Here is a 72,089-nt window from a genome sequence, read left to right on the forward strand (position 1 = left end):
ATACAGAGATAACCAAAAATATTTACGAGGAGTACTAACAATACGATTATGATCAAGGTTAATAATATCAGTAACAACTAGGGGCGAAATATTAAATTTATGCCGCTTACAATCAATATGCCCAACCATTTGGTCAAGGAGAATACTACCAACAACTTTAGGCAAAGCAATCACCTAGATATTATTAAAATAATCCGAAAGTAGATAGAAGGCATAGCTTTAAAAGGTCAAGAACCGTATCGTGTAGAATAATACTTTCACAACAACACATTAAAATACATGAGCAACTTAAGCTCTTGTAATAAAAATGAAACCAATAACAAGAAAAAGAGTACAATAGAATGATCAAATCTTTTATAAATTAAGGATGGAACAAGCAATCTAGAAATGGTGGACTTAGCACCAGGGCGTAAGGATGCAGCCTCATCAACAACTAGTTGTAATGATCACCCTAACAGAATGAGAGAAAGGTGAGTAGGGCGCGACCTAGAAGGGGTGGGTATGGCATCGACTACATTAATTCTTAAATGAAAAATAGATGCGTTGAGGAGAGAAATGAACCTTTTGAACGTAATGACAAAACCAAGAGTGACTTCATTAATCCAGTATACAAACGATTTGTTGGCTTCCCAAACACCTTGGAGCTAGCCTCATTTCCTTTTATACCACTAAAAGGGATGTATAAGGGAACAAGAGACCTGAGGGAGAACCTACACTAGTATAAAAGTTATATGGGATTTATATGTGCCTCCGATGCCCTCAAATACAAGTTGTTTTCCTTAACGCTACAAGTGCATGCCGAAACTTGGTATTTAGCACTTTCTTCAAAGTCTATAAGCAATTTTGATGAACTAGCTCGTCGATTTATAAGGCAACACTCGGTTAACATACACCGTAAAAAAGCCCCACAACTTTGTTCAATGTAAAACAAGAAGCTGAAAGTTTACAGGAGTAAATTCAACGATTTAGCATTGCCATGAAGGGAATTAAAGGATTAACAGGTCATTGGGTGGTCTAGGCTTTCAAATCTGGAGTAACCTATGAGCATCTAAAGTAAGCATTAGTAGAGCATCAACCTAAAAAAGCTATATACCCTATAACAACTTGATTTTCAATGGTGCTGAAAAATACAATTTCAAAATCTCATTTTCGTAAACTGAGCCTGTGAGTATTAAATATGAATATTTATGAGGATAATATAAAAATATATTAAAAATTGGTCGATTAATTATATTAAATTAATAGTTAATTAAGGATCAGGGACTAAATTGTAAAAGTCTAATTGTTATAGAGTTTTAATTGACAAAAGGTCTAAAAATTAAAATAACAATAGCCAAAGGTCTTAAATGACAATTATACGATTTTTTAATAGGAGAAAGTTGACAGTGATAGTAGAATCCATTAAAGTTGATTAGATTAAAATTAAGTTAATTAAACCTTAATTATGTTAACTAAATTAGGTTAACTAAGTCTTCATCAACCTATATAAGTTAAATTAAAGAGAAAAAAGATATCATCTTCATCTTTTAGCTCTTTCATGCCGTCCATGGAAGGAAAAAGACCTTTTTTTTAGCTTCTATATGTGACCATCAATTAGTAAGTAAATTTAAGCCATTTTATTGTAATTTTTATGAATTTAGAGTCATGAGAGCTTGATTTAGCTAGTCTATGTACCAATTTGTAAAACTATTAAATTTTTAGAAAGTTGTCATTGTTGGTTTCTTAAAGAATTAGGCTTGAAATTATAGATTTTAAGCTTAGATTATGAAAATGACTAGACTACAGAAGAGTTAACAGGGGGATCCATCCTAAGGAAAGCCTTTCCTTTTAATTGTAGAAAGGTTTCTGATCCCTTGCCGTTTTGGTTAATTTATCTTAATTGTTAACTTTGTACATTAGGGACCAAATTGAATAAATGTAAAACCTATCACAAAATTATGTTATAAAGAGAAAGTATAAGACCCTTAATGAACATATATGAAATCAAATTTTAATTCGAAGCTAGGAATTTGAAGTTAGGGACTAAATTGAATAAAATGTAAAATTTTAGGGGTATTGAAAAATGAGCTTATATAGGTTCATTCATGTCATGGCATAATATGAAAATGTTTGATATTGATTGGTTGTATAAAATAATTATATAGATCAATAATTGGATTAAAGAGGAGTTAATCGAGGAAAAGCTAAAATCATTGTGTAGCTTAGCTCAAACATGTAACTTGATGTGTCGAGATATATGTTTAGCTCAGACGGGTAACCTGATATATTTATCGGGTAACCTGATGTATTTATACTCTTCTCGGATGAGCAACTGGTGTGGTGTAGTTTAATCGTGTATCAAAGTATGTTTAACTAGGGTTCATCGGGGGAAATGGTATAAATGAAATTGAAATTTCGAAATGTGTTGAAATAGACTCGTTGTTCAAATTGAAAATTCATAGGATGGATGTATTAAAATTAATTAATTTTGAATAGGTTGAGCTCATGTTTGAGTTGGTTGTGATTGGAATTAGTTAGGTGATTTGTTTGACATGAAATGATATGAATTTGAATTGGTTTTGATGGTATAAGGTGGTCTAAATCAAATAGGTAGTATTGTACATATTGAAATGGAGAAAAAAATTGTGTTTTTGCCAAAAATAGAGACCTCATCACCACCACAAACGTCCAACATAGCAACGTAGTGCCGACAGTGAGTGATGTCGTAACGTCAGTGTGGTTGAAGTCGTGATGTGACTGATTGAGTTGGCGATGCCACGACGTGGAGATTGTTAGGTTGATACATCGACCTCAAATTTTTAAAAATTTACAAATTGGTCCTAATTCAAACTCAGGTTAACAAAAGAGATTTTGTAAGCTCATGTAGGACCCAAAAATGATTATGTAATACATTATGTACTCGAATTTTATTTAGTTACGTATTTAAATGATTAAATGTTGTATAATGTTTTGAATTTACTAAATTAATAGTTGTAGCATGTCGTAGCTCTGACTCGACGATTGGGTCATGTATGGGGTGTTACATACCCTATATGAAAAGGTGTATCGTTATGTGAAAACTAAAGAATTGAGTTCCTTCAGCTAGGGATTTGCAAAAATTGAGACAAGAAAAAAAATCAGGAGTTGATAATACGAAAAACATAGGCATCTATTAGGGTACACTCAGAGGATCAAAGAGGGAACTCTTACCTCAAAATTAATATTGGAGGATAACCCTTCTTAGAGCAACTCTTCTTAAGAAAATCTCAAGTGAGAAAACAATTTTTAGGGCGAAGCAATGAAGTTCACATAAAGAATGGTCTATTATACAAAATATTTCAAGGATATACTCCTCTAAATACTTCTCGTGTACACATATTAAACTAAGTCACCTCAAGAATGGAGGTTGGGAACCTTCAAGCCAATGAAACCCTAGCCTACCTAGATGTGATTGAGGAAAGATGCAAATATCTAAGGGAAGTAGGGCATAACATGAAAATAATTCATGATGTTGATGGACACCATAGAAGGATTTATCAAAAAAGGCTTACTAGGATAACTTGTAAAGAGGAAACCTAGATAGTAAGAATATCAAGAAGAAAAGATATCCAAGAGAAGAGAGACAAGTTATAAAGAGTAATTGAAGGGAACTATTTATGATAGTAAGTGCTAAAAAAGAGTGGGTAGAAGGATTTATCAGAAAAGGCTTACTAGGATAACTTGTAAAGAGGAAACCTAGATAGTAAGAATATCGAGAAGAAAAGATATCCAAGAGAAGAGAGACAAGTTATAGAGAGTAATTGAAGGGAACTATTTATGATAGTAAGTGCTAAAAAAGAGTGGGTAGAAGGATTTATCAGAAAAGGCTTACTAGGATAACTTGTAAAGAGGAAACCTAGATAGTAAGAATATCGAGAAGAAAAGATATCCAAGAGAAGAGAGACAAGTTATAGAGAGTAATTGAAGGGAACTATTTATGATAGCAAGTGCTAAAAAAGAGTGGGATACCTTGAACACATGGAGGAAGACCTATATTAGAAGCATAATGTCTATAGAAGCTCCCCTCAAAAGGCCCAGGGAAGAAGATAGATCAAAAGTAAGCTTATATGAGAGCGATGAGAGGGGTAGTGGTTTATGATGATGGTAATCATGATTCCTTGGTGATAATGGTCATTATTGCCAACCACAAGGTGAAAAGGATTTTGATGGATAACGATAGCATAGTAAAAGTGTTGCGTTGGGGTGCCTTTCAACATATGGGATTAAAGAAATAACAATTGAGGAAAGCTAGCCTCATAATCAACCTATCAAGGTAAAAAGGTCAAGTAAACTCCAAGTTACCCTTAAGGAAAGAAAAAAACATGTTCATAGGAATGATGAAATTCTTGGTAGTTAACCAACTGTCAACATTCAATGCTATTTATGGGTGCACACAAATGATGAAGCTCAAGGTGAGTCTAATGACATTTTGCATGAACGCAAAGTGAGTCAAGCCCTCCAGGTGTTGTCTTCAGCCATATAGTATGAAAACTTTCTAACTATTCATATTTCAACCATTGTGTCTAAGTCAATCTTTACTACAAGTAAAAGCATGGTGAGTGACCATTGAAATATGTGCCATTTAGACACATTGGAGGTGATGTGCTCATAAAATAGGTTGAAGAAAGAATTATAAGGTAAATAATGCTCTTATTATATTTTTATTTATTTTCAAAAGTAAAATATATTATTTCATATATAAATATTTGAAGTAATGCTTATTATTTTTCCTATTGAGGCAATTTTTGAGCAGTGCTAAAGACTAGTGCCAATTAGTATCTGACATTGCTCAACTCAGAAAATTGCTATTTTTATGTTGGAAAATTTTGGAAACAAAAATCTTTGGGCTTTGATTCTAACTAATACTTTGGATGATTGCAAACCTACTACATATAACAATATGTCCTAGAGATTGGTTTGGATTTGGATCAAAGGCATCAATTGGTTTGGATTTGGTTCAAAGACATCAACTTCTCAATTTTTTATATTGGATTAAATCAGGTAAAACAAAAAAAAAGTATATCTTGAAGATTCAAGACTTATCTAAGCTCATTGGAGATATTTGTTATACTTAGTTTTTTTGCTAGTTTTATGAGGAGATTGATTGTAATTGATATAGTAAGTTAGCAAGGTTTGATTTCTCATAAATTGAGTAGACTTGTATAGGTGATGTACTAATCTAGGAGCACTTATTCTTCTTCATTAAGGAATGTTTCTTATGAATGCAAAATAAAGTGATGTATTTCTCAGAGAGAAAACTTAGAGGAGAGTTGTCTAGATCTTAGGTAAAAAAATGAGTTGAATCTAGTGAGTGTTAGAAGTTGAAATCATTTGTTGTACGAGTTGCTAAGATAGTGAATTATCTCTCTGGGCAAGACTCTCCAGATGTAGGGAAATCGAACTAGGTAAACATATCGTGTGTTCTTTATTTTTCTGCCTTGTTCATACTCAGTGCCTGAAGTAATTGGCACTAATCTTAAGTACTGCTTCTAATACTACTCAAGTTTGCTTTCAAATATCAGTTTCATTCTTCCATTTTCTTTTGTTATATAATAGGAAGAAGATTGATTTTTCATAGTTGGTAGAATTAAGTAATATGATTTGCTTTTATATTATGAAACTATCTTTTAATTGTTTAAGTTGTTTGGGATTATTATATGTTTAAGTTGTTTGGAATTCTATTTAGCTATATTTGTTAAATTATTTTTGCACTTATATATCGTTAATTATGATTTCTTTGATTCTATGTTTTTTTTAATTAGCGGATTTAGATAACAGATAATTAAAATCTTAATTTCATTTTTTTTTGCAAAGTTGAGGGACAATAATATTTAATTTGAAATCCAATTTAGATAATAATATTTAAATAATTTACGATTTTAGATTTTTAGGCCATTCCTAATTAAAATTTTCACACTATTTTATATTACAGTAAAATCATTGTTGGTCTAGTGATTAATTTGAGTCTTTGATTTGCATTTAAAATTGTTAGATACGATAAGCATGTTGGATTGAAAAATATTACACTAGAATAGTCATGATTCTAAAGAAGGGCAGTTGAGTTATAATAAATTTGTTCTTGGGTCGGGTTATTCGTCCAGGTCCGAAGGTTTATCTGAAATTTGAGAGAGTTTGGGCAAAGATATTAATTCCGAAAAATGGGCTTGGGTAAAAAAAAAATAGACCCATTTAAAATATGGGTCGGGCTTAGGCTTGAACATTTAAGGCCCAAGCTTGACCTAGCCCGACCCATTTTTAAGTTTATAACACTCTATATTATGCTATTTTTATATATTATGTAATTTAGAACACATTAAAAAAATAAACTTATACTAAATATATAATACTACTCTAATGTAAACATTAAAATAATGTTAAGATAACTATATAAAAATTTTCAATAAATAAAAAATTATTAAATTATTAAATATTAAAATAAAATAAATATTTTTTTAAAATATAATATGGGCGAGCCTAAAATGAGCTTGGGTTAGTCTTTTGCAAATATGGGCAGGTTTGGGCAAAATTTTAAGCCCATATTTCGAGTTGGGCATAGAAAAACATAAAGTATGTTCATATTATGCTTAGGCCCGACTTGGCCCATGAGCACTTCTAAGTTTATATAATTCTAATTAATTAACATTAGAGTCCGTTTGTTTACATGTAAAAGGTTTTACGGAAAATGTTTTCTGCATTTTCCTGTGTTTGTTTCACAGAAAACAGCTTGGTCAACGGAAAATGGCTTACAGGTCAACGGAAAATAAGCTTTTTTCCTTGTAAAATGACTTACCCTTTTGAAAAGCGTAAGTCATTTTCCGGAAAAGAGCTTATTAATAGATAAATTTACTTTTATATAAAAATTAACTTAAATGAAGTTTAATATTATTATATTGATAATAAAATTTATTTTTACTTTTAAAAATATTTAAAATATTAATATAAAATACTATATTTTTTAATATTATTAAGCATACGTATTTAATTATTTATATTTAGTCATATAATAAATTATTAATATAATTTATTATTTTTAATAAATTATTTAATATTTAAATTTTATTTTAATAGTAAATTTTAAAAATAATAATTTTAAATAATATTATTCACGTATTATTGAAAATATCAATATTAATATTTTAATACTAAATATTTATTACAATTATAAATATATTAATAATAAATGTTTTGTAGTATAAATGTTAAAATATGTCATAAGTCTATATACTCTTCACAAATTTGCAATTTAGTTTCTGTACTTTTATTTTCAAGAATTTAGTCCCTCTACTTTCCAGATTTGAAAATCAAGTCCAATTGCGACATTGTTGATTTTTTTTTGTCAATTTTGTTAAAGTCACATTTTTAAATAAAAAAATACTCAGTTGGTAGTCATGTAACTAAAAAATAATCGTTGCAATGAACCTAAATTTAACAAAATATTTTTAATATATGTAAAAACAATGTAAAATATAAAATTATAGATATAAAATAAACTCAATTAAATAATGAAAAAATAAAAAAAAATCCCAAATGTATGTTTGTTTAATTGAAAACGACTTTTATGAAATATTTTTAAAGAACCTACCAAGCAAAAGAAAATATTTTATACAGATTCATCCAAACACCAGAAAATATTAACTTTTCCAGAAAAGTAAGTCATTTTCCAGAAATCATTTTCCAGAAGTCATTTTTAGTGAAACAAACGGAGCCTTAATGAAGTGATTCGTTTGATTTTTTTTTTTGAACAACCTCATTATAAGTTTTGATCATATTTGTCCTCTTTGATACAATGCTTAAAACTACCCACAACCTCTCCCCAACCGATAAATAGGAGGATAATACATTTTAGCGCACTCAAATCCTCGTCCTTCTATATTAACATTAATGCCCATATCAATCGAGTTAAAACTCAATCGACATTTAATGTAATTTTAATCGATATGTTTTGTTTGCAAAAGCTTATGAAATCTGTAAAACCTCAATTATTCATTTTTATGATTGCATGTTAGCCAGGTTATGGTCAAATTTTAATAAATAAATAAAAACCTTAAAATTTTGTAGATCTATGAAACCAATGGAGTTCATTTATTATGGAAATTAAGATTGATTTCAAAACTAAATGAAAACAATTAAATTTTTAAAAAAATATGTTTAATTTTGAAATTATTTATATATCTTGTATATATGATATAATTTCTTAGAATTTAAATACTACTATTATTTTCTACTTATGATTCCTATAATTGTTTGTATTTATTGGAATTGTAATTTTCTCCCACTCTAGTGGTTGGTTTAATGATTAATTTTAGTCTTTTATTTACTTTCAAAATTGTTAAATAAGATTAACATATTGTACTTGAAAGAATAGCATATTTAGATTAGGTTTCTTTTTGTTTTCTTTTTCGCTTCTTATTTTTTGATTACTTATTCTCTCTCTTTTTAGAATAGATTTTATTCTATTTTTTTGTTAAAGACTTTTTAGATGGAGATGGATCGAGCTTTTGGGTGCAAATGACTCCACAGCTTCATGGGGATTTTTTATCCTTACCTTTAAATTATGCATATCAAGTATTTGATGGAATGTCTATTTGGATGTTAAGCTTTCTTATGTGTTGATATTGCTTGTTGGTTAATTGATGAATTTATTGTTAGATTAAGTTAATGTCTATGCTTCATTGCTTGGTTATTCTTTTATATCGAAATACTTCATACGCTAGAATTGACGTCTCTAGTGAAAAATCTAGATAAAAGAGATTGAAAAGATCGTTTATCATTAGATAGTTCGATATAATTGTGCCGAATAGTGAGACCGAGAGAAGATTTACATGCCTAGGTGAGACCGGAGAGGAGAGCTTAGGTAGTATATTTTAGTCTAAGATGAGACCAAGAGGAGATTCCCAACTAAGAGCGGTAAATAATATAATCGGTATAGGTTTATTAGCTTAGTTAATGATTAACGAATCAATCGGGCATCATTTTAATCATTTACATTGTTTAAAACAATAGGAAGAAAGTTTAGCTTAATTTGTTTAATTGGTAGTTTAAATTTAGTTTATTAACAATTTAAATTTATATTTCCACTAATAATTTCCGACTCGATAGATTAATAATTGCTTAACTTGTAATTAACTTGATAAATGCATTTATCAATTTGGCAATTCCTTAGGTTCGATCCTTGAAATACTCGAAGTGTTCCATTGTAACACTTATAAATATTACAACTGACATATCCCACTTGCAATAAAAACCGCTTTTAAATCATTATATTTTGTGCTAATTCTCTTCTCGACGGTCGTACGCGGCACGGTCACAAACCAAACTTCTTGTTAGATTCTACGATTCAAGCACTTTGATGGGTTGTACTGGCTTTGGACCTTTTATTATGCAACATTTAGTGTATGAACTTGATAATTTTTTTTAATTTAATTTTTGAACTTGTTTACCTTAATCTTAATTTTAAAACTTGAAATTTTCGTAACTTTGGTGTATGCAATGACGTGAGTCTCTGATATTACAAGAACTCATCAACTAAAAGATTATAGTTTTTTATAATAAAAAATTAAATGAAGACATGAAACAATATCATAGTGAACTTGAGAAAAAGTCAACAAATGTATAAAAGAAAAAAAATTAAGGAACCGAATTGAAAAAATTAGCCGAGATTAAATGTTGTGTGGATGCAATGGAAATATAAAACACAGATTATGTACATAAAAAGACAACTTCTGAGAAATCCAGCAGCAACCATGTGTCTCTTTCAATTCTTCATAATTATTAATTCGAAGCTTTCTTCAATTTAAACCAAAACCCAGAAAAAGTAACCCAATTGGGAGTAGTATTCGAATGCCCTGAGATGAAATGAGCAAAAAGCCTTCCAAACCAGTATTCATAGAAGAATGGGCAGTGGCATCAGTTCATCAGGAAAACAGAGCAAAGTAAAGTTTCAAAGCTTACTACTCACTTGGGATGGCTTCATTCCTTTTTTATCGGAGGCCATCCATTGTTTACCCAAAGCAATTAGCTCTGTGTTTCCTTTCCTTGTAACCTCCACTACCACCTGTGTAAGCCTTCCCTTCTCCCCTATCACCTTTGCCTCTATCTCCACTTCTTCCTGCATCATACCCCCATTAAACCTTATCTTCTAACCAAATCACAGGAAAAGGAACTTAAGATTTCACGATATGAGAAGACTAACTTGAATCTTGGCCGTTGAATAAAATGAAATGCTGAAATCAAGGGAGAGTTTGACATGGTCGACAACGGAGTAAATTGCCGTCGCGGCAACGTCGTCAATCAACGTGGCCATGGCTCCAACATGCCAATTCCCATCTGGATCCTGCGGATTTTGAGCTCTCGTTAAGACAGATGATGAGAGAACAGCAATATACATAAGTCAAAAGAAGATTGAGATTTTGGTTACTGAAGCACGAGTGGGAACGATGAAATTGCAGTGTATGGAACCCTTTTGGGCATGGACAATCTGCAGTCCTTCAAGAGTGAGTGCCTCCAGCTCGTGGCTTATGTTTCCTTTAGATAGATCTCGCAACCATTTCAGGGATTTTTGTAGGATAGCATCTTCTTCCATTTTCAGACCCCCAGCATCCAAAATATGTTGACTTTCTATTATTAATGCCCTTTGGTTGGGCCCTTGAAAGAACAGGTGACACAGGCACCACTTAATTTTATAATAATTTATTCATTCTAGGCAAAACTTTAAAATGTTTTTCTCTGGTCAAAATATGATGTTAGTCCCTGTACTTCGAAAAAGTTTAAAATTTAATCTCTATATTTAAAAAGTTAAAAATTAAGTCCAATCATTAAAATTATAAGTATTTTCTATTAACATTTGTCAAATTGGCATGTTGATTAAGCTACTCTCATAGGACATCTCATACGAGTAACAGAAAATAAATATGTTAAGTTAAAAATTTTTAATAGAAACTTTCAATAACGATAATGATTAAACTAAGATTTTTAAATTGAAAAAACAACAGGATTGAATTTTCAACTTTTACAAGTATATGGACTAAATATCAAACTTTATAGAAGTACAGGGCCTAATAACACCTTTTTACCTTTTCTTTTCTCGAAAAATGGAACATACAACTCATATTGATATTAGCAAAACAAAACACAAGAGATGCAATCATTTATAAGATAGATACAACATTATCTGCCTTTTACCAATCCAATCAATTAGAATATTTACATTTGTTTTTTTTTCTTTCATAAAAAGAAGTTTAGTGAAGGCAGAAGTGGACATGCTACTAGTGTCATGAGGCTAGAACTTAGTCATGTAAGCCATGCGGCCTTAGGCGATCCTTTCGTTCCAAACATGCCTAAGTCAGCCTAACTACCAAATAATTGAGGATTCACAAAAAATTCCTCCAAGGTACCAATTTATATAACGGAAGCAACTCTAGTCAAAAGAAGGCACAAAAGAACAAAAAGCCACAAAAAATTATGCACGAGAGGTGTTTGAGTAAATGCTCTATATTGTATTACTTTCTATCAAAGAATACAAGAAACAATGAAATAATTAAGTGAGTTACAAGTGAGGGGAAACTCTCTATTTATAGTTGACCTCCCCCAAAATTAAAGATCTAGATCAAGTTATATGGACAGACGAGATTAGTCTATCCCTTAAATTAAGAGATTTACAAGATTACATAATCAAATCAAATCAAATCAAATCTTATAAGATATAATTCCCCTCAATCTTCTAAGATTAGTTTTCTTAGTTACCAAGGTAGTTTATCTTTCCATATCTATATCATTAGGCCACACAAGCTTCAATTTGACAGGCTTCTCCAATAGCTATTTGAATTGGGCCAGCTCTCGTGGGTCAAATGATCCCTATGTCAATGATAGACCTCCATGGGATGCATTGTGTGCGATGGTCACAAACTTTGAACTGCGGCCCGTGACACTAGTCTCATCAATTCACAAAGCCTGAACTATGTTGTTAGTCCCTTATTTTGTGGAAGTTGTTGATTTAATTTATATACTTTAATTTAGTCATTTTTAATCTTTGTACTTTTTAAATTTTAAAATTTCAAGCCCCATCAAACGATAATTGCTAAACTCATTAAGTTAAGTTTTGCTATTGCCAAACTCTAATGCGACAAACATATTATCATATGTGTAATATCATGTCAACTTGTTATTTTGACATATTACTCATTAAAATTTCAATTAATGGATTAACACTTGTCATTTGCGTCAAGATTGAAATTTCAAAAATTGAACAGTAATGATTTAGAATGATCTAATTGGAGAGTATAGACTAAATCTACAATTGATACATATAGTACAAACTAGTAGTTACATGGATGGCATTAAGGGGGCAATCAAGGGCCTATGCCCCCCATTGAAAACTACCATTTTAGTTTCTTGAAGCTTTTAAAATTATAAGTCTGTTAATAGTAATAATACACTTTGACCCCCCAAAGATGAAACTTTTTTTAGTTTAATACCTTTAAATTTTTAAAATAGCAAGCATATACAAAGCTAAAATTGTACTTTGACCCCTTTAAAATTTTATAATTTAATTTTGCACCTTCCAAAGATACACCTCTAGCTTCGTCCCTAAGTAGAGGTGAAATGAGACACTGGTGCTCACAAACTACTTGAGTTAGACTCGAAAAAAATTGAATTCAATTGGTAATTATTGAGTCGAGCTCGAGCTATCGGTCAAGTCAAATTTGAGCTTAGTAATACTTAACTCGAGCAGCTCACAAGCAGTAACATCCCCACGTTTTTTAAAAAAAAAAAAGACAGAGAGAAGAAGAATATTTATAGTAGAAGTCCTTGAATAAGTGATCTATAAATAAATAGTAGTATAAGAAATTGTGATCGTTTTTAGAAGAAACTGTTAGACATGAAAACATAGAGGATTATTAGTAGGAGCATGTGATTAAGTTAAAAATCTGGTATCGAGTTTAGAGATTAAATTGAATAAGTTAGAAAAGTATAGAGACTAAAGTGCAATTATCCTATTTTCATTTTGATGGAAAGGACTTAATGGTAATTTTACCATTACAAAAAATAAATGGTTTCATGATGGCTTTTAAATAATTTTTTATTAAGTAAAAATATTTTAATAAGCAAAAATATTTTATTAATTAATATTATAATACATAAAAAAGAGAAAAGAGAGAAATATTGAACTCATCTTTCCCTCTTTTTCACATAAAAAGGATGGGGGAAGAGAAAAAATTGCTTCAATTATTTTCCTTCAAGTTCAAGTATAAGGTATGGTTTTTTCTTCAAATTATTTTTAGATTTTGAATTTTTAATGCTTGCTTTACATATATATATACCAATAGTTTTTTTTTATTTTATCAAGTATTTTGAAAGTTGTCATTAAAGGACATTGATGGAAGCTTGGAAAACTTAAGTGAAGTAGATATATTTTTAGATAGGAAATGATTAAGAGATGAATTCTAGCTTGTTAGAAGTGTGAAAAAAAAAGAAATAAAAATGGATGAAAAGTTTACTTGGTTCATTTGGCCATGGTGAAGGGGAAGTAGAGAAACTTGGCCACTTTGTGTAATATTAGTGTTAAATAGTAGCTTGTGAAGTAGTGAGCATTCTGGTGAAGACGAAATTGAAAACGGATAATCGAGTTGAAAGATATGCGAATTTTGGACTAAGAAACTTAAGTTGTCAACATGATTAACCATGCATATTTAAGTTTATTTTTGTTAGTTTTAATATTAGAATGGATAAATAGCATTGCTTCTTATTGAATTGCTCCTATAATTAAAAATGAAGCGATTAGAATACGTCTCATCAGAGCTTCAAAACCGAGAAAAAGCATTTCAAATGACAAGCAATTTGTCTATATGAATGCCTTCATTTGATCATAAGAACAAAAATTTCAAATCCAGCTTAGATAAACATAAGTTTCAAAGCTTACTTAGTTGGGCTACGTTGATGCTATCTTTAGTTGTGGCCATCCATTGTTTACCCAAAGCAACTAGCTCATTCTTTCGTTTTCTTCTAATTTCCACCACCACCACCAGTGAAAGTTTTCCTTTCTCTGCTATCACCTTTGCCTCTATCTCCACTTTTTCCTGCAAGCACCATTAAAACTTACCCTATCTTCAAACCAAAACCCAGAAAATGAAAATGAAAGGGATTTTAAGATTTTCTCAAATACGAAGATTATCTTCAATCCTGACTGTTGAATGAAATGAGATATTGAAATCAATGGAGGATTTGACATGGTCAGCAACTGAGTAAATCCAAGGTTGTCAATCAACGTGGCCATTGCTCCAATATGCCAATTCCTATCTGGATCCTACATAATATAAGTTTGCAATCTTATTTTATTTTTCCCTTTTGTTGAAACTGTGAGAGTTGTGTGACTCAAATTCTAAGAGATTACTTGCAAGTCAAGTTAAACAAAATATATTTTCTTTCTAGAAGATTTAGTATTTATTAGTGTAATATATTTAGCATTTATTAGCATAGTTTATTTGACTTACTAATTTAGCCTATAAATAGGTTCTTTTACAACCTTAGAAAATACACCCATTAGAGATTAGAACTCATAACACATTTAGAGAATTTTCTGTTGTTTTGAGGGTTCTTTATTTTCGATTTTTCGGGGTTTAGTTTTTATTTCTATATTTTGTAATCTTTGTTTTTTTTTCCATTATAGTAAAATTATTTTGCCTGTGGTTTTTTATCCTCTTTGGAGGAGTTTTTCCACGTTAAATTTGTGTGTTCAATTTCTCAATTTATTTCTCTATTTTTTTACTTGTTGCTTAACCGAGTCGATCCTAACAAGTGATATCAGAGCTAGCTCAATTTTCATATATCAGCCCATTCAGATATGGCAGTTTGGATGATGGCAATTCTAGTTCAAACCGACTTGAAAAAGGTTGTTACCGGGAAAAAGCCTAAGAATCTAAACCAAAAAAATAAGAAGAGCTTGATGAAAAGGCCTTGTTTGCAATCCAGTTATGCCTTGCGAATACCGTATTGCAGGAGGTATTGATGGAGAAGACCTCATCCGCCTTGTGGAAAAGGTTAGAAACTCTTTATGCGACTAGGTCTTTGGCTAACCGTTTAGTGTTGAAACAACGTCTATTTACATTTCGCATGAACGAAGGTGAGCTTCTTAGAGATCTCATCAGTCAATTCATTACTCCTTTAAATGATTTAAAGAACGTTGAGGTTCATATTGACATTGAAGATTAAACTATGTTATTATTGTGCTCTTTACCCCAATCATACAAGTCTTTCAGGAAGACCCTGATTTATGGCAGAGAAAAACTCTCGTTCGAAGATGTAAATGGTCATTTGTTGAGTAGAGACAAACTTAACAATGAGTTTGGTTTGGATAGCAAGGCAGATAGGCAAGCTTCTGTTTTGGTAGAATCAGAGAAACGAGACAAAATGTGTCGCTATTGTAAAAAGTTAGGTCACGTCAAAGCAGATTGTTATAAATTGCGAAATAAAAGAGCTGCTGAGAGTAACGAGGAAAATGTAGCTAGTGCTAATTTGGCTGATGAAAGCGGTGATGATTTCTTGTTAGTGTCAACTAGCGATAATTCCAAGCTCACATCCAAGTGGATCTTAGATTAAGAATGTTCTTTCCACATGTGTCCCAATAGAGAATGGTTCTTCACATACAGTTTGGTTGAAGGTGGAGTTGTACACATGGGAAATAATTCATTTAGTAAGGTAATTGGTATTGGTACTTTTAAAATTAGGATACACGATGGAACGATTAGGACACTCTCAAATGTCAGGTATGTACCTAATTTACGAAAGAATCTCATCTCCTTGAGTATTTTAGACTTAAAAGGATACAGAATCAACATCGAGTCGAGCGACATTAAAGTATCTCATGGAGCTCATTTGGTTAAAAGGTAAAAGAACCAACAATCTTTATATTCTGGAAGGTTCTACAGTGACCGATGAAATTAGACGTCCCTCATCCATTACAGAGTCGAAGTCAACTCGTTTGCAGCGGAGGCAACTTGGTCATAGAAGGGAAAAATGTATGACTATTTCGTTGAAGAGAGGTTCTCTTTTGGATGTGTGATAGCCCAAAATAGGGCCTATTCAGAATAGTGGTTTTGTAACCACAAATCCGAAGTGAAATAATTTAATTTTATAAATTTTTATTAATTACTGATTGATTGAAATATTGTGTGAAGATATGGATAGGAAATTTTAATGATTTAGTGCCTAATTGAATTTTTAGGACTAAATTGAGAAAAATGCAAAGTGTGTCTAATTAGTGATTAAATGACTTAATTGAATTATTGTATGAAATTGGAAGTGTTTATGTGGCAATTAGACCATAAATTAGTGTTATGGACACAAAAGGGTAATTCTAGAAAAATATCTAAGTAATGGGTCAAGGGCATTTTTGTCAAAAGTGAATAAAAGACAAAATAAAGTGAAAATAAGTGTCCATCTTCTTCAAAATCAGACGTTTGCTGCCAAAAAAATTCATGTCACCATAGCTAGGGTTCTTGATCTTCCTAAGCTCAATTGTAAGTGATTTCTTGCCCCGTTTTAATTATTTTCGTATTTTTATGCTTATTGATGCTTGAATTTCATGTTTCTACTATTTAATTTAAATGAAATTAAAGTTTAAAAATTGAATCATTCATGATATAATTGTAAATTGATTAGTGATGTTAGATAATGAATGTTTGAAGTGTTAATTACAAGTTTTACTAGATGAATTTTGATGAAAATGTTGAAAATGGGCTAAATTGTGAAAGATGGTAAAGTGTGCATAAAGTTGTGATTTTGTGAAATTGAGGGCTGTTATGTGCATGAAATATGATTTAGTGAAGTTTGAAATTTAAAAATTTAGTGAATTTTATTTTTACGAGCTTTGGGACAAAAGTGGAATTTTTGAAAAGTTATGGGGAAAAATGTAAATTTGCCAAAATGTTGTGTATGAATTGTATTTGAATAGAATATTGATAAAATGTATTAAATTATGTTAATATAGATCAAGAAAGAAGAAATAGTGGAAGTGATCGGGGAAAAGAGAAAGTTATCGACTAAATTACAAAAATAGTCGTTTTGCATCCGAGGTAAGTTATGTGTAAATAATAGTTATATTTTTATAAATTGGAATTATATTTGATATGTGAATTAATATTCAATGTGGAAGGAAAACTATTCATGAATTATTCAAGTGTTAAAGTGTTGAAAATAAAGTGTTAAGTGTAAATTCCCGGTTGAAGTTAGGAATAGAAGTGGATACAAGTGACATGTCACTAGAGATCAGTGTTACAATGAGTCCCGGGTGCTGGGTGATCTAGCATGTGTTGCAGACACCTGACAGCTTGTGTGAGCAGGCCCGTGGACATTTCCAGTGTTATTGATCAGTGGTAGCTTCGGCTACATTTCAGTGGTGGCTTCGGCTACATAATAGTGGTAGCTTCGGCTACATTTCAGTGGTATCTTCGGCTACATAACAGTGGTAGCTTCGGCTACATATCAGTGTTGCACTTATGTGCTAAATCTCTACGTATCTATGTATATTCCGAGTGTTCAACGGGATTAATGATGGGTTAAAGTGAATATGAAATGAAGTGTGTATGCAGGTACAATTGAAAGAATTGAGCATATGTGATAAATGTTAAGTGTGAAAATGTATATGTAAGTGAATTGGTAAGATTGTGCATGTGTAAGTGATTGAAATTGCTAAGAAATGTTTTGATTAGTTATATGTTAAAAGTGTTAATTATTAAATGAGTAATTATTTTTTACATGTGACTTACTAAGCTATTTATAGCTTACACCTTTCTTTCTTTCCTTTGTTTTATAGTGTTTTGAGCTTGCTCGAATTGGGGATCGTCGGAGCTCGTATCACAATATCACAGCCATCTCAATATTATGTGTTTTCAAAATGTTTAAAGTTATGGCATGTATAGAGTCTTAATCATTTTGAGCATGTTCAAATGATATGGCTAAGATTAGCTATTGAAATAGTTAGTAAAAATTATGTTTTGGGTGTTATGTATGTTTAAATGGTAACTAATTCAAAGAAGCAGTTTCTTTGACAACAGCAATGATGTGAATGTGAAAAATCACCATAAATAGTAGAAATGGAATTAGAGAGTGAATGATATATATAATTAAATATTATCAAGTCTATTTTTACATAAAAGAAACGGTGTAGGCAAAGGAATTTTATATTTTGAGATAATTGAATTTTAGTGTGACAGGGTCAGAATGGTTTTTAAAGTCCCCTGTTCTGACTTTAGAAAATCATTATAAATTGCACAGAAAGAATTATAGGTCATAATTTATATGTCTAGATTCCTTAGTGAGTAAATTTTCAAAATAAACAAACGGTAACCATATAAGAATTTTGTATAATGAGATAATTGATTTTTAGTGCCAAGAGGTTAGACCTGTCGAGTTATGAAATAGGGGATACTTTAATGAATAAAATGTACTAATTGGCTAAGTCAAAATTCTGAAAATTTTATGGTAAGTAGGAATGTGAGTCTAGTTTTAGGGAAAATTTACGGATTTAAGTTTTGAGTCTCGTAACTTGAGTTATAATTAAATTAGTGACAGTTACACAGGTGGATAGTTTTGTTGTGAACAGTGAATTTAATTTTAAAAGCAAATTTTTATGCTTCGAATTGGTAAGTTAAATTGGATGACATCTCGTACTCGATTCCGGCGGCAGTCTTGGGTAAGAGGTGTTACATTTAGTGGTATCAGAGTTACGGTTTAGTCGATTCTCGGACTAATGTAGCGAGTGTAATAGACTATCTATACATGCCATAATTGAATAATGATAGTGTGACGACTCCTGACATCTTAAAATGTTTTTTTTATAGTAATGGATTCTAATCGAGATACAACTGATGATGCTCAAAGTAACTTGCCAGTTGAAAGTCGACCCGAGACTCAGTGTCAAGGAGATGAGGCTCGGGAAGCTTTTCTCCATATGATGAGTAATTGGTACACTGAGTTTGTTAGAATTCATCCTAATGTTCAACCTCCTCCGCCCCCTCCTATTCCTCAAGCTGTTCCCATAGCTCCTCAACAAACTGAAGTGTTGAGATTGTCAAAGCCTCTAGTGGACAAAATTAGAAAGTATGGACCCGAAGAGTTCCGAGCTAATGTAAATGATGATCCTGAAAGAGCAGAGTTCTGGCTTGATAATACCATCAAAGTGTTGGATGAATTATCTTGTACTCCAGAAGAAAGTCTCAAATGTGTTATCTCATTGTTGAGGGATTCGACTTATAATTGGTGGAAAACTTTAGTGTCAGTGGTGCCTAAAGAGAAAGTTACATGGGATTTCTTTCAAGAAGAATTCCGGAAGAAGTATGTGAGTCAGTGTCTCATTGATCAAAAGAGAAAAGAGTTTCTTGAATTGAAACAAGGGCGCATGACGGTAGCCGAATATGAACGAGAATTTGTCAAATTAAACAAGTATGCCCAAGAGTGTGTATCTAATAAAGCTACATTGTGCAAAAGGTTTGAAGATGGATTAAACGAGGATATCCGAGTGCTAGTGGGAATTCTTGAAATTAAAGAGTTAGTGGTACTAGTTGAAAGAGCTATCAAGGCTGAAGAATTTAACAAAGAGAAAAGAAAGGTGGAAAGTGAAACAAGAGATGCAAGAAAAATATCAATGGGCAAGTCATTTCAATTTCAAGTGAAGAAGTCTAGAGAAATGAATACTCGATTGAATGTTTCTAGTGTGCATTTTTAAAGAGATCGAGGAAGACAATATTCAGGTTCTAAAGCTCAGGCGACTTCTATGGCAAGTGTAGGTAGTGTTAAACCTACTAGACCGGAATGTCAACATTGTGGAAAATGACATTTGGGGGAATATTATTTAATCAGCCGAGCATGTTTTAAATGTGGATCTCAAGATCATTTTGTGAAAGATTGTCCGAAAAGAGAAGAGATAAAAAAAGTTTCAGAATGTGAGATCGAGCAGTGTGACTACTAGAGGAAGACCACCGAGAAATGTGGGGACTGGAACTAGTGGTAAAGGTGTAACAAAAGACACTACTGTAAGATCTGAAGTGAGTGATCCAGCGAGAGCTTATGCCATCCGAGCTAGAGAGGAAGCATCTTCCCCTGAAGTGATCACTGGTATATTTTCTCTCTACGACACTAATGTTCTTGCATTGATTGATCCTGGTTCTACTCACTCGTATGTATGCATAAATTTAGTGTCTGATGAGAATTTGTGTGTTGAATTGACTGAGTATGTGGTTAAAGTGTCGAATCCTTTAGGCAAGCATGTGATAGTTGATAAAATATGCAAAAATTGTCCTTTGATGATACAAGGTCAGTGTTTCCCTGCCAACTTAATGTTGTTGTCATTTGATGAATTTGATGTTATTTTGGGAATGGATTGGTTGACATTACATAAAGCCAAGATAGATTGCAGTCAGAAAATTCTTGAGTTGAAGTGTAGTAGTGGTACAGTTCTTCGGGTTGAAACAGATAAGTCAAATGTGATGCCAATTGTGATTTCTGCCATGTCTGCTCAGAAATGTTTGAAAAATGGTTGTAAAGCATATCTTGCTTATGTGTTGAATACAAAAGTGTCTGAAACAAAGATCGAATCAGTGCTAGTGGTATGTGAATATTTGGATCTGTTCCCAAAAGAGTTGCCAGGTTTGCCTCCGATTAGAGAAGTAGAGTTTGGTATTGAAGTAATGCCAGGTACTGCTCCAATATCGATTGCTCCCTACAGAATGGCACCAACTGAACTAAAAGAATTAAAAGCGCAATCACAAGAGTTGACAAAAAAAAGATTTGTAAGACCAAGTTATTCTCCGTGGGGTGCTCTCGTGCTATTTGTGAAGAAAAAGGATGGGACATTGAGATTGTGTATTGATTATCGTCAACTTAACAAAGTGACAGTAAAGAATAAGTATCCATTGCCCTGAATAGATGACTTGTTTGATCAGTTAAAGGATGCCACAGTGTTTTCCAAAATTGATTTGAGATCCGGATATTACCAATTGAGGTTTAAAGAGTCAGATGTGCCAAAGATTGCTTTCAGAACCCGGTATGGTCACTATGAGTTTCTTGTAATGCCTTTTGGTCTGACTAATGCTCCAGCTATTTTTATGGATTTGATGAATCAGATTTTTCGGCCCCTATTTGGATAAATTTGTGGTGGTGTTTATAGATGATATTCTTATTTATTCCCGAAATGAAGCTGAGCACGCCGATTATTTAAGAATTGTGCTACAGACTCTGCGAAAAAAGAAATTGTTTGCTAAATTTAGCAAAAGTGAATTTTGGCTCAATGAAGTTGGATTTTTGGGGTATATTGTCTCGGGAGATGGCATTCGAGTGGATCCGAATAAGATATCGGCAATAGTTGAATGGAAGCCTCCAAGAAATGTATTTGAAGTTAGGAGTTTTCTGGGCTTAACAGGATATTACCGTCGATTTGTAGAAGTTTTTTCGATGATAGCTTCACCGATGACAAAATTGTTGCAAAAAGATGTTAAGTTCGAATGGACCGAGGAGTGTCAACAAAGTTTTGAGAAATTAAAGAAGTATTTAACTGAGGCACCAGTGTTAGTGCCACCTGAGTCAGGAAAGGAATTTGTTATTTATAGTGACGCGTCATTAAATGGGCTTGAATGTGCATTGATGCAAGAAGGAAAAGTGATAGCATATGCTTCTCGACAATTGAAACCACATGAACGAAATTATCCTACCCATGATTTAGAGTTGGCTGCTATTGTCTTTGCTTTGAAGATTTGGCGTCATTATTTATATGGTGAGAAATGTCGTGTTTTTACAAATCATAAAAGTTTGAAATATGTTATGACACAAAAATATCTAAATTTGCGGCAACAAAGATGGTTGGAATTGATGAAAGATTATGAATTTGTGATAGATTATCATCCGGGAAAAGCCAATATAGTTGCTGATGCTTTGAGCAGAAAGTCTCTCTTTGCTTTGAGAGCTTTGAATACGAGATTAACATTGACTGAAGATGGATCATTGTTTGCAGAGTTAAAAGCTAGACCATTGTTTCTTCAAGAAATTTGTGAGGCTTAAAAAGTGGATAATGAATTGTAAAGAAAAAAAACTCAGTGTGCAATGGACGATAATTCTGATTTTCGGATTGATTCAGATGGATGTTTAATGTTTCGTGACAGAATAAGTGTTCTGAAAAATGTTGATTTAATTCAGAAAATTTTGTAAGAAGCACATGATAGTCGTTTGGCAGTTCACCCCGGTAGTGTAAAAATGTACAATGATTTGAAGAAATTATATTGGTGGCCGGGTATAAAACGGGATATCTCCGAGTATGTGACAAAGTGTTTTGTGTGCCAACAAGTAAAAGCTGAACACCAAGTACCTTCAGGGTTACTTCAGCCTATTATGGTGCCCGAGTGGAAGTGGGATAGAATTACTATGGATTTTGTTTCCGAATTGCCATTGTCACCGAAAAGGAAAGACTCAATTTGGGTAATAGTTGATCGATTGACTAAGTCAGCTCATTTCATTCCTGTACGAATGAGTTTTTCACTTGACAAGTTAGCTGAGTTGTATATTGCTGAGATAGTCCGATTACATGGTGTGCCCATATCTATTATATCTGATAGAGATCCATTGTTTACTTCATGGTTTTGAAAGAAATTACAAGAGGCATTGGGTACTAAATTGAATTTTAGTACAGCATTTCACCCCCAAACCGATGGACAGTCTGAAAGAGTAATTCAAATACTCGAAGACATGTTGAGATGTTGTGTATTGGAATTTGAAGGTAATTGGGAAAGATATTTACCTTTGGTGGAATTTGCTTATAATAATAGTTATCAATCGAGCATAAAAATGGAACCTTATGAAGCATTGTATGGACGAAAGTGTCGGACTCTATTATATTGGACTGAACTTAATGAAAATCAGTTACATGGAGTCGATTTAGTAAAGGAAACCGAAGAAAAAGTGAAGATAATCCGTGATTGTTTGAAAGCTACATCGGATCGACAGAAGTCGTATGCGGATTTGAAAAGAAAAGAGATTAAGTTTCAAGTGGGTGATAAAGTATTTTTGAAAGTGTCTCCATGGAAGAAAATTCTGAGATTTGGCCGTAAAGGTAAATTAAGTCCAAGATTTATTGGTCCGTATGAAGTGATAGAAAGAATTGGTCCAGTGGCTTATCGATTGTCTTTACCACCGGAATTGGAAAGAATTCATAATGTGTTTCATGTTTCTATGTTGAGGCGATATCGATCGGACCCATCGCATGTGATTTCACCGACTGAAGTGGAAATTCGATCGGATATGACATACGAAGAAGAGCCGATTCGAATCTTGGCACGAGAAGTGAAACAGTTGAGAAACAAAGAAATTGCTTTAGTGAAAGTGTTATGGCAACGACACGGGATGGAAGAGGCAACATGGGAAACCGGGGAGGCTATGAGGAAACAATATCCTAACTTATTCACTGGTAAGATTTTCGGGGACGAAAATCCCTAAGGGGGAGAATTGTGATAGCCCGAAATAGGGCCTAATCGGAATAGTGGTTTCGTAACCACAAATCTGAAGTGGAATAATTTAATTTTATAAATTTTTATTAATTACTGATTGATTGAAATATTGTGTGAAGATATGGATAGGAAATTTTAATGATTTAGTGCCTAATTGAATTTTTAGGACTAAATTGAGAAAAATGCAAAGTGTCTCTAATTAGTGATTAAATGACTTAATTGAATTATTGCATGAAATTGGAAGTGTTTATGTGGCAGTTAGACCATAAATTAGTGTTATGGACACAAAAGGGTAATTCTAGAAAAATATCTAAGTAATAGGTCAAGGGCATTTTTGTCAAAAGTGAACAAAAGACAAAATAAAGTGAAAATAAGTGTCCATATTCTTCAAAATCAGACGTTTGCTGCCAAAAAAAATTCATGTCACCATAGCTAGGGTTCTTGATCTTCCTAAGCTCAATTTTAAGTGATTTCTTGCCCCGTTTTTAATTATTTTCGTATTTTTATGCTTATTGATGTTTGAATTTCATGTTTCTACTATTTAATTTAAATGAAATTAAAGTTTAAAAATTGACCCATTCATGATGTAATTGTAAATTGATTAGTGATGTTAGATAATGAATGTTTGAAATGTTAATTACAAGTTTTACTAGATGAATTTTGATGAAAATGTTGAAAAAGGGCTAAATTGTGAAAGATGGTAAAGTGTGCATAAAGTTGTGATTTTGTGAAATTGAGGGCTGTTATGTGCATGAAATATGATTTAGTGAAGTTTGAAATTTAAAAATTTAGTGAATTTTATTTTTACGAGCTTTGGGACAAAAGTGGAATTTTTGAAAAGTTATGGGGAAAAATGTAAATTTGCCAAAATGTTGTGTATGAATTGTATTTGAATGGAATATTGATAAAATGTATTAAATTGTGTTAATATAGATCAAGAAAGAAGAAATAGTGGAAGTGATCGGGGAAAAGAGAAAGTTATCGAATAAATTACAAAAATGGTCGTTTTGCATCCGAGGTAAGTTACGTGTAAATAATAGTTATATTTTTATAAATTGTGAATTATATTTTATATGTGAATTAATATTCAATGTGGAAGGAAAATTATTCATGAATTATTCAAGTGTTAAAGTGTTGAAAATAAAGTGTTCAGTGTAAATTCCCGGTTGAAGTTAGGAATAGAAGTGGATACAAGTGACATGTCACTAGAGATCAGTGTTACAGTGTTACAGTGAGTCCCGGGTGCTGGGTGATCTAGCATGTGTTGCAGACACCTGACAGCTTGTGTGAGCAGGCCCGTGGACATTTTCAGTGTTATTGATCAGTGGTAGCTTCGGCTACATTTCAGTGGTAGCTTCGGCTACATAACAGTGGTAGCTTCGGCTACATATCAGTGTTGCACTTATGTGCTAAATCTCTACGTATCTGTGTATATTCCGAGTGTTCAACGGGATTAATGATGGGTTAAAGTGAATATGAAATGAAGTGTGCATGCAGGTACAATTGAAAGAATTGAGCATATGTGATAAATGTTAAGTGTGAAAATGTATATGTAAGTGAATTGGTAAGATTGTGCATGTGTAAGTGATTGAAATTGCTAAGAAATGTTTTGATTAGTTATATGTTAAAAGTGTTAATTATTAAATGAATAATTATTTTTTACATGTAACTTACTAAGCTATTTATAGCTTACACCTTTCTTTCTTTCCTTTGTTTTATAGTGTTTTGAGCTTGCTCGAATTGGGGATCGTCGGAGCTCGTATCACACTATCACAACCATCTCGGTATTATGTGTTTTCAAAATGTTTAAAGTTATGGCATGTATAGAGTCTTAATCATTTTGAGCATGTTCAAATGATATGGCTAAGATTAGCTATTGAAATAGTTAGTAAAAATTATGTTTTGGGTGTTATGTATGTTTAAATGGTAACTAATTCAAAGAAGCAGTTTCTTTGACAGCAGCAGTGACGTGAATGTGAAAAATCACCATAAATAGTATAAATGGAATTAGAGAGTGAATGATATATAGAATTAAATCTTATCGAGTCTATTTTTACATAAAAGAAACGGTGTAGGCAAAGGAATTTTATATTTTGAGATAATTGAATTTTAGTGTGACAGGGTCAGAATGGTTTTTGAAGTCCCCTATTCTGACTTTAGAAAATTATTATAAATTACACAGAAATAATTATAGGTCATAATTTATATGTCTAGATTCCTTAGTGAGTCTATTTTCAAAAGAAACAAACATTAACCATATAAGAATTCTGTACAATAAGATAATTGATTTTTAGTGCTAAGAGGTCAGACCTATTGAGTTGTGAAACAGGGGATACTTTAATGAATAAACTTTACTAATTGGCTAAGCCAAAAATTCTGAAAATTTTATGGTAAGTAGGAATATGAGTCTAGTTTTAGGGAAAATTTACAGATTTAAATTTTGAGTCTTGTAACTCAATTTATAATTAAATTATTGACAGTTATGCAGGTGGACAGTTTTGTTGTGAACAGTGAATTTAATTTTAAAAGCAAATTTTTATGCTCCGAATTGGTAAGTTAAACTGGATGACATCTCGTACTCGATTCTGACGATGGTCTCGGGTAAGGGGTGTTACAGGATGTAGGTTTTGAAAAGTTAGGGCATCGTGTTCGTGAAAATTAGACCCGGGTTAGAAGTCTTCCAGTTTCTAAACACAGATTCGACTCAATTAATTCCCTGTATAGTTCAAGATAGGCCCGTGGCGGGCTTTGGCAAAGATGGCGTTGTAAGAATTCGTGTCAAGGTGGAGATTGTTAGAGTTGTGTGACCCAAATTCTAAGAGATTGCTTGCAAGTTAAGTTAAACAAAATATTTTCTTTCTAGAAGATTTAGTATTTATTAGTATAATATGAAACTATAATTTTATGATTCTACTCTCCACCTTTACCTATTGAGAATATGCCTCAAAATTCTCATAAAAGTACACTTTTTCCAACAATGTATGGACCAAGACTTTTGCAGATGGGTAACTTATTTTGACGGTAACGTATAGACCAAGACTTTTGCATATGGACTCTATGGTTGAATTGAAGACAAAAGACTTTTCTTGCAATGTCGTTTCAATCGAGAAGATGTGCACTAGCTTCTTTCCATTTAGTTTTTGGTTCTTTTTCCATTGGTAAAATATTGCAAAAAGTTCTTTTTTTTGTTCTTCTTTCCACCTTAATTTATACTTTATACGAAGCATATTTACAAAGAAGTTTTCTTTTAAATTTGCAACAATTGAAGAACGTCCCAAGCTCTCGCTTTGAGTGTTTCTTTTGGTTCTCTCATTTTTCTTAATTTTGTAATTGTTTCTTAAATGATTTTTTAAGTGTTGTCGAGTAAAAGTATATGTTGGGGATTGACCCATATAAACAACGAAATAAAAAAGGTAGAGAAGATCAAACACAAATTTTATGTGGAAAATTCTTTCAAAGAGGATAAAAATCACAACCAGAGAAAGTTTCGACTTTTCACTAAACAAATAAATAAACGAGATTACAATATGAAAAAAATAAATCTAAATGTACTAAACGTACATTACCCGAAACCCCAGATACAAAATCCTAACTTTTATAGAGTTCTCTCAAAAGGAGTACAAAATTCTTTCCATGGTTACCAAGAAAACTCTCACCAAAATTTATCTCCAACTACATCTTGTTACCCCCCTCAAAAAAGTCTTGTAGTACTGTATAGAGGCGCTCATGGGTCAGGCTGAGCTGAGTTCGGACCCAGGCTCGACCCAACCTGCCCGTATTAATTTTTTTATATTTTGTTAAATGTATATAATACAGCAAAAATACTAAAAACATTAAAATAAATATTTCCCAAAAAATTGAAAATAAAATTTAAAAAATATGTATACTTAAAAAACACTAAGATAAATGAAACTTAACAAGCAAATGCCTATAAAATAATAACAAAATTAACAATAAAACAAGTGTTATACAATATTCAAAAATAACAACATAATAATAGTAACATAATAGTGAAATGGTAGAAAAATAGGGAGAAAACAACAAGAAAATAACATTGAAATAACAAAAATAATGAATTTTTTGTCCTTTTGGGAATTCAGGCAGGGCCCGGGCAAAAAATACAATACCCGAAACCCTACCTATTTTTTAAACGGGCTTTATTTTTTTTGCCCTAGTCTATTTTTCGGGCCTATATTTTTGCCCAAACCATCCCACTTTTCGGGCGGGTCTTCGGGCCAGGCCGGATGTTACAGTAAGTAGGTCTAGTACTGTAACACCCCTCACTTAGTATGGTCACCAGACCCGAGAAATAAGATGCTACGGCATACATTCACATATTGAATATTGAATAACCGTATACATTCAAATAATTCATGTATTGCAAACAAAATCGAGTTTAAATTGTGCTTACGAAAGCTCTAAGAACAAACAAGGATTAAATTGTAACATTTTCAAAGGAATAAGAAAATTGTGCCAAAAGGGGTCACACGGTTGTGTGTCCAGGCCATGTAACTCATTGTGGCCATGTGGGTTAAAAGTCTAATTTTACCATAGGTCACACGGTCGTGTGGTTGAGTCATGTAACTATCTAAGAACATATGGATCAAAATTTTTACCATATCTACAGTACTCATGTAACGCCCCTAACCTGAATCCGTCAATGAAACAGGGTTACAGAGCATTACCAGAGTTTACAAATTAATTATCAGACATTTCATTTTATCTAGCATTCATATTTGAAACCAATCAAAATCATACATATTGTCCCTTAAACGAGCCCTCGAAGCCCAAATTTACGCATTAGAAATACATAGGGACTAAGTCAAAAACTCAAAAAAAATTTGAAAATATTTAAAGTTTCCAACACTGCAGGGGTCAAGCGACCGTGTGGTCATGCCGTGTGCCTCACACGGTTTGGAGGCACGCTTGTGTCTCAAGCCGTGTGGGCATTCGAAATAGGGACACAAGGCCGTGTTTCAACCCGCGTCCGTGCCCTTGTGAGTTTACTGACTTGGGTCACATGGCCAAGTCACACGCCCGTGTGCTAGACCGTGTGAGCATTCTGTTTTGTGAAAATTTAAGATACAGGGGGACACACGACCGTGTCACCTGGCCGTGTGCCACACATGGTTGAGACAGACGCCCGTGTCTCTTCCCGTGTGGATAAAAATAGGCCATTTTATAAGCCATATTTCTCACTTAATTTTGTGTCTATCTACAATTAACATTCACATATCAACAAGCCATAATTAGACATTCAAAACAAGTCAAAATAAGTGGCTAAACTCAACACACTACATATAAGCCATCATTAAACAAAATACCTATACATGCCATTATAACCAAAATCAAAACATTCAAAAATACCGATAGAACTTATGAATAGTGTAACATATCTTCGACAAGTTTCCAACCCAATCAAGCTTCCAATAATCTGAAAAGTAGAAGAAAACAAATACATAAGCAATGACTGCTTAGTAAGCTCGTATAGACTTTAATCATAATACTTTCTTTTGAAATATGAAATTTATACTTATCAAGAATAATCTAATATTGCTACCACAATACTCATGAAGTTATATTTAACAACTCACTAAGTGAATAAATCTATATTATCACTTAAACATAATATTCCTAGCATAATAGGATTTTAAACAACTTTAACTCTTCCAAATTTTCTTTATTTTCATTTGCGTTTATTTACTTTCCACACTCATTCCATATACATAACACACCAGTCATAAGCGTATCATTCAACCATAGATACAAGCTAGTGCATTTAAACATAGACCTTTTTCAAATTAATCACACAATAACTCATTTTATAAGAAATTGCATAACTTAAAATTTACCACTCTTTCATGAGCACAAGTATATTTTCATTTGAGCACTTACCCTTTCAATGCATCATATAATAAACATATTATCATTTAACCAGTAACTTGACACTTGTCTAAGCGTCAACAATAACACTTATTAGCATACTTTAACATATTTCATATAAATTCAACATTGATAAACTTATTTTATCAACATATCACACTTGAGTTTATTACTCATCACAACTTACATAATTTTCATGTATCAACATATCAAGATATTGATATATATACATATCATGACACATATCATTCTCTTACTGTTTCTTCATATACATATATCATCCAAAAATAACTCCTATTATTTTACCATTCGAAGAACGACTTACGGATAAGAGTACATCGTTTTCAGAAGCTCGAAGGCTGAACAGAAGCTCATGAAAGCTAAACAGAATACCATCAATTCATCCTTTACATTTTCCGTCAATTCATCCTTTACATTCGTAGTGCCATAACCCAGTTATGGTCTTATCATCAGAATGCCACAGCCCAGCTATGGTCTTACGTATAAACATTGTCATGGTTCAACCATGGTCTTACGTTCATAGTGCCATAACCCAGTTATGGTCTTATCATTAGAATGCCATAGCCCAACTATAGTCTTACATATAAACACTGCCATGGGCCAACCTTGGTCTTACGTTCATAGTGCCATAACCCAGCTATGGTTTTATCCGTCAATTCATCCTTTACCACAGAACAATTGTACTCAATCCTGCGTTCCACTTGTTTTGAACATTTAATTCAATTTCATAATTTAACAATAATTTTGTTTTCAGTAATAGATATGAATAAATACATAAAACCATTCATCAATTTAATAAATAAATATTAAAGTTTAACCATACAAACTTACCTGAATTGAATTGTAATAATTGCAGGAGTTTAGGAACTATTTCGCTATTTTTCTTTTTTCACGAGTATCTACGAAATCTTGATCTAAAATATAAAATTACTCATTAATTAGCATATATTTCAGTTTCAATTCATTTCACTATTGATACCCTTAAATTTTTTCAAATTTACATAATTACCCCAACTTTTACAACTTTTACAATTTAGTCCCTTAACTAATTAATCTATCAAATCAACTAATTTTACATAATTAATAATTTATCCAAATATTCTAGGCTATCAAACAGCCCTTAATAAAATAGAAATTTAATACCAAACCCTAATATTTTAACCATTTTCACAATTTGATCCTAACATCAATATTTAACAAAATCACTTTATAATATCATCATACAACAAAATTAAAGCTCTAAACCCACTTTATATTACTAATTTATTTTAATATATTAATTTAGACAATAAAATAATTCATTTCATGCAATTTGGTCATTTTTTACGTTTTTACAAAATTACCCTTAAAATTTTACTTTTATTCAATTTAGTCATTGATCCTAAAACATGCAAATTAGCCGTTTTTAATGAAAACCCATGCTAGTTGAATATTCAAATATTTTTCTCCTCCTCCTCTCCATTCCACATCCTTAATGTATATAACATGCTTATATGTAATATTATCTATAATTCTACTATTTACTTAATTATGTTCATATCAAAGCTGTCCACTTGAGTCATAGTCAATAAATTATTTATATCTTGAGCTACAGAATTATAAATTAAGATTCACTTGATTTTTTTGAAACTAGACTCAAATATATTTCTACCATAAAATTTTCAGAATTTATAGTTTAGCCAATAAGTACAGTAAAATCTTCAAATTTATCCCTGTTCTACTATTTGACAGCTTTGACCTTTACTTACTAAAAATTAATTATCTCTTAGTACGGGGTTTGGATGATGTTTCTGTTTATTTCTATTGAAAATAGACTCATCAAAAATTTAAACATATAAATTTAAACCCCTAATTATTTTTTTACAATTTTTGATGATTTTCTAAAGTCAAAACAAGGAACCCAAAATCAATCTAACCCTATCTCACAAAAATTCATATATCTCATAATATGAAATTTTTTTTCTTACATAGTTTCTTCTATATAAAACTAGACTCAATAGGGTTTAATTTAATACTTTAATTAACCTCTAATTTAATTTCTATAATTTTTGGTGAATTTTAAAAGTCAGACTAGTGTTGCTGTCCAAAACTATTTTAGTGTAAAATGTTGATAACCAAATTTATAACACCCTCCTTTCCTTTCTCTACAATATTTCCCATCACTTCCTCTTATTTCCCTTCACTAACATATCAAGAACATAGAACCTTATATAATAAAACTCTACTTTAACATTATTTTCATACTTTTTCAATAATATCAAACTCAAAAATATATTGAAATCTTGATGTTCTTACCTTGTCCTATTGATTTCAATCTTTAACTTGATTTTCTCTCTCCCCCAGCTTCTATTTCTTAAATCAAACTTGATATTCTAGCTCCCCATTGTCTCCTTATTATTTTTCTCTCTTGGTAGCTATGGAAATTCTTTTGATTTCTAAGTGAAAATGGTGAATTTATGGTAAAATGACTAAATTGTAAAGAAAGGAAAATTCCTTTCTTCTCTTCTCACGTGGGTGCATAGAAAGATGATGAAAATTCTTCATCTTTCTTTCCTTTTATACTAAATAAAATAATAACAAAATAATAATAAAATATCTTATTAAAATATTAATAAAATAATATTTATCTAATTAAATAATTATAAAATATCATCAAAATATCTCTAATATCATCATTGCCTTCTAGAGTTCTCTCTCTTTATTAATTGACTATTTTTCCCTTTATGATCTTTTAAAATTCCATCCTTGAGTCATCACTTAATTTGGTAAAATTACGATTTAGTCCCTCATAATTCTTCACCTATTCTAATTCATCCATTTTCCTTAGTTTCTAGATCATTCCACCCTTAAAATATTTGTACTATTAGTCCTTCAAATTTTTTATATTTATACTTTAACCCTTCAAAATTTGAGTATTTACTTTTGGGCAACAAAACTTTTCTCACTTTTGCGATTTAATCCTTTATTGAATTAATATGTCATAATATACTTTCCAATGTTGGCATAACTCAATTTCCTTTTTTTTCACTTTATTTCCTTATTTTACTATATCAAAGATACTATCTTACTTTCTTACTATAGTAATATTCGGGGTATTACAACTCACACGAGCATGTGGCCAGCTCGTGTGACAATCGAGAACCGTATGGCTAAAAGACTCCTACGTTCTAGTAAAGTGAGAATTGGTATGATAGTATAGAAGTCGACGTTTAGGGGCAAGTTCAATATCATGAAAGTATCCGCCAAGGATAAAGATGAAATCCAATCTTCAAGATAAGGAGCTTAACTACAAAGGTTCTAAGGTATTTCACATTAAAACTCACTAAATGCATGTGAACTTATAAGTGTTTTGTCCTGTTTTAGGTGTGGCTATTAATGAGTTCGCCAGGAGAGACCAAGCCAGGAATGCACCAGAAAAGCGACGAAATAGAATACTATGCATACAAAAAATGTATTAGGAATATGGCATATAGATCTCTACACCAAGAAAGTTTGTTTTTAACAAATTGTTGTGTTGTAATGTATTATTCTTAAGAGTTGGATGTATTCTTGAACGTTTTTCCCTTATTTCTTTTGCTTAGTAAACTTTTACTAAAATAATAAGAAATAATTGGAAAGAGGATTATATGCAGCTGGTTTTAAAATTTATGTTAAGTCCATATGTGGAAACACCTAATATCCGAATCTAGTATTCAGGTCGAATAGAGGGTGTTACAAATTTGTCGTTTTGGGCAAACCTTGAGAGCAAAATTGTCATAATTATGTTTTACCTGATCGTTGTCAAATAGCCTATTCATCACTTCGAAATTTCCAAGTATTAGAATTCACATCTATCAAATCTGCCTACCCTCCTGTAACAGCCTTTGAGCACTCAAAATTTATTTATTCATTATTTGTTTGAAACAACATTAAAAATATTTTTACGGATTTGTTTTGAAAAAAAAATTCAAATTTTAAAAATTATTTTTTAATTTTTATTATTAAATGAGATAATTAATTTAGCGTGGATATCTTTTCAATACTATTAAATGAGATAATTAATTTAGCGTGAATATCTTTTCAATATTATTAAATGAGATAATTAATTTAGTGTAAATATCTTTTCAATATTATTAAATGGGTTGTATGATCTAGACTTTCTTCTTTTAGAGTCAATTTAAATATTTATGATTATATTTTGTTATGAGTTCCAAATTTATATATTATTTTAATATTTTTATGTATTAATTTATTTTCATTATTTTTACAATATTATTTTATTTTCCTAATTATTTTTTCAAAATTAACTGACCTTTAGTATAAATTAACTTAATCCTCATTTAATTAGTACAAATATATATAATTTATAAAAAATATTTAACAAATTAAAAAAATAGTACATATTTGTAATGGGATATATATGTTGCATGGCATATTTTAACATTAATCTCATTATTATAATTTCTTATTATATTTACTTTTTTTATACAATACCTAAAACCATCCATAGTCCTTCCCTAACTTTTAAATAAGAGGATAATGTGTTTTAGTGCACTCGAACCCATGTCCTCCTGCATAAAACAACAATACCGATACCAATTAAGCTTAGACTCAATTAATAACTATAATGTATATAGAAATACAATTCCTTGAAGAAAAATCTCTCAATAGAATTAATTGAATTTTGATGGGTCAAAACTAGTTAAATTGAGTTGGATGTAATTTGGGTTTAGTATTATTCAATAGGACTTATATCTTTCGGCGGTGATAATTTCGACTTCAATGCCCAAACTTTCTTTTGTTTTACTATTAATAATGAAATTAATTAAAAGCCCAAACTTAAATTGAGTTACTTTGAAATAACTTTAATTAATATAAAATTTTATTTGCGATTTTAATCCCCAAACTTTCTTTTTTTTTGGATATATAAAAAGTTTGGGCCATAATTCGTATAACCATTTTCAGGCAAATTTGGGAGACATTTAAAAGAATTCTTTATAAAAAAAAATTAAAATATAAATAAACAAATAACGCGGTCCATTTTCAAAGCTTAGCTCGAGATTGGGGTTGAGGCGATCTATAGTCATTAGCAGCCGTCCACTGAGTGGCACTTGCGATTAACTGTCCACCGTTGGATTTGTTTCGAACCTCCACCGCCATAGATGTAAGCTTTCCTTTGTTCCCTTTTACCTTTGCTTCTATCTCTACTTCGTCCTGCATGCACTCAACTTTTTATTTCTCTTTTAGTTATTAATTGACATCAAAATTAAATTTTAATAACATTTGCTTTTATTAATTTAGTGTTAAAAGAAGAAGAAAAAGAAGAAGAAGCAGCGGCAAATTAAACCTGAATCTTAGCTGTTGAATAGTATGTAATGTTAAAATTGACAGTGACTTTTAAATGGTGACCGGTGGAGAATATATGGCAGCACCACCCACATTGTCTATTATAGTTGCTATGCTCCGACATGCCAATTTCCATTTATATCCTAAAATAAAAAATAAAAAAAGCAAATTTTTACTCTCTTTTTTCTTCATGCAGAGAAACATAATTTAGAATTAAAAAAATAAAATGATGTGAAAATTAACGAGATAAATAAAGAATATTAAACTGTTAAAATCGATAATATATAATTTACTATATTCATATTGTCTTCACCAATAGAAAGTTCTTTTTATTTTCTATTTTATAATTTAGAATTTTGTTTCGTAAATAAATATGTAAACTAAAATTTAAACAAAATTTTCCTCTGATCTTCAATTAATAAGAACCTAAGGTATTTTTTTTACTTGTAAATAATTATTGATCTGCCATACCGATTATTAAATTATCACTCGAAGCTCTCTAATAAAACTTTAAAATAAAACTTCAAAATTTATTTACTTAAATAAAAAGTTCTAAATAGTTTGCCACCTTAAATTAAAACTTTCGAATAATTCGATAATTAAAACTTTCGAATAATTCGATAATTAATGGTACGGTGTATCCAAAATATTTTAGGACCGGAAAGAAAGCACCTTTGAATTTGAAATTTTGAAATAAACGGAAGATTAAGAAGAGAAGAGATATTACGGAAGCAAGAAGGGGGACGATGAAGTTACAACGCAAGAAGCCGGTGCGAGCTTCGATGACCTGAAGACCTGCAAGGCTTCGAGACTCGAGCTCGTAACCAATGATGCCATGGGTGACGTCATCCAGCCATTTTAGAGATCTCTGCAACTGCAAATGCATCATCGTCATGCTTTGAGCTTCTTCCTTGGAGGTGTCGGCCTTCATCTTGCTCTAATCCCTCCCACACGATTCTCTTTGTTATTATTTATGGTTGTGTTCGTGCATCCCCTCTCCCCTGCATCTTCTTATAATAGTATATCTGTGTATGACAGCTAGCAGTTGAGGTGTTTGACATTAATTTGCAGGCAGGGTACATTATAAGAAATGTCAACTCCTTTTTTGTTTGTCCGTTCGCTTTCCAAGCATAGAAAATCGAAGGCGTAAAAGCAAATCTTGACTTGTTTTCATTAATGTTGATTTGTGTGTAAAATTATTTATAGAAGGATTGTGCTTTTGTTGACGGTCAAGTTTCATTTTCGTTTTTATTTTAAATATTGGGTGATTATTATAGTGTGAATTTTTAAAATGAGAATGATGGGAATTAAAAATTTTAGTCATTAAATTAAAATAAGTTTTTTAAGTTTTCAATTTTATATTTATTTTATTTTATTAAAATAAAATCAATAACATCTAATTTTTTTCATCATGTAATTAAAGTATTAAGATAACAAAAATGGATAATTTTTATTTTAGATTTAATTTCTTTTTTTAGAAAAAAATTAGAACGGAAAGTAAGATATTAGTGTTAATAAGATTATTCAATTTGTATACTAAGTATTTGTTTTTCTTGATTAAAAAAATTGATCGATCATTTCATTCTAAAAAAGTTAAAATTTTTTCATTAGTTGAGTAAAACGTGAATACTTGAAATCAACCAAAAAGAAAATTCATTTTTTTTTAGAATGAAATGGGACCAACTTTCCTACTTTTTACTCAACCAACGAAAAAATCTCAATTTTTTAGAATAAAATGGTCGATCGATTTTTTCAATCAAGAAAAACAAATACCTAATACTCAAATTGATTAATCTTCGTAATCCTAATCTCTTATTTTTCTGTAGCGACTTGATAGTCACCGGTGTCGGAAAGTGTATTTTCGAGACTCCGTTTTCGTAAATCAGACTCGTAAATATTTTTAAAATTAATTAGGTTTTGGTTAAGTAAATTTACATGAATTAAGAATAATTAGGTATAATGACTAAATTGTATACAGGGTAAAAGTTGAATTATAAATTAAAGAAAAATTAAAAAGAGTAAAGAAGAAATTTTACCATAATTTATAAATGAGGCCGCATAAGGGTGAAATTATTATAATATTTTAAGTTAAAATATATATTATAATATGTTACTTAATATTTAAGTATATATAATATAATAATAATAAAACAAATAAATAAAAGAAAAAGGAATAGAAAACCAAAACGAAAGAGAAAGAAGGGGGAGAAAGAAGGATACGAAGGGCTTTAGGGTTTCAAAGTTTTCAAGTTTAATTGGTTATTCAATTTAGTTTTTTTTTGTAATTTTTATATTTTTGGAATCCTGCTATTAAATACTATTCGACTCATGTCGAAATTTTAGAAATTATTGAGTTTTTAAGTGTTGTATATGTTGAATAATTTTAGTATTAGGGATTAAATTGATATATTTTCAGTATTCAACAACGATCCAATCTCAAATGTGGTGATGTTTATCCTTTTGTGTCGGCATGTACCTAGGGTGTCTAAATAATAATTATTTTTTGGATTAAATGTAAATGAGGTTATAAATTTAATATTGGTTTGGTATATATATATAAACATGTGTTTGTTTTTGAAGTTTTATTATGGCATGTTAAATTGATATTTAAATATTTATAAATTAGGTAAAATGGATTAAATTAGGTATGTTTATAATTTGAATTTGAATGATGTTTTGATAATATAAATTGATGATATAAATGTGATACCAATGAGGGTACATTGGTTAGGCACCTAAGATGATTATTTTGATATGTTTTGAATGTGTTTAATTGTGTTTTGAACTGGTTAAATAGTAAACTTGTTATTTAAGGTACATTCTGGTCATATGACCGTGTGAAAATTTTTTAAGTTTCTGAATTAGTCCCGACTTATTTTTAACACGTATTTTGGGCCTCGAAAGCTCGAATAAGGGACAATATGCATGAGTTTAATTACTTCTGACCTGAATATTATATGATATGAAATGTTTAAAATTTATGTCTGTTTGATCTGTAAACTCTGGTAATACTCCGTAACCCAGTTCTGGCGAGAGATACGGGTTGGGGGTGTTACATTTTCATTCTAATTTATCTCTAAAAGAAAACAAGAAAGTAAATCTGAAAATAAAGAATTATCCAAGTTTTTTGCACCCTAATACTTAAATTACACTATGAAAAGAAAAAAAGAAGGGAAATATTGGGTACTATTGATTTTATTTTATTAAGGTAAGATAAATACAAAATCTAAAGCTTAAAACTATTTATTTTGATCTAATGGCTAATATCATTTTGGGTCTCATGATTCTCATTTTAAAAGTTTTTACTATAGGTACCACCTACTTATTACATAATTTCCTCTCTCACTCCCACTGTTTAGCAAAAATCAAATGGTTTTAATCTTTTTAATGGTTGAGTTTTAGGGTTTTTACTTTGAATTAAAATGGTAAAAGTATCACGAAGGTTTTTGTATTAGGAGTTAAATAGCATTTTTTCCTTTTACTCAAAAAATTGAAAATTAGTCTCTATATGTTAGATTAAAGAGCAAACTGGTCTTTTTTGTTAAAAATTTCATCCATTTTTTTCTATTAAAAACTACTATAGCTAATAGAATAACCAGACAATTAGACTTAATATGTCATGTGTGATTCATGTTAACGTACAAGGATAAACTTTTAACAGTAAAAATGGATGGAAATTTGTATAGGATTAATTTACTTTTTAATCCATTGTATATGAAATAATTTATTTATTTTTTTAGTAAAAAAATAAAATACAATCTAACTTATATAAAACGGTTATTATATTTCTAACGAAATAAAACACTATTTGTTAGTCAAAATTATGAAATTGGGTAGTCAAATTATGTGGATCCATAATGGTATGAATTGAAGGTCACCTTTTTGACATTTTGACACTTTGGCACTTCTAATGAATTGAAGGGACCAAACATTTGAAAAAAAAACAACACCTACTTGTTGGCATCATTTAGTTTGTTTATTTGTATTAAATAACGGTAAAAGATTAAATATCGGTAATAATAACAATACTGATATTAATTTGGTTGAAATATGCTATTCATTATATTAAAAAAATTAAAAATCAAGCGTTTTTTTTTAACTTTTTCAATTAAAAAGTTTACTTTGTCGTTAACAGAAAATAAATATATCAATTTAATAAATTTTGATAAAAAAATATTATCGGCATTAATGATTATACTAAGATTTTTAAATTGAAAAAGTAGAAGGTGTTAGAATTATAAAATAAATTTGAAATAAAATTTAATAAATTAAGATTTATCATGTCAAATCATCAAGAATAAAACTAGATGCGGAAGCGTACCTGAATCCATGAATTTCTTGAAGTTTTTTCCGGATCTTAGGGATTTGATTTTCCAAATTAACACACAAGAAATTTAGATAATATTTGCTCTCTCTTTCCTAAGGATGGGATAATAGAAAAGATATCTTGGGTGTAATTTGGAGACCATAACTCAAATATTTATAACATTGACATGTTAGTTCTAATTTCTAATTAGTCCATCATTAAGTAGAATTTGATTAGAACTCAATTACTAGAGTATCTACACATATTTGACTCATACTTTATTTAATAATTAAAACCCAAAAAAACTTTAATCAAATTAGATAACTTTTAATTTGGGCTAACCTATTATGATAGTAAATAATAATAACATGTAATTATCCTTATTATATATGTAATGTCTATATTTTCCAATAGAATGATTTAATTTTTAACTTTTAAAGTGTAATGACTAAATTTTAAATTTTGTTAAAGTACAAAGATCAACAATATATTTTCACCTAATAATTATAAACTTTTTGTTTAATTATAGGCTTAATGGTGCAAAAAGTCCATAAACTTTTTCAAAAAAAAAAAAACAAAAACAATTAAGCCTTTATATTTTTTGCACTTAATTGAGTACTTAAACTTTCAAAATGCATCGAAAAGCCCCTTAAACTTTTCAAAATAAGCAATGATGCCCCTATTTTTTTTGCACTCAATTGCGTACTTAAATTTTCAAAATATATCAAAAAGACCCTCAAAATTTTTCAATAAAAGCAATTAAGCCCCTGCTTTTTTTTTTACACTCGATTGGGTACTTGAACTGTCAAAATGTATCAAAAAGGCATTTTGGTCGTTAACTTTAATACTTGACCGTTAAAGCTAGTCGCCCCTAATTTTTTCAATTAAAGCCGCCACGTGCCACAACCATGACTTGACATGTTGTAAAAAATGATAAAAAAATAAAAATCAATAAAAATTAAAAAAATTATTAAATTTTAATAAAAATGTAAAAATTTATTAAAAATTAGAAAATAATTATAAAAATTGTAAAAAAAATTATAAAAAATTGTAAAAAAATATAATATATATAGAAATATAGAAAAAATTATAAAATTTTATAAAGTCATAAGAAAATTATAAAAAAATGTAAAAAATTATCAAATTCGTAAAAGATTATAAAATTTATCGTACCAAAAGAAACATTTTATTTTTTTATAACTTTTATTGATTTTTATTTTTTATCATTTTTTGCCACATGTCACGCCATGTTACGACTCGTGATGACTTTAACTAAAAAAAATGGTCGTTAACTTTAACGGTCAACGATTAAAGTTGATGGTTAAAGAATTTTTTTATGCATTTTATATTTTATATTTTTATAATATTTTAAAATATTTTATGATTTTTATAATTTTTTCTATTTTTTAAATAAATTGTAAATTTTTTATATATATTTTTATTAAAATTAAATAATTTTAATAACTTTTATTGATTATTATTTTTTACAATTTTTTGCCACATGTCATGCCGTAGTTATTGTTAGAAAAAAACCGGTTTGACAATGGTTTTTTTGTACAACAAAAAATTAAAATTTTAAAAACCGACCCAGTTTGTGATATTTATAACAATAAACCTTAATCGAATTTGTACTTGTGTTTTTGGATAAGTAGATCATTGATGTTTTCCAGCTTTCAACCAAACAATCTTTTTCACTATTATCATACCATAAATTGCTTTGAATGTGGGCTCGAACCAATTGAATCAAAATACATAATTAGAAAAGTTTTCCTTTTTGGGTGAAAACAAAAATTCTCTATTCTTTAATAAAAACCGATAAAATTGTTATTCTAAAAACTATGTTTAAAAATTGAGAATAAATTCTTTCTATTTTTCGGCAGAATAACAATCTCTCAAAAGCTATGTTAATAGCTCTACTGGTGTCATCTATTTATATAAAGAGAAGGTAGAACCCTTATAGAGTTGTAGAGGTTTATTTTAAATAGAAAAACAATATCCTACTTAGAGTAGAAGAGGGATAAACGACTAACCCTTGTATTTCGACTAGGCTTGTCGCCCTTTTCATGTTATATGAGGGGTTTTGGGTCTTTCTCACATCGGATCCAATTACGAGTACTTCTTAGGCCCTTTTGACCCAGTACTCTATAATGTGATCCAACCCGATTTAATTTTTCTATTTCTAAAATAAATTTTAATGTTTACATGTTAAATAAATTTTTTATCCCAATTTTATTCCAGTAAAATTTTAACGATTTTACTCCCTTGATAAAATTTTGACGAATTTACCCCCGATAATATTTTTAGAGAATTCGTTCAATATGTCACAACTCAACATGTTCACTATAACCGAATGATTTATTTTCATTTTTGGGCTTTAAAACAGTCCAAAAACATAAGCTTACTATAACACCCCTATACCATGTTCGACTCAAGGAACCTGATATAGGAATATTACGTTTGGTGCCAAATTAATTATTGGCTAATTACTAATATATTTGAACATAAAAACGGACACTTGAAAATACTTAATATTTTTCCTAAGTACATGCCATTCTATTCAAAATTTGAAAACATACCCTGTTGTTGCTTGAAGATGTGATGAGATGAAAGCTTGCAATCTCAAATTCAACTCTTCAAAAAAATTTCTGTATCTAATCTGCGCACGGAAACAAACCGTATGCTGAATATACACCCAGTGGTATTACTATAATTCAAATACTTAAGGTAAAAACAATATATATATACGCATTAAATCTTACCACTATTTTACCTTTAATAAATCATTTATGCATTTAAACTTTAATTTTATTTTAATAATATGTATTTTAAATAGCTTCTCTTCATTTTAACTTATATATCTTCTTATTATATCAATATCCATTTCATGCATTTCATCAATAACCATTTCATTAAATCATTATTTCATATATTTCATTTCTATATCTCAATTCAATAACTTATTCTATTTCATATCTAAGACCTTACGACATTATTTTTTTCAATAACTATTTTAAATTCATATCATTCCATCTTAAAAATCCATCCATTATTAATTCCATTGTAAATTTGTTTTTTTATAATCAATTTACAATTATAGTCTTTTAATACTCGATTCATACATTAAATCCATAAATAAATTTCAATAACTTGTATTCAATTAAAATTTAAATATTATTTCACTATTTCAAATCACTTTAATTCAAGTATTATTTCACTATTTCAAATCACTTTATTTTCACTTTTTTTTTTACAATAACTATTTCAATTTGCTTTTCTTCACTTAAATTTTTACATCATCTCATATTACCAAAAACTATTTCATAAACTTTATCATTATCTGTTTCTTGAACCCATGATTCTCACATTTCAATTCAATGCCTCAATTCAAATCAATTTAGTTCAATTCAAATCGCTTTTAATTTCCAATCAATATACCTTCAAATATTCACATAATTCATAATTCAATATCATTTCTTAGTTCAATTCTTTTATTTTCCCCTATTAACATGACTCGGACTTTGGCGGATACACAGATCCAACCAAACACACCAGTACGGCACATTGTGCCTAAAACAGTACTCGGTACCTGATCAATATACGACTCATAAGTGCCTAAAACGACGCACGAGGTGCCTGAAATACGACACATAAAGTGTCTGATATACGACACATAAAGTGCCTGATCGGCAAAGCCGATAAATCCCGTACTCTTCCAAATCCTATGGCATGCCAACTATATCCGACTTAGCCAGACTGATTAATAGGGTATTCAATATATATATTTCTCAATTCAATTTCAATTAATGCCATTTCAATCACAATATCTCATATTTTCCATTTGATTCAATTTCACATTTCAATCGATATTTCATTCAATTTCGATAAGAAAATTCACTTCCAACATCAATATCACATATCAATTTTCACTTTCTCATTTCAATTCCAATAAAATCCATATCAATCACTAATTTCAATATTCCAGTTCAATACCACAATAGTTCAATAATTCAATTCAAACCATTTCAATTTCTATTCAATTATCACATTTCAATTTCACTTTCTTAATTCAATATTCATCTCAATTACTCACATATAATCACAATTCAATCCAATTTCATTCAATTCAATATCAATACTTAATTTCAATAATCATATTCACTTTAAATCAACTCCATTCAAAACAATATTATCATACCAAATTTCTTACCTTATTTATTTACCATGCATTTCAATTAAAACACAATAATTAATAATAATTAGATTTGAATTATAGTAATACAAACCGTGATTCTCGTGTGTACTCCTCGTCCACTTTTTCTTTTCCTTTCTTCATGGATGTCTCGGGTACGATATTAGCTACGAAAAATTAGGATAATTTTCATAATCATTAATACAATATTAATTTATGTCTAATATTTAAATTTTCCTATTCCATTTCTATTCAATTTCTACCGTAAATTCAAATTGGTCCTAATTAAATTCACTTACTTTCCTATCTTAATTCATACTTTATTTCTACTCAAATTTCAACCAAACTTAGACATAACTATCTAAATTTCATCATAAATACCTAATTTCGAAATTCTTGCAATTTAGTCCCTACTATGCAAAACTTATAGCTTACTTTACAATTTAACCCTTTAATCAATTCTAACTATCAATTAAATCCCTAATTCATCAATTTGTTCAACATGAACTATATTCAAAAACCTAAGAATTTCCAAAACTTCAACTTGATTTCAACAAAACTTTGTTCCAAAGCTTCTAAAATATCAAAATTAAGTAAAAAGGACTTAATTGACTTACCAATTAAAGCTTTAAGCTTCAAAACCCTGATTTTTCCTTTTCCTTTTCCTTTGTCTTTTCTTTTCTTCTTTCCTTTCCCCTGTTTCAAATTGCTCTCTGTTTCTTTTCTTCTTTGTTTTGTTTCATTCCCTCTTTTTTTTTTTTACTTTATTATATATATTAGTTAACAATAACAATAATAATAATAATAATAATAATAAATATCTATTTACTTAAAAAGTAATTAAATAAATATATTACAAATGTATGAATACTATTATTACATTTGTATATTTTTATCACCATACACTTGGGTTTAATTTAATTCAATTCATACTATGATATTTATAATAAATTAATTTAATAATAAATATCTTTAGTTTAAAATATAAGTAAGTAAATAATTATACTACAAATATTTACATATATTTATTACACATTTATTTTACCATCACCACACACTTGTCCTTATTTTATTAATTACAATATAATTATTATAATTTAACATAATTAAATTTATAACTAATTTATTTATTTATATTAATTAAACAAACAAAAATCATTTTTGTTTTGTTTGCGGCCTCAACTTATGCTAAATGGCTTATTTTTCATTTTGGTCCTTTTTATTTTCTTTTAATCTACAATTCAACTTTTACCCTTTATTCACTTTAGTTCTTTTTCCTAATTACTCTTAATTAAGCTAAATTCACCTAATTAGAACCTAATTAGGCACACCACTAGTCTCATAAATATTTCTAATAATTATTTACGAACCTATTTCACTAAGATGGAGGCCCAATATTGCACTTTTCCGATGCCCGTGAATTTTGGGTCATTACACTTACTCTTCCATAATTTTTAAGTAATCCTATATAGGATTGCAAATTTTCATTTTCATTTCTATTTTCATTTTTGGGAACCTATATTCATTTCCAAATGATTTCATTTCTCCATTTCCGGGAAAACCATAATTATTCATGAATGTTTTCCATTTCTTATTTTCTATTCATTCCGTTCATTTTTATTCAAACACGCAATTCATTTCTAGTTTCAACGAGTTAGCGGAGGGACCAATTGGACGTATGAAGTTGATACTCAAATGATTTATAATTAAGTTTTAGCTTTTCACCTATTAAGTATTCATTTAGTCACGAAGTCATTCCACTATAGTATCGTGACTTAGTTGTCCCTAACGACATACCATTACGAAAGCAACTATAATGCTCATATAATGACCTTGTCATTAGTGCATTACCCTCATAGGGTATCTTTGATCTCTTTGGGATAATATTCGTTCTCCCAATATGATCCTAGTTTATCTTATGGTAACCATTACATCTTACTTCATGAAAAATCAATCACTATCAATTAGTGATCAAGTCATCCATCACAAAGATGGACGACCCATGACCACGTTTACTTTTCATCAACCATGTAATGCCAATGAGAGAATATCATTTACCCATGTTTTGGGCTATGAATTCCACTATTGTGAATGATGCTACATTCTACAGAAGTCGTACAACTAACTCACCAACTTTCTGTTCCTTATCTATTTGAACTCAGACTTTACTTACATCAAAGTGTACGAGTCGCACATACATAATCCACCATCCACTCAAGATTTAGGTATGTCACACTATGAACATCACAAGTGAATAAATCCATAAACGGATTCAGGATCTATTCTGCTTGGGTCTTGTCCGATGTACTGTTAGTCCGGTCAACCACATCTATGTCTCTATCTTCTGGGAGTTATCCGCTCCGATGCCTAAGATAATGCATCTCCCCAATTGGACTTGATAGACGACATAGTAGTCTTTCAATCGGTTTGCTCATTTTCGATTAGACTAAGGACATGTTTAGGTTCGTCTACTAATACAAGCTGTTTTCTGTACTACGATCTAACCACGTAATACCGCTTAGTATTAGTTAAACATTTAGACAACTAATGAACAACATTTGCTTCCATTTTATTTTGTGTGCAAAAATCATGTGAGGGCAATTATACAAAGTATATTAATGTAATCAAGGAATTTGTTTTGTTAACCAATTTGTTCAAAAAAATTACAAGCATATATTGACGAAAATACTACACTTATGACACTAGATCCAACAATTTCCCACTTGCCCTAGCGAAGTAGATGAGTCATGTTTCGTATTCTTGTGCTCTTTCATATGTTTCCTAAAAAGCTTTCTAGCTATAAGAGTCTTAGCTAAACAAATCCTCAGGGTTTGTCCTCATATGCGATATTTGACTACGTCTACCATTCTGTCAAACATTACTGTCTCCATTATGTGTTTTGTCCTTATATGGTTAATTCAGGTTTAGCTATATCCATACTATTATAGTGTCATAGATTTTCTATACCTCATATTCGGCCCTCCATAGTGAAGTTAGTAGTGCAATCCATAGCTTTTATGATTCAACTAGAATCTTTCTTAGATTTTATAGCTCAATTAAAACCCTCTCAATTTATGTCATGTTTCCTTATTCTAGAAAATATGTCTTGTTTAGCCTAAAGGATGTAAATGTTATTAACAATGTAAAAATACTCTTGGTGGTGTTATTTTTACTGGGAAGAAAAGGTTCTATGTTTGTTATGTTAACAGGTGAAACTAATGTGAAGAGAGCTAGTCAAACCAATAATGCTGCAATTTGGCACGCTCAATTGGGTCATGTAGGCCTCCAAATGTCGCAATAGATTTCTTCTAGGTGATTGTTAGATGGCATGCTAATTCTGAAGAATGTACATGAAGATGTGACTTGTCATGGTTGTTAATATGATAAATTTCATCGTCTTCCTTTCAAAAGGTCATTAAATCTGCGATTCACGTTATTTGAATTGGTTTATATAAACTTGACGAGATTGAGAACACCAAGCTATAGTGGTCATTGCTATGTAATGGTGTTGGTGGATAATCACTCAAGGTTCACTTGGGTTAAAATTTTTAAAGACAAGAGTGAAGAGTTATCCAAGTTTGTGAAGCTGAAATATGTTATTGAAAAAGAGTTTGGGAAGAAGATAAAGTGTCTTCAAAGTGACAATGGTGAAGAATATTTGTCAGATGATTTTTTTTCAATGCTAGGATAACAATAAATTTTTTTGTCAAATGACTTATTCAAACACTCCTTAACAGAATAGAATTGTAAAAAGAAAGTTTGGTTATATTGCTTCATTTTGTCTTTTTTTGTTGCATGACAAGAATCTTCCTTGTGAGCTTTGGGCAGAAGCTGTTTAGTGTGAATGTCATGTGACATACATGTTATCTCTTTAGCTAGGTACATAGAAATCTCCTTTTGAGATGTTATAAGGTGAAAAGCCAAATGTGAGTTATTTTCAAGTATTTGTTTCTATTTGTTATATACATGTTCCTAAGTTTAAGAGAACTAAATTTGACCCAAAAGGAAAGAAATGTGTATTTTTTGTCTATGACTCTTTTAAAAAGGGTTAGAGGTGTATGGATCCAAAAACAAAGAAATTTACTACTTCTAGAGATGTGGTGTTTGATGAAGTATCATCTTTTCAAAGATCTTCTGTAGAAAATATTATTCTTAACGGTGAAGGTGATAATTTGGATTAACTATTTCCCGACTTAATTTGCAAGCATCCATTGATGAGGAGATAGAAAATGAATCTCCAACCCCAAGGCCGAATATTCAAAGACATGATGACGGTGAGTAATAAATAATAAAAAGGTCTACAAGGGAGAGGAGGCAGGTATAACTTAACAATTGCACAATAACCTCATGTTTCTTTATGAGAGTTTTTTAATGTAAAAGTTTCAACAAGTTATAAAGATGCAAAAGGTTGTCTAAATTGGGAAAGATCAATGTACGAAGAGATTGAAGGTTTAGACAAAATAAGACATGGGAGTTGGCACCTAAACTAGAAAAGTGTAGGCCATCACTTGCAAATGGGTCTTTCACTTGAAGAAAAAGCCAAACAATACCATTGACAAGTTTAAAGTTCGTCTAGTTGCTCGTGGGTTTTCTAAAAATTATGGATTGGGCAATGAGGAGATATTTAGCCCAATAGCAAAGATGGTGACATCGCAATTAATTATTTCGCTTGCTACTTTGAAAGGTAGGAAACTATGGAAACTTGATGGAAAGAATGCATTTCTATACGAAGAATTGGATCGTGACGTTTTTATGGAGCAACCCGTTGGCTTTATCTCTATGTAATTTCTAGATTATGTTTGTCACTTGAAGGAAGCACGTTGTGGCCTGAAGCAAGTATCACGAGCATGGTATGATAAAGTTGTTTGATACTTCATCTTTTATAACTTCAGAGTTTCGACTCAAATTCTAGTTTATTTATAAAATTAGAATCAAATTAACATTTATTGATATTATTATATGTTGATGACATGATAATAATCAAAGATAATGAATAAAAATTTTTCAATTTGAGGAATGACTTGTTTGTTCGTTTTGAGACAAAAACTTTAGGGGAATTTGGATGCTTTCTTGGTCTAGAAATTGAAAAATCAAATCAAGGTTATTTTGATTCTCAAAAAGACTCTTTGCATACTACTCTAATCGAGCCAATTCTCCAGTTGAAGAAAAATGAAGGGAAGCCATTAGACTTGTTAGAAGCTTAATTTATCTCACCATCAGAAGGCCGAAAATTTCATATATTGTTTGAGTTTCTCAATTTATGCAGAATCCAAAAACTAATCAATTGGATGCAGCAAAAAAGATATTGCGTTATGTGAAAGAAACTCTTAATTATGGCCTTGTATGCAAAAGGTGTAATAGTTTTATGCTGAATAGGCTTATTGATGTAGATTGGGCTGGAGATACAAATGATCATCACTCAGCTTCAAGTTATTATTTCAACACTGGTTCAACGGTGGTTTATTGGTGTAGCAAAAAGTAAAATGTTTTATCTAGCACCGAAGCTATGTGGTAGCAACTATGGTCGTACAAGAGTGCATTTGTTTGAAGAGAGCAATTGGAGACTTGTGTGTCAATATTGTGATAATGAAAGTGTCATCAAGCTTGCATCAAATTTAGTCTTTCATGCACAGACGAAGCACATTGAAGTTTAACATCACTTTGTCCGCGAAAAAATTCTAAGTGAAAAAGTTAAGCTAATAAATATTCACCGATGATTAAGTGGCTGATATTTTCATGATCAAGCCTAAGTTGTGGATCAAAAGTTTGCACAAAGGAGAAGTGTCAAAAATTAGTGCAACTTCCAACACTTTTTAGTGGCAAGTTCATATGTTCATTTTTAGTTAATAATGGTAAATGCGTTTATTTTTAGCTATTTATTTGTTTTATTTTTGTTGATAGTGGTGAACATGGTATTTTTCATGGAGAAATACAAAAAAAGCAACTTAATGAATTTAGAGAAACTAAGTAGAGTTGTCAATATAAACATCCAAGTTTCTCTCTCAAATACATTTACTTATTTTCAGTCTAGTTTTTGCTCTCTTTTTACTTCCAGTTTTCTTTATTTTAGTTTAAATAAATGTAATATCTATTTAATCAATTGCCTGTTTGTTCATTCAGTTTAGTTTAAAAATCTATACCAACCATAAAAGAAATCCCAAATTGCATGGAATTGCTTGATTAAAAATTGAGTTATGCGATTGTGAAGACCAATAATGGAAGTAAATAATTAATATATAAGCGTTATACTCAAAGCTTTAATGAGAAAAAAAAAATGATGCATTCTCCAAGTTCATGCCAATCCAAGCATTACAGACCCAAAATTTACCCTTCAAAAAGGATGCCCAAGGAAATGTTTTTCTCCGTTCAGAAATATCAGTAATTCTGTACATTCAATAATTAACATGGATCGTATCGTACCAGAAGAAAAACGGTTCATTTCACTCCCCAAAAAAAATGTAAAAAATTCTCTCTTATTTGATATTTCTGAGCATGACATAAGCTTCTGAGTTCTAAAATTTCAAGTCTGATATTCAATCCCTAATTATTGTGTTCTATCATGTAGCTCAGAATAAAGATTGCTTACTTTTCATTGCCCAACTGTCTCTTCAGCTCTTTCTTGTTCACCTGCAAATTTAACAAAAGCATATGTCAAATGGAAATATCCCTATTGCAATTCTCACCTAGCAAGTGTTAAACGGAATACTTGGTTGCAACAAAAGTGGAGAAGAAATTCACCTTTCCCATCGCGTTACGAGGAAGAGAATCCCACAACATTAATCTCGTTGGAAGCTGGAAAACAGACGCATGGTAATTATTCTATAGTCAATGCTCAGCCATGGTTGTGAAAATGCAATGAGTTAATCCAAAATATTAAATGGATTGATTTGTCATGACAATCACACGTTGATGACTGCAGAATTGATTTTTAGTTCATATAACGAGAGAGAGATTGTGGTATGCTTGGCTTGCTGAGGCATTGGAAGCCGTTTACAATTTCAGGATTTTGATTGGTCTCCTTTGACACATTGATATTTTGAATAATAAAAGGGTGTTTGAATTTTGAAACCAGAAGTTCAGATAGATGAAAGGTTCGTTGAGAACGCAAATGAGAGGAACTCTCTGCTAACTTCATAAAATCTTGGTTCGGTGGAAGATCACTATTGCTTGTTCAGTTAAGACCCAAAAAACCCTAATCTGGACTCAAAATCTCTAAGCCATTTCTAAAGACCCAACTACATGCATGATACTGTCTCATTGTTGAATACGAAGTATTAATACGGCTTCCAGTTAATAACAACATCTGCAGAAATTAAGATGACATTGAATTCAAAGGTCCAGAGTGCATGATCCAGCATTCAGCATTAGAAAAGCAATTTGTGAAATATAGAAATGTCTCTGTACCTTGTATGGAGCAAGTTTGTCTTTAGCCCAGTTGCAAAGCTCTTCCAAACTGAAAGCAGAGTTTGACTCTTCTTGTTTCCTTTTTTGTTCCGAATCCAGCACCACTATTGCAGATACAGCTTCTCCATAATCCTTATCCGGTAAGCCAAACACACAGCACTCTGCTATATCAGGGTGCTGCACAAAAATGAAATTTTTAGTCTATTGATTTGACAATTTCACCTCCATCGAGGGGGTCTTTTGTTCATTTTTCCTCAAAAAGCAATCAAAGAACAAATATTGAAAACAAAAAGAAAGGGGTTCCACCACTCAGAATAGGAATATTGAGCGGACAGGTTTACCTGTAAAAGAACTGATTCAATTTCCAAGGCAGACAATTTGTATCCACCAACCTTCATTATATCAGCACTTGTACCTGACGAATTACACACAAAAACATGAAACAAGAAATAAGTCGCAATCCAGATTTTTACAGGTTTGGATGTTGCATGAAATAACGCAATAAACTCACTTCCAGACAATAACCGTAAGGAAATTAAATTCAGATAGTAGAGTTAAAAGCATAGAAGAAGGAATAACAGAAGAGAAGGGCGAGTCAGGAAGTGCATACCAAGAAAAGATAAAAACTACAGAATAGCTTTGACACTTTGTCATCTCTAGACCAACAAAATCAGAAAACACCTGTAGGATTTTCTTATCTCTCACCCTCTGACAAACACCCAGAAGATGTAGTCCCCTGCCTAACTTTTTTTTGGAAAACATATGATAGACATGTTGCACATCCTAGATAAAGTATGAATCTACTCTGTTCTGTTATACTTGATGACTGGAGCAATCTTCAGAAGGAAACTGGCAAGCGAAATAGGGGAATAGAGAGCATACAAGGACATCATAATCATCATCCTAACTTCTAAAGGACATCATCTGAACACAAAACTTGAAGCTAACTATTGGAGATCAACCAAACAAAAAGAAAGCAAATCACCATATTCCATACCCAGCAGGAGATAAGGCAGAATGTATTGACAGTATCAATGAGAAGTATCATATGATGAGCAACATTTAGTTTTCTGAAAGTGCTAAAATGCATGTTATTATCAACAATTCTTTATTAAAAAGGGAAAGGAAGAAGATTACTAAGAAAATGCCAGCATAATTTATCACAAACAACTGAACAATCAACAATATGAAACCAGATGTCCTTACGTCCCAAAATGACGTAGTATCCATCTTCATCTACTCTACAAGCATCCCCAGTCTTGAAGAACCCATCATCAGTAAACGATTCCTTGGTTACCTATACTTAGGAAAACAAATTGAATGAATTTACTGTCCTTGTAGTTAAAGCACAATTAGCATAAGACATCTAGGATATGTCTCTAGCCCAAGCAATTGAAGACATTTCTTAGTCCTTGACTAAGGGAAAAGGCAGGGAGGACCATTTCCCCAAATTCAATATCAGAAAAGCAGCATGATTTCTAGGTGGTCTCCAACATCAGTTCCTCAATTAGGGTTGTAAGAAATAAAATTGGAGAACTAAAATTCCAGTAAAACAGGAAACCCAGAAAAGATATTCTAGGATCAAAACAGTGGAACACTTTTTCATAATTCTAAAGCAATGGCTATATTTGATAAAAGAGAAAAAACTGGAGCATGAGAGATTATTCCATTAGGTTACAAGAAAAATTCAGATGATATAAGGAAATACCTGAGGAAGTTTCCAGTATTCTTTAAACAATGAAGGACTTTTAACACAAAGTTCACCCTCGCCAATTGTACCACCCCCGCTTTTATCTTCAGCAATCCTGACCTATTAGAAATAAATAGTCTCAACATGTCAAGGAATAAAAGTTGTATAGTAACCCTTTTAGAAGGAAAACAAAAAGAAATTTCTACTATAATTCTTCTTCAGTGCTCGGTACTGGAAAACCTTTTCTAACTATTGTCTTTGTTCTGGTCAACATTCTTCATTGTCTATATAAGGAACAATGTTTTCTCTAGTAACAAAGAAAAGTAGGTATACCATTGAGGAAAAAAAAATCAATTATCATCCCTGGCACATGTTGCAAGACAGGTTCTAGGAGGTTAAAAGTTGTCCTTTGAACAAGTTTCTACTCAATGTCTATTTTTTTGAAAATCTATTTGTTGAAAACCAATTTTCCATAGTCAAAGACACCCTTATATTCATTCTCCATGAAACAAGCAAAATAATACTGCCACAATTTCTGCCATTTACTAACAATTTATTATGAGTGGTTCACTTTCCAGCTGTTCATTTGTTATGAAGTTGTGCTTTTTTTGGCTATATTCAAGAGTTCAACAGTAAGAAGCAACTATAATCAAATGATTCAAATCACATTTGGAAGGCCCTGTCTATCCCTTTGTAAAACAACACTGACTATCAAATCAGAAACAACCAATAAATCGCTGCTAACCTGCACACCAGGAAACGGTTTGCCAACTGTGCCTGCCTTCCGAGCACCCCTCAATGGATTTGATATTGCCATGACAAACTGAATATATCCAATCCAAAAAAACAGTATAACCATAAGAACATTTCTGACACACAACATCAATGAGATGTTGTAAGATGCAAAGAAATAACTCAAGAATTGGTCTTAAGTTGAGTTTGCTCACCTCAGTCATCCCATACCGTTCTAAAAGGCAGTGTCCAGTGATGGTTTCCCATTCGTGCATGACAGGTTGAGGAAGTGCAGAAGACCCAGACATCTGAAAAATATAAACAGTTTACCTTTTTAAGAATATTATCACAAGGTTTAGACCTATTTTGTGGCAATAAACAGATTGTCAAGGATAAATTAGATTGCAAATGGGCAGAAGGAAACCTTATGCATCTACCCAAAATTTTAATGAATCATGTTATGAGAAAATTTTCCAGGAAACTTACCATAAGACGCAACTGTTGTGCAGCATAGGCAGATAAAGCTTGTTGCTCTGGATCCATTGCTTGGTAACCTTGTATCAATCTAGCGTACATTGTTGGAACCTTGTGCATAACAAAGACAACATAAATTATTGGAATTCTACAGAGACTATTTTTCCTGAATAAGCAGGAAAAGTAGAATGCTCTATCAGAGACACATGGCCATGCAAGGAAAAGAAAATGCTATTGCCCCTAAATTTAGCATGCTACAAATATAATTTTGCAGAAGAAGAAGAAGAACCAGCGTTTCACAACTGGACTTGAGCATGGATGTTGAGCACTTGGCTACATCCAGCATAGATCTATTTAATTTCTTTTTTCAATTTTTTCCTCATATTTCAAGGATCATAACTAAATACCAGTACTTTAGGTGTTTTATATTTTTTCCATACGGGTAATCTAAAATAAAATCAGGAGACAGCACCATGAGCCTCTATGTTCAATTCAGGCAAAGATTAAACCATACAAGAACATTCAACTATGTTAAACTACTGAAATGTTTAAGATCATAATTATACTTACACCCGTAAAAACAGTAATGGCATCATCAGCCTTAGCCCCATTTTTTGGGTATGATTCACGCCATCTTTGCCAAATACTCCTTACGCTAAACTTGGGTATAAATTCAACCTTCAACAAGAAGGCAAGATGTATTAAAACAAACATGCTTGTTGAATAAGCTGTCCTTAAATAACACAATAATAACTACTATAACCCAGCTAAATAGAAACAGTCATATGGCACTTTTGTCACTTAAATAAGTGCTGAAAGGGAAACTTATAACTTAAAGAAGAAGAAAAGAATAAGAAAATCCACAAATCACAAAAATGGGACATAATAGTATCGCTTACAGTTGAGCCAGCATACAAAGGGGCAAGTAAAGCATTAAAAAGTCCGTGAACATGTATGGTACAAGTTAAGGAGATCAAAGTGAAGAATATTCTCAAACCAAGTACTCAGCATAGGCACTAAAGAAGTTAGTAACAGCATCAGCAAGGAAGCATGCTTCACCAATAATATCTGCAGAATACATGCTATTTCAATTATATAAATGTTTGTAAATGGATATGATGTAGTGGTAGACAATGCAGAAACTGATCAGTAGACGTATACTCCCAGGCATCAGCTAGCATTTTCACCTGAAATGAAGAAAAAGTTGTCAAAAGGTAAATCCAATTCAAGCATTAAAAAGAACAGAATAATAAGGAAATCCAGAATGTCAAGTTCAGTATTGCATTATCTGCTACTCTGCTCATTGCATGTGGTACAAAAACATATTATTTCCAGATATATATCATACCACCAATTTCCATGCAAGATAACAAGGAATCTATGTTCTAAGAATTGATTTGGATAACAGTTAGAGGAAGCAAAGCATTTCTCTTTTATTTTAATACACCCTAGGGATAATATTAACATCATTAACGTATAGATCTCATTAATTAAGCTTCCACATTGTATACAACATGATAATTGAGGACCTAAATGCAGAACAGCTACAGAAGTTCAGAAAATTACCTGTGCAGAGATGCTCTTATGGGTATGAACTACTCCTTTAGGTTTACCTGTTGTACCACTCGTGTAGACGATCAATGCCGGATTTTCATCTGCACATAGAAAATGAAAAAAAAAAAAGGAGTATGAGACGAAAGCTTAGTCCAAAAAAAAGGATGATAATTTTGTATATTCTCATAAAGATTAACCATCAACGCAGCTAGAGTTCTATATATTACCTATCAAAATTCCATCTGCTTCTATCTCTCCAGTTTGCAATTCATCAGTCATATTAGGGGATGAGAAAGTGCTGGAAACAGGAGGAATAAGTGAAAATTGTGCTGCACATCCAGTGGCAATACTTTGCATAGTTTCACTGTAGTCTTCAGTACTCAATACAAAAGATATATCCTAATACAGTAACAAAAAACAACTTGAGTAAAATTCCACATTAAAAAAAATTAAGAAAAAAAAAAGACCAAATGAGAGAATGCACAGGGGCATGAAAGGAAATAAATCGCGGCATTAATCATAGGGTTTTTAGCACTAGTCATCTGCCATTAAATGCATACCACATCCAATACTTCACGTCTATTACAAGTCTATTATCTAGTAGTATAATTTAACTGAATATACATTATTCATCAAGTTGCAGAATAGCATTTGAAAACTTACTAAACCCTATTATGGTTAAAGATTAAATGCTAATGTGAACAGATCAAATACACCTGATCTGGATTCCTAGTTTCATGGACATTAACATAAGTTCCTTACTCTATAGGACTAGTTTAATCTTGAATAAGTTTTAACAATTGAGTAAAATATCTAATAATGATGAAGTAGATTATAAGTTAGAAAAAAAAATGTCAATAAGCAATTAAAAGAAAATCGAAAATGAAGTTATCTAACGGATATACCGAATCATTCATAACATGCAAGAGCTCAGCCTCAGGATAGCTGAGAGCTAGTGGAACAGCAACACCTCCACTAAGCCAAGTGCCCAGCATTCCAGCCACGAACTCAGCAGAAGGTTTAGCAACAATACCAATTCGAGCTCCACCAAGATTTCCATGTCCACTAACGCCTTTATTATTCTGAAATCACCAAACAAAGAAGTACGAATTAACTACTTAAAATTCAACAGATAAGTCAGTTTAAATGAAATGAACCCAAAGCATACAATTTTGATGTTGGTGCTGAATAACAGCCTAGATATGTTGCATGCAGAGGAGAGGAGTTGCGAGTAAGCATAGCTCTTTTGATCAGCTCGAATTGCTATACTCCCTGCAACAGATGGCCTCCAAGCTGCTTTAACCACTTCCATTAACGTAGCCGGTTCTGATCCCACTTCCAACAGATAAACCAAAACAAGACAATTTAAAGGGAATTTAGTAATATATCTATATATATATAAAGCTTACAAAAAGAGTAAATTCCATTGAAAGCACTCAACAACAAAGATCAAAAGCTTAACTACCCATTTCATCGAACACCAAACAGACAACCAACACGCAAAAAAAAAAACCAACAATTTGCCTCACTTGCTTTTAGATTTTCTCAGCATCCAAACAAAGAAAGAGAAAGAACTTACAGGAGTTAGAGGGAAGTGAAGAAGAGAAGGAAGCGTTGGTGAATGGAGGTGTGACGAAAGGATTAAGATAGCAGTAACGATAGCGATGAAAAGCCGAGGGGCGAAGTAGGGAGACGTAGTTGAGACCTTTAAATGAGTAGGTGATGATTCCTGTCATTATTTACCCACTTTTTCTTATCGTATTAAATTTGGTTCCGCTGTTTTCTTCTTACCTTTTTTTTTTAATGAGCCGACTATTCAGTTTACAGTTTGGATTGGAAGTGGTAATTTCGAAAACTACTGCTACAAAATACTACGAAGTATTAGTGAAGAGTTTTGGGTTTTAGCGGCAGATTGTGATTCCACGGCGGAGACTTTGGACGGCGATGCTGATGGTGACCTCTTAACTGATTTGCTTAACAAGGTTTACCAACGCCTAATCAATGATTCACAGTTCATTAATTTTGTCGGTAAAATGGTAATGGTATTTCAAGTTTTCGGCCAAGTTTGGCATTTATTATTCCTACAAATCGGATCAAAAGTTTGGCGTTTAGAAAGTAAAGCGAAGAGAGAATTAAAAAAAAAACTTAAATCTTCTTCACAAATTTACCACTAATGTTTGCATATTTTATTAAAAAGTTAATGGGATAATCAAATTTCATGTGTAAAATATTTTAATGATATGTAATTTATTATTTAGATAATTCAATAAAATAATTGCATGTAAAAAGTAATACAATAAATAAATAATACATTAAATTAAAAAAATAGCTCTTAATTTAAAAAAATTAACATAATTATCTAAAAAACTTAACTCAGTAAAAAAACTTCTCAATAAAAAAATATGTGAAAGATTGAAACTTTTTGAAAGAAAAAAAGATTAAAACCTTAAATTTATTCATTAAATTTTGTGAAGTTATCCATTAAATCTGTTAAAAAATACAATTTAAAAATAAAATAAAAAATTGATGAAAAAAAACTCAAAATATAATTAAGATCATTTTAACAAAATATACAAATATTAGTGACCAAATTTATCATTAAATTCATTATTTATAAATAATAAATTTAGCATCTATTTTTATCACTGTCATAAACCTTCAAATCTCAGTTAAAATACTTTTTTTTATGGAAAACATGGCTAAATAGCTAACATAATAGTACACATCGCAATTTATTAATAATCATTTAGATAATCTTTAAAAAATATTTTTTATTAATTTTATGAAATATATGTGAATTTTCATATGAATTATCAAATTAAAGTGAAATTTTCCTGTAAAAAATAAGTTAAGTAAAATTTAAAGTTTAAATACAAAAAAAATGAAGCAAAAGGACTATACTCTTTATACCCGATAATATTTTCGTTGAACTAACGTTCTACTCATTTTGAATCTTTGGTTCTTTGACATGTGGATGTACCAAATCCATCAAACCAGTTTATCAGGTTTGCTATTTTGGTAAAGATAAGTGTGTAACCTTTACTTCATGAATGGATGATATTTTATTTTTTATTTAAAAAATTGATAAATTAATCTTATATATTAGATTAAAGAGTAAATTAGTTATTTTTTTAAAATTTTTATAATTTTTTTACTATTAAATATTGGTCTTTATACGTCAGCACGAGGTAGTTCGCTGTAATGGAATAGAGCTGTAATAATAATTCAATTGTTTGGTTGAATGGAATGGAATAGAACTATAACACCATGTTTGGTTGAGTGTATTGACATCGGTGAGCCCCACTTAATCACCTTTAATCCTTTGTTTGGTTCAGGGTATTGCTATTACGGGTTTAATACATTACTGACCTAATCCCCAAAATCCATTGATTTCTAATCCCTTCCTTGAGCTCAGTCTAGGTGTTGTTTCAGTTTTGGTCCCTATTTTACCCTCCCTATTCCCGCTTCTGTTTTACCTAAAATTCACGTCTTCTATTTCTTCCTTCTAGCTTTCTTCTCCACTCCCATCGCCGTCTTCTCCTCTTTTTTACCTCTCTTTGGCGTCACAACTGGACTTAGAACACCGATCAGAAAGCACCCTCCATCTCACATTTTCCGTTCCTCTCCACCGGCGAAACTGGTGAAGTTTTTATTGTTGTGTCCATGGGAACCGATAAAGAAGATACAGCTGTCTTCCTAGATCGTGCTTCTCGATCAACTAGAGGGAGAAGGTGAATCTTCAACCTAAATTAAGATAGGATTCCTATCGCAGAAATTGCAACAAGAGATACAGGCTAAGCCAGAGGCTTATCCCTTTCAAGAGGTACATAACTTTCTTCCTTTACAGGTTTTTAATCAACACTTGTAGAGTTGGAGTGTGCAATCCTGAAATAAAATGAAGAGGCTTTTATATTGTTTGACGTACCTTTATTTTTGTATTTGGGGTTAAATGCTAGTTCTCTTTTGCAGATTCTGTACTGCAACATTGGAAATCCTCAGTCTCTTGGTCAGAAGTCAATAACCTTTTTCAGGGAGGTTGGTTTTGTTACTAGATGATATTGATTACCATGAGGTTGTGTCATTGTGAATGAAGCAATTCTAAATAGGATATCTCTGCTATAGGTTCTTGCATTGTGCGACCATCCAGCCATTTTGGCCAAAAGTGAAACACAGGCTTTATTCAGGTACTGAGATTTAATATTATCCATCAGCTTTGCTATTTCTTCTGTTAAATTTCTAGATTTCTTCTGAGAAAACTTTAACAGCTTCTATTGAGCCCTGTGAAAGTTTAAACATATAGAGATGTTCTCTTCATCTAGCTTAGAATACTTTGGCAGATTACCAGTTTTTCTTTTACAGTCATTCCTTTGTCTCATGTAATTTGGTTCATGGCTTGTTGCAGTGCGGACTCCATAGAGCGGGCTAGGAAAATTCTTGATCAAATTCCAGGAAGAGCAACTGATGCATACAGTCACAGCCAGGTTCTGATTATTGCTCATATCTTGGAATTTTGACAACTTGTTATTATTATTGGAAATCAATTTATGCTTGCATATTATTCACATAAGGGAATTAAGGGATTACGTGATACTATTGCTGCTGCAATCGAGGCTTGTGATGGTTTTCCTGCTGATCCAAATGATATTTTCATGATAGATGGTGCCGGCCCTGCAGTAAGTTTCCATCTCAAACTTTCTTGTTACATGTTTCATGAGTTCCTCACAAAAGCATGTATGACAGATTGGATTTTTCTTCCTGGTTTCCAGGTGCATATGATGATGCAGTTACTGATAAGATCTGAGAAAGATGGAATTCTCTGTCCCATCCCCCAGTATCTTTTATACTCCACTTCAATTGCGCTGCATGGTGGAACTTTGGTATGCATATAATAACTTAAAGCATTATTTAGTATTTAGTTATTTGTAAGCTGTCTTTAATTATCTGTTAGTGAAGTAAGTACTCACTTTTTGCTTCATTGACCAAGCTTTAACTGACCTATATCAAGTTGCGTTATGTTTCTTGGGGATTACTTCTTAGTTGTCTTTCCCGGTAGAACTTGTTAAATGATTGGCAATAGAGATTTCCTTTAACCGTCCAACCATTTTTTTTGATCGGCCAGTTGTTGTAATTACAACTTTCTTTTGGATTTTACAGGTTCCCTACTATCTTGATGAAGCTACAGGATGGGGTTTGGAAGTATCTGAGCTTAAGAAACAACTGCAGGAAGCCAAGTCTAATGGCATCACAGTTAGGGCCTTGGTTGTAATAAATCCAGGCAACCCAATAGAACAGGTATCAATGAAATGCTTTCAGAAAAGTATATTATAAATGAAAAAGGTTCCTGCAATTTCATTTTTCTCATTTTGATTGTAGGTTCTTGCTGAGGAAAACCAGAAGGCAATCGTGGAGTTCTGCAAGGAAGAAGGTCTTGTTTTACTAGCAGATGAGGTAGGTTAATTTGCATATGTTCTTGCTTTACCATTCGTTAACAATGACTTCGCTTTCCCAAGGGCAAGTTTGCACTGACCTTGATAACCACCTTGGTTTCACAGGTTTACCAGGAGAATGTTTATGTTCCTGAAAAGAAATTCCACTCTTTTAAGTAGGTTGCCCGATCTATGGGTTACGACGAGAAGGATATACACTTGGTATCTTTTCAGTCAGTCTCGAAAGGTAATATTGGTTTATCTTATTTCTATTATTTCATTTACGGAATGTGAATGAGCTTATACAAAGTTTGGAATTTTGACACAGAATATAAACTCTTTTACTGTCTCCAGGGTATTATGGAGAGTGTGGAAAAAGGGAAGGAGGTTACATGGAGGTTACTGGGTTTGGTGCTGATGTGAGGGAGCATATATACAAATTAGCATCTATGAATCTGTGTTCTAACATCACTGGTCAAATTCTTGCTAGTCTTGTCATGAGTCCACCTAAGGTTATATCTTTTGCCATTTAAAGCCAGTTATCTGTTTGTATTCAAATGACATTGGATGTATGACATAGGACTAAATAGATTTTGAGCTTTGACAAGCTGCTTATAAACATTGTTTCTTATAGAAGAAACACATTATTGGAGAAAGCTTTTGAATCTCCCAACTATTGGATTTGGGTTTCTTTTTGACAATTTGTTTATTGTGCTTTTGTTTAGATGATGAGAAAGGAAAGTCAAGATGAATGAACAAGTTTGATTTTTATTTGATTGGTTTGTTATGTTCATGTTAGTCTGGTGAAAAGTCTTAAACTGGGTCTAAGGATTTAATTTGTGTTTCTTCTTTGCTGGAATATACTTTTTTTTTTATTTGGAAATTATTTGTTTGGTTGTTGAGAAAGGAAGGGAAACTAAATCATGATATATGTATATATTTGTTTGGATAAATCATGATAGTTTGTTTTTTTGTTATGTTGTTTGATTTTGTTAGTTATTTGGTGCCAGAGCTGAAAACTCGAATCAAGAAGTACTTTGAAGGGGATGAAGAGGCACTCCATTCAGTTCTTGAGGCCATTTTGCAGAGAAAGTTGGCTGCGAAGTATGAGGAGACCGATGATGGATTGATGGATGAATTGGAGGTGCAACCACGAGACGATGTGGATGATGAAGTGTTCGACTCAGATTTTGATAATTTGTACTTGACTAATGAAGAGATACTTGCAATACTTGCAATGTTTATGATGAAATAAAGTGTGGATAGAAAACCTGTCAATACTTGCAATATTTGTCCATAATGTTTGTAAATGAGAAATGACCCTAGTCTACTTCATTTCTCAAAGCCAATTGCTTATATTATGATTTTATTAAATTCATATAAGAATATTTAATATTAAGAATTTTATTAAATTATATATTTTTATTAAATTATATTTAATATTAATTATTTTAAATTATATTATATAGTATTATATATTATGATTTTATTAAATTCATATAAGAATATTTAATATTAAGAATTTTATTAAATTATATATTTTTATTAAATTATATTTAATAATAATTATGTTAAATTATATTTTATAGTATTATATATTATGATTTTATTAAATTCATGTAAGAATATTTAATATTAAGAATTTTATTAAATTATATATTTTTATTAAATTATATTTAATAATAATTATGTTAAATTATATTTTACAGTATTATATATTATGATTTTATAAAATTCATAAAAGAATATTTAATATCAAGAATTTTATTAAATCATATATTTTAATTAAAATATATTTAATATTAATTATTTCAAATTATATTTTATAGTATCATATATTATGATTTGAGTAAATTCATATAATAATATTGATTATTAAGAATTTTATTAAATTATATATTTTAATTAAAATATATTTAATAATAATTATGTTAAAATATGATTAAATTATTTATTACTGATATTAATAATCTTATTAAAATTTAATAACAATAACAATAATCATTTATCTAAAAAAATTTCTACTAAGGGTATTCTAGTCATTTTAGTTTTTTCCCTTATGCTATTACACCTCCATTCCATTCAACCAAACATAAGAATACTATTATGCCTCTATTCCATTACATTCAACCAAACAATTGATTTGCTATTACGCCTCTATTCCATTACACCTCTATTCCAATACAGCGAACCAAACGTGCTCTAATAGTATTCTTGTGTTTGGTTGAATGAAATGATATTGTAATAGCATAAGGAAAAAAACTAAAATGACTAGAATAGCCTTAGTAGAATTTTTTTAGGTAGATGATTATTATTATTGTTATTAAATTTTAATAAAATTATTAATATAAATAATAAATAATTTAATCATATTTTAACATAATTATTATTAAATATAATTTAATAAAAAATATATAATTTAATAAAATTCTTAATATAATTATTCTTATATGAATTTACTAAAATCATAATATATAAAAATATAAAAATAATATATAATCTCATTTATTATTTTTAAACCGCAATACATATTTAATGTACTAAAATATCATTAGTGAATCTAATATATAAGATGCTGAGGGCAGAAAATGGAAAAAAAAAAAGAAAAGGAAACGTAGGAGAAGATGCTGAGGGCAAAAAATGGAAAATAGGAAAAATGGTGCTGAAGGCATCCCTAATCAGTGCTGAAGGCAATGAATGGCTATTACAGCCAATGGGTGTAATAATGCCTGAATGGAATCAGGCTGTAATGCTATTACAGCCAACCAAACATGCCGTTAGTTATTCTATCAATTTTTAACAAAAAAAAAATAATTTACTTTTTAATCTAACATATAATGACTATTTTATCTTTTTTTTTACCTAAACTAGATAAAATACAATTTAACAACTTACATAATATTTTTACCCCTTTTATTTGAAGGTGAGGGGTAAGAGATTGTTATAGAAGAAGCTTTTTGGTCATGTATGTTATCTTCATTTCCCTGCAAAACAGTGCTGTATCCTCAATTGCCGATGAAAGTTTCCAATGCACCTTTGTTCTTTCCCTCAGTATGTTAAACCGTTTGTTATCAACATTTAACTTCTACCGTTGGTGGATACCATGTTCCTACAAGTATTGGACAAATAATTAACAACCTAGCCTGAAGTTTAGAAATCATATCGAAGCTTTTGCATATGGTGATTATTTTTCCTCCATCGTCCTTTGCTACTGCCTATCCACCAAAATTACTGCTTCTTCTTCCTTTGACGAGCGCAAACGCCACTCTCTATTTAGGGTCAATGTATATGTTGAACACAAAATATTAAAATGTGGTTGCAGAGTCGTGGATGCAATTATAGATACGGTGGACATTACATAATGCATAACGGTTGTGATCAAGGTAAATTTTTTTTTTTTGAAAATAACAATCTTTTAAAAACACTATATTTATGCATTTTGCAATTATATTTTATTGTTTTAATATTGATGATACTCTTTTATAAAAAAAATTCATTTAAAAAATTAAAAAATTAAATTTATAAATAAAATTCCTTAAAAATGAATATAAAAATTATAATATACAAACATTATTATATTAAATCATGGATAATAACAATCATAATTTTAAATAGAATCTAAATAATATCATAAATAAAAATAATAATTTTACATCAATTTAAATAAAAAAAAATATACACATATAAATATAAAACTCAAATTTTTATAAATTACCATTAGAATAAATGACATGATGAATCTAAAACATCTTTATTTACATCATTCTCTTGATTTTGATCACCTCCCCATCCATGCGAAAAATTGAAAGTAGAATTCATTGTTGTATCTCTTCAAAGAGATGGAGGCATCACATTATATGCAAAATGTGGAGGGATAGAATCATAAGATGTTTGATTAGTAGGATGTGTGTGATGTGATAAATGATAACCAAAAAGTTCATAACTTGGATTTTGTCCAAAGGTGGATAGAATACATTTTGGCGGTAAGAATGAGAATTTTGACATAAACCTAAAAATGAATCATGAAAATGTCCTTTCATCCTCTCATAACTTCACCATGCTTATCTCTTCTTTTATGTGAACTAGTAATAACACTCCCAAATCGTTTATCCTCCCATACCTTGATTTCCATAAAAAGGGATAGAATATCTATGTTGAGATTTTTTTGGGGGGTTTCCACCTTCATTATTGCCACCAAAATCATCACCATCATCGCTCCCACTTGATCTTGACCACTGATCACTTTCCTCATTAGATGAAGTAGATGAGATATCATCCATGTCTACACATTGAATTTCTTCTTCAATGTTTTCATTATCAGTGTCTTTGAGTAACTCTTTAGGCAACCATGAAGAATTATTTACAGTATCAAGTGTAGCATCCTCTCTTTCTTGCAGACATAAATAAAACCCATTGTTGGCTTTTCATCGCCATTACACATTCTCAGCACTTTAAGAAAACACTATTCCATGTTTGGTTAAAAAAACACCTAATTGGTCACTAAAAAATTTCCCACCATTGTCACTTCGAAATACTTATATTCTCACACCAAATTGTGTTTTAATAAAAATACATTTTTAACTTCAGATTTATCTTTTAATAAAAACACCCAACAAATGCGAGTATGATCATCAATAAATGTGACAAACCAACATTTTCCTAAAAAAGTTGAGACTCTCGAAGGTCCTCAAATATCACTATGAATTAACGAAAAATGTTTGGAAGCTTTATATTTTTGAGGTGGAAAGAATGACCAATGATGTTTAGCCAATTCACAAAATTTACTTTTTAAATAGATATGGCAACAAATATGTTAAATAGTAAAAATTAAGATGTCCAAGCCTATAATATCAAATCATAACCTTATCGAAACTAGAAACAGAATTTAAACAAAAAGTAGTTGTTGGTTAGCTTAGATGGTCGTCGTCAAAAAAGTAAATTCAACCAAATTCTTTAGTATTGCCAATCATCCTCCCTGAGACCATGCCCTGAAATTTACACATAGATGAGTCAAATATAACATGACAATTCGAGGACTATGATAACTTACTGACCGATATGAGATTACAAGCTATTACCGAGAACGCCCCATCTACTACTTTGATCTTTTTGTTTCCTACACAAGGTGTGTAAGTTGAAAAAAATGACTACTAGTCATGTGATCACTAGCTCCAGAATCAACGATCCACGTGTTTGTTTTACAAGGCTTGACACTGAAAAAAAAAACAGAAAAATCAGTACCTGGTTGGGCAAAGGAGGAAGAAGGATTATTGGATAAGTTAGGAACAGAAGAATTCATCTGAAACTGTAGTGATTGAAAAAGCTTGTGTAAATGCTCTAATTGTTCCTTAGTGAATAGAGACCCTTCTATATAATGGAGACCCTTCTATATAGCTTTGGCCCTCATAATTTACATTAGATGTTTGGAAAGCTCTGCTATCCCCTGATTGTGAACCACGACCATTGCCACTTTTCTTTTTTTTTCATTCATCGGTTTTCCATGGAGCTTCCAATATATTTCTCGAGTGTGCTAATATTTTTTGCAATGATTGCACCAAGGTTTTTTTTTCTTTTTTCACTATCAACATTATTTTTAACAATAACAAGAGCAGAATTATCATTATTAGCTTTAAATCCTGGCCTTAATATTGCTTTTCTCCTTGTCTCCTCTCTTCTAACCTAAAAAAAATCTCACAGAGTCTTGGAAACGGTTTTTTTCCTAAGATCCAAGATCTCACTTCATCAAATTCTTTATTTAAACCCGCCAGAAATAAATAAACTCATTCATTCTATTCTTTTTCATAGCTTTTACACCATCTCCGGGACACTCTCATTTATCATTATAACCCTAATCCAGTTTTTGCCAAAGAGACATCATCTCGTTATAATAAAAAGTAACTTCCTTTTCCTCTTGTCTAGCTTTCCAGAGTTTTATTTTTAACTCAAAGATCTGTGAAGCGTTTTCTAAATCTAGATAGGTGTCTTTCACAACGTCCCAAACATCTTTAACAGTTGAGAGAAAAAAAAAGGTTTACCTATGGATGCTTCCATGGAATTAATAAGCCATGCAATTATCATAGAATTTTCTAATCTCCACTTGCTCATCTTTGGATCGCCAACTAGTGGTTGCTTGACTTCTCCAATTAAATGACCTGGCTTGCCGCACCCATCAATTGCTAACTTTACGGACTGCGACCATTCCAAATAATTCTTACCATTCAAGTTATGAGATGTCAGCTAAAAAGAAAGGTGAGATGCCTCTATCCCTTGAGTCATTGTACTCTCGGTAGTTGTTTCAACGCTAAAACTTTCTACCTCTGTTTGATTGTTGGATCTCTTATATCTAGTGAAAGTTGTTTTAATCATGATATTACTAGAAATTTAACTTATCTCAGATGCATGAAAGCTTTCAAGATAGCATTTAATAAAACTGTTCTGTATTTTATTAACAAAAAATTTTGAATTTAAATAGAGAAAAGAGTCATAACTTAATTGGAAAAATAATTTCCTTATCCTAATAAACTACTAAAAAATAAAATAAAATATTCCTAAAATATCTCAAATGATTTATTGTAAGATTTATCACTTAAATAACTTTAAAATATATTGCATATTTTAATAAAAGTTTCATTCGATTTTTGCTCAAATTTTTAATAAATATATTTTTTTACATATATTTATTTCAATCACATCGTGATTATATAAAAGACGTGGACGATCTTCCACTAACCCTAGCTTCACTGTTCATTTGTGATCTTGATTGTCGACTGAATTTCACATTAATTAACTATGCAACTTTCGTCAATAATGTTGGTTCGTCTTCAACATCAAAAGGAACTTCAAGGTCCAGTAAAAATGTAGATAGAAAATTGAAGAACATCATCGACCTCGCCACCGGCTCCACAAGGAAGAAGGTGTAAGTCCTTGTGGGGGAGGTATGAGGAGGTCTAGCATAGTTTCTTTCTCCTTTGGGGTCAATGGAACACCTCTAACAAGGTTCAACGCCATGATATGAACGTTCGTCTTTTGCCTGTGCTTTTTGTAACCCCACACCCCTGCAGCAGCACCTGCAACAAGAAGCTGTTCGCAAAAATATTATTTCTTAGTTTAAAGACTGATACAGATAACAATTAACATCATCAGGCGATCCTAAGATCTTAAACTGACTGGTGATAGCCACAAGGCTGCAGTCTGCAGGTCGAACTTAGGGGCATAAAGTACTGTCTCTCCATACTCTTCTTCAAGCTTTTTGTAAATCTCTTTGTCACTCTTTCCAGATTGAATCTCATCGCGGATTAACTGCAACGACAAATTTAAAGGTCGGAAGTTTCTTATTTGCATAGTTGGTATAAGATAACCATAGAAATGTAGACAAACAAAAACGATGCAGCAATAGTTAAAAGAGCGAAACAAGTATAACTTGAGAAGAACGAGTTAGCTAGTGGATTTTGCAAGCCAAATGCATTTCGTAGTATTGATTATCTGGAATAAAGGGAGGGTCGATGCAACAATGCTACAGTTTCAAGGAAAGCAAAGAGTTAGGAGCTTTAGAAACATAGGAACATACACAAGTTCATTACCACACACAACGAGAGATGGTCCAATGGGAGGTTGGCAAAATATAGCAAGAAAACAAAAGCATGAAAAGGAAGGCATTAACAACACAAACAACTAGTTCAATCCAAGTAATACTTTCACCATGATTATGGAAACTTGACCAACCAGTTCCACCACCCCCAGAAAAGTCCATGTTTATAACAATAGAAATTAGAGGTTTGAAACAGATTCAGTGTTAAATTCCACAACAAATGAAGTATTTATTTTTTCTTTAGTCACTGATATTATTAACAATGAAAATTATCTGTTTGCTTATGCTGAAAGAAATAACATGGCTTTTTTATGAGACCATTTGGAAGAGAATAAAGCATTACACCTTTCTGAGGAGAATTGCAATATCCGCTTGTGAATCTTCAATGGACTGACTCCCACACTCGGTACATCGCACATTGTGGCTGATATTTCTTGCCCTGGCCTCCACAACTTGTGATTTCTTCGTCTCATCATCTTTGTTTTCCATTTTCAATATAAATCACTTCAGCTCAAACAAACTGCCAAAAAATCCACAAGATAAAAAGCATCAGAATTTACAACGGCTGTTATTTTCATCAGTGAAGCATTTTATCAAACACTTTCCTGGAGGAAAAAGAAAGAAGCGGAAAACAAGATAAATTGGCAAGCCTTTTCTTTTAATTGATTTTTGCAGATCGGTTTGGCGAATAGTCAAAAAAACCCATAAGAAAAAAATTTTATAAATTCCCCTAAAAATAAACAGACCCCTTTCAAATGAAGCAAATTGCTTCCATTTCTGTTAAAAAAAAACTCTTACTCTCTGTTGTTGGAATTTAGCACTTGGGTTTCTTTCTGTTTGACATTTTCATCAACTAAATTTCTCAATTTCTTTTTTAATTCATAGTTTCTGGCTCACCCGTTGGAACAAAGAAAGTAATAGAAAAGTAAGGAGAAACGAAGACAACAAAAGACAGTACCTTATGGGGTTGCACACAGCGACTGATGACCAATTTCAGCGCTTGAGATTCGGATAAATGGCTTAGCTTATCATTTGCAAAGGTTTTGAGAGGGGTGTAAGGTCTGGTTCGTTTTGAAGCTTGTTGATGGAGCAATTGCCACAAAACTTGGAAAAGATACAGCGGGTATGTTAAGGTTGATTCGTATAATAGATACGTAGCAGCAGTAATGCGGCAGTTATTGTATTTCAATACGTTTTTTTATGGGTATATATTATGCGTTCATTTTCGTCACTTAAATAAAAAAAAATTCAATTTAGAGACTACCATTAGAAATTATTTTCATTGTAGTCACGCACAGCTAATCCAAGTATAAATTTCTTTCTTTAATCAAGTCAAACTTTTCCACCAATCAAAAATTCTTTTTTGAAATAAAATATTGAGAAAGTTTATTATTTTTACAAATTTAGTATTGAAGGTGGATAATCAATTTTTCGTATTCGCTTATTTTGATAGAGTAATTTTGACAATAATAGTTGAATGTATATTTAAATGTCGCTAACAAATAGCAATGAGATTTAATAAAAATGTCTAAGTTGATGATATGAAAGAAAATAATTAGTGCAAAAATTGTTAGACGTTGTGGGGGGAGGATCTTGAAACTATTTTACAAATTTCCAATTTCGATAGATCTCATCAATTCACCAAGATAGAACTTGTAAACGATGAAGATATGGAGACAATGGTCGCACTTTATTGCCAGAATCGGTGTGGCCAAACGGAATCAATTCAGTTGTTTGCTGAATTAGTTGATATGGAGCCAGCTGAAGATTTCACTCCATTAAGTGAAGAACATGGAGTTCAAGATCCGTGTACAGTGGTTCCAAGAGCATACATTGATAGGCGATTGACTATACACGAGATCGACATCGATATTAATGCTCCACCTGCGTCTGAGAACCTTAACTCAGATCCCCGTTTACAAATACATCTGGTGGTGATTGAGATCAATGCGGATGGTGATGATGGATATGATAAAAATGATCATTCTGATCACGAGGTTGAAGATTATAGTGATCTTGATCTAAACGAGGTCTCAGATGATATTGATAGCAAAGGCGCGAATGACAATGGAAATGTTACTTCGTCTTCAGTCGGGAACTTGAGTCGAGGCATTGTGATACACAATGATCCTGAGGCACATATGTCGATCATAGATCCCGATGTGATGTATGCATTCGAGTTTTCGAAGTACCTTGATATACAACCTACTCATCGATTGGCCGTAGATCCCGAACGTGAGGAGTTGTTAGTGGGCCAAAAATTCGCAACCAAGGAAGATTGTGTATTTGTCATTAAGCGGTATAGCATGAATGTGTCAGTTGACTACAAAGTCACCTTGTCTAAACTGACATTATATATTGGGGAATGATGGAGGTCGACAGAAGGTTACAATTGACAGGTACGAGATCTAAAAATTTGTTGGGCTCACACATGCACTTCAACACGTATGATGCAAAATCACCGTAAATTTGATGCCAAAACTATCAGCAACTGCATCATACCAATGGTGAAGGATATATCGATCATGTCTGTTCCAATACTGATTGCCGAAACGCAAGAACAATTCCGGTACCGAGTACAATACCAAAAAGCATAGATAGCTAAATAGACGACTTTGGAGCAGTTGTACGGAGATTGGGATCCATTGTACAATGAGCTACAAAGGTGGATAACCGTTATGCGGGAGTACATGTTAGGGGTTGTCATTGAATTGCAGACACGACCTTAATATGACCTGGATGACCAACTACAATCGGGAAGAAGAGTTTTCCATCAGATGTTTTGGACGTTCAATCTATGTGTGCGAGCATTTCCCTACTGCAAGCCACTTAAGACGAGAACTAGAACTTACTCTTGATAGTGTTTACCATTGTGGAGTCAGAGAACATGGAATCATTAGAATTTTTCCTGATGAACTTGTGGATGTATGTTGTTAGAGACAACAATATTTGCATCATATCTGATATCAAAGGGAACAGTTCCCGCGATTAAGCATTCTGGTGTTCTGTGGAGATCCGTTTACTAAATCCTACACATTGCAACTAACTTCCACCGAGACTACAAGAATACAAACTGGTGGAAACAAGTTGTAAAAAGAGTAAAATTTAGTTTCAACATATGTTTTACTAGTCTTTTTGAAATACATACACAGCGTACATGATAGAACCACACCTTTCAAGCAAAGGCTAACTAGACTTGAGGGTGACATGCAAAGTAAAACAAATATTCATTTTTTAGAGTGGTTAAGTACCATGAAGCCGTAGAAATGGGCTCAAAGTTTCGATGACGGGGCTCAATATGGTCATATAACCATCAACCTAGCAAAGGCGGTTAACTCTGTGTTAAAGTGAACACGACATCTTCCAATTTCATCTATTTTTTCAGCTACGTTCTATAAGTTGGCAACCATGATGCCAAGAATAGGGCTGAAACAAGTAAATCAAATAAAGGTGGGACACGTGTTTGTCGAGGAGATCGGAAAGGTAATGGATGTGAACCGTTAAAGATCAAGGTCAATGAATGTAGAAATATATTCTCGACAGTTAGAAACTTTTCAAGTTATTGATTTCATTGGCCATCGACTTGGTATCCCACCTAGGTTCTATAGAGTTGATCTCCGAAATAGATGGAGCGATTACGGGAATTTCCAAATACTTCGTTACCTCTATACGCATGTCATTGCAGCTTGTGCTCGTGCCTCGATTAATGTTGAATAATATATCGATAAGGTATATACTCTCAAGCGCATATTGCATATTTGGGGAAATGAGTTCCTTATCTTGCATGATTTGTCTAAATGGAAAGTACCTCTATTAATTTTCGAGCTTATCTCAAACAAGGAGTTACGTAGGAAGCCGAAAGGTCACCCGCAAGTCATTAGGATCCGTAATGAAATGGACATGATGGAGAAAATTGACCTCAATTTTTTTGGCGTGTTCAGAACAGCTGGTCATAACTGTACTAAATGCCCGCATCAAACCTACCATATTGGA

General features: G+C 31.4%; 3 protein-coding genes and 2 pseudogenes across 4 annotated transcripts; 1 reads left to right on the forward strand and 4 right to left on the reverse strand.

The window, feature by feature from the left end:
* Positions 1–9,608: 9,608 nt before the first annotated feature.
* LOC107914786 (uncharacterized) lies at positions 9,609–10,692 on the reverse strand. Its single transcript, XM_016843813.2, has 3 exons — positions 10,436–10,692; positions 10,211–10,351; positions 9,609–10,126 (listed from the first exon to the last, which is right to left on the reverse strand). The coding sequence occupies exons 1-3, from the start codon at positions 10,598–10,600 to the stop codon at positions 9,959–9,961; spliced, it is 474 nt and encodes a 157-aa protein (XP_016699302.1). The 5' UTR covers positions 10,601–10,692; the 3' UTR covers positions 9,609–9,958.
* Positions 10,693–13,925: 3,233 nt separating this feature from the next.
* On the reverse strand, positions 13,926–35,935 carry LOC107915008 (acyl-coenzyme A thioesterase 13-like; annotated as a pseudogene).
* Positions 35,936–49,484: 13,549 nt separating this feature from the next.
* LOC107913899 (malonate--CoA ligase) lies at positions 49,485–57,053 on the reverse strand. Of its 2 annotated transcripts, XM_016842567.2 has the most exons (17): positions 56,662–57,053; positions 56,251–56,417; positions 55,988–56,164; positions 55,310–55,481; positions 55,095–55,183; positions 54,646–54,715; positions 54,428–54,480; positions 54,099–54,206; positions 53,541–53,639; positions 53,270–53,362; positions 53,068–53,145; positions 52,341–52,442; positions 51,839–51,929; positions 50,974–51,047; positions 50,633–50,809; positions 49,967–50,020; positions 49,485–49,855 (listed from the first exon to the last, which is right to left on the reverse strand). In XM_016842567.2, the coding sequence occupies exons 1-17, from the start codon at positions 56,816–56,818 to the stop codon at positions 49,811–49,813; spliced, it is 1,806 nt and encodes a 601-aa protein (XP_016698056.1). In that variant the 5' UTR covers positions 56,819–57,053; the 3' UTR covers positions 49,485–49,810. The 2 variants fall into 2 exon arrangements, with proteins under 2 accessions (XP_016698056.1, XP_040958923.1); XM_041102989.1 differs by lacking the exons at positions 54,428–54,480; positions 54,646–54,715 and having other exon boundaries at positions 56,662–57,051.
* A 997-nt stretch (positions 57,054–58,050) lies between these two features.
* Positions 58,051–61,931, forward strand: LOC107915245 (alanine aminotransferase 1, mitochondrial-like; annotated as a pseudogene).
* A 5,163-nt stretch (positions 61,932–67,094) lies between these two features.
* LOC107913900 (cytochrome c-type biogenesis CcmH-like mitochondrial protein) lies at positions 67,095–69,377 on the reverse strand. Its single transcript, XM_016842568.2, has 4 exons — positions 69,055–69,377; positions 68,442–68,616; positions 67,676–67,807; positions 67,095–67,588 (listed from the first exon to the last, which is right to left on the reverse strand). The coding sequence occupies exons 2-4, from the start codon at positions 68,583–68,585 to the stop codon at positions 67,388–67,390; spliced, it is 477 nt and encodes a 158-aa protein (XP_016698057.1). The 5' UTR covers positions 68,586–68,616; positions 69,055–69,377; the 3' UTR covers positions 67,095–67,387.
* Positions 69,378–72,089: the final 2,712 nt, after the last annotated feature.

Source organism: Gossypium hirsutum, chromosome D10 (assembly GCF_007990345.1).
Source record: "Gossypium hirsutum isolate 1008001.06 chromosome D10, Gossypium_hirsutum_v2.1, whole genome shotgun sequence".
Taxonomy (NCBI): Eukaryota; Viridiplantae; Streptophyta; class Magnoliopsida; order Malvales; family Malvaceae; genus Gossypium; species Gossypium hirsutum.

Bases quoted from the DNA above. Each gene is read 5' to 3' on its own strand.
- LOC107914786 (XM_016843813.2), bottom strand. From the start codon at position 10,600: ATGGAAGAAGATGCTATCCTACAAAAATCCCTGAAATGGTTGCGAGAT. The intron at 10,352-10,435 runs GTAACCAAAATC...CAAAATCCGCAG, and splicing joins TCGTTCCCACTCGTGCTTCA to GATCCAGATGGGAATTGGCA. The intron at 10,127-10,210 runs GTTAGTCTTCTC...GGTATGATGCAG, and splicing joins ATTCAACGGCCAAGATTCAA to GAAGAAGTGGAGATAGAGGC.
- LOC107913899 (XM_016842567.2), bottom strand. From the start codon at position 56,818: ATGACAGGAATCATCACCTACTCATTTAAAGGTCTCAACTACGTCTCC. The intron at 54,481-54,645 runs ATATCCATTTAC...CTTGTACCATAC, and splicing joins GCATTGTCTACCACTACATC to ATGTTCACGGACTTTTTAAT. The intron at 52,443-53,067 runs GTTAGCAGCGAT...TATTTCTAATAG, and splicing joins AACCGTTTCCTGGTGTGCAG to GTCAGGATTGCTGAAGATAA.
- LOC107913900 (XM_016842568.2), bottom strand. From the start codon at position 68,585: ATGGAAAACAAAGATGATGAGACGAAGAAATCACAAGTTGTGGAGGCC. The intron at 67,808-68,441 runs GTGTAATGCTTT...TTGTCGTTGCAG, and splicing joins TTGCAATTCTCCTCAGAAAG to TTAATCCGCGATGAGATTCA. The intron at 67,589-67,675 runs GTCAGTTTAAGA...TTTTGCGAACAG, and splicing joins CAGCCTTGTGGCTATCACCA to CTTCTTGTTGCAGGTGCTGC.